The following is a 72,089-nucleotide window of genomic DNA, read 5'->3' as shown; positions in this document are numbered from 1 at the left end:
CTAGCAGCCCTAGAGCCCTTACAGGCCTAGCCATGGTGATCCAGAGTTGCCTCAATTGTCCTTGGTTCATAGGTAGGTACTAGGTTATCGGCCCAAGGGCCTACGCAAGCCTAGCCAACAAGGTTCCCTGGCTTACGCCACCCAAGCAAGTTATTTTCCTGTGCCACTGATGAGCAGACACACAGAAGTGATCCCCGGGGTGTATTTCCTATTTCCCATCCACTCATCAAGATTTTTCTTGAAGAGTGCTAATGAAGAACTTTGCTTGACATAGATGGGTAACCTGTTCCAGAGTATGGATGCTCTAACCCCAACTAGACCTGTCCATGAGAGACTTAGGTGCCACTCCTGGGGTGAATTTGTGGTCTCCCCTCCATTTGTCCAGGTTGTGCTTCAATAGGGTCAGTGAGGAGCTCTACAACACATGAATTGGAAGTTTATTCCAGAGTAGCGGCAATCTCTGGAAGATATATTTGTTTCTCCAGCATGTTCTGTTAATGTCAGGCTAGGTTGAGATCCCTAGAGTGAGTGACTCTTGTGCTATCTGACTTGTGGATGTGCAGCATATCCATCAGGGTGGGCAGGGTAAGAGACTGTGCTGTAGGCCAGGCACAAGTCGACTCTCAGCAGTCTATGTGATACAGAGTATAGTGACAGGGCTTTCAGTCTATCCATGTAAGTCATAGTTTGAAAGCCCTGTATTTTCTTGGTAAGAAACATCGGTGGTCTCTCCAGCTGCTGCAGGTGTCTGGTGAGGTACATGCAGAAGGGAGCATTCTACTCTGTTTGAACTTGGAGGGATGCTTTCAATATTATCCCTAGCAGGGAATTCCACTTTATCAGAGGGGATAATAGTGCACTTTTTTTGCATTTAGTTTTAGACAGTGGCTTTGGCATCAGCCATTTTTCTGTGTTAGCCCCTCCTGTAATGTGTTAATATCATTGGGGGACTCAATGATTGCACCCAATTTGCAATTGTCAGTGAACTTGGTAAGCCAAATGCTGTTGACTTTAACCTGGACTTCTGAGAAATAGATTCCAAACAGTAAAGGGCCCAGCATAGATCCTTGTTATATGCCACTGGTGACAGGTCTACTGGTAGAAGTGCAGTCACCAACTTTGATAATATGTGTTCTGTCGGTGAGCCAGTTGGCTGCCTGTCTAGTGATGTAAGGGTTAATTCCCAGATGGGAGAGTTTCTTAATGATACATGAGTGGGGGATTATGTCAAAAGCCTTGGCTAGGTCAAGATAGGCATTATTCACTGTCTTACCTTCATCTAGGGCTTTGGTGACTTTCTTGAAGAAGTCTACTAGGTTTAATAAGCATGATCTACCCTTAACAAAGTCAAACTGGGTTGAGTCTAGGTCGCCTATGTCCTTGTTGGTAAGGTCCATTATGATTCTTTCCATGGCCTTGCAGATGAGGCTGTTTAGACTTATGCATCTATAGTTCCCAGGGTCAGTTTGAGGCTGTGGTTTTGACCTTGGGGAATGCAGATATGACCTGATTTCTAGAGCTACTAGGCAGAGGACTGGTGTGAGGTATGTTTTTAGGTATGGGTGATGGGGACAGGGGGGGGGGTGAAGTTTGCAGCAAATTTGTCAGCTAGCAGGTTGGCAATTTCCTTTCAGTACAGTATGATTGGTACCATCTACTACCGATTTGTCAGATAGCTGGGTATTCCCTTTTAGATTTCAGACATAGTTAAAGAATACCTTATGATTACCCTTAGCTAGGGATGGTATTTTAACTTTGTAATTAGCTTTAGGGGTCTTTACAATATTTTTGATTTGCTTGTTCAAACTGTGGAGGGAATTCTTCCTCTGCTGAGTCAGTTCCCTCTTGTTCTTAGACACCAGTTTCTTCCTTTTGTTATATAGTCTGTTTATACTTGAGGTTCACCAGGGTGGCTTGTTTTTTTGGGGGGAGGACCTGGCATAGCCGAGTCTATAAAGTTGCTTAAGTGTTTATACAGGGCATTTGCGTACACCTCTGCATAGGAGTCACTGTTATCTGTGATTGCAGGGGGTATAAAACTTTTTATACCATCACTTAGTAGGCTGTAGTTTGCTTTGGAAAGGTTTTTTAGTTTTTTTTTGCTCATGTGGTGGAGACAGGTTCAGTAGCTACTTTGAACAAGACTGATTTATGGTCCTACCTTACTAGGGAGGGCATCACATGGGGGGAGAGCAGTGACCCCCCTGTGTTGGTGAGTACTATGCCTGCGACATTTGAGCCCCTAGTGGGGGGTGCAGACTATCTGTTCCAGAGCATTTGTATTGACAAAGTCTAGGAACCTCTGGGCGAGCATGTTCGTATTCATGTATGTCACCTAGTTGATGGAAGGACAGTTGAAATCTCCCATGACTAAGGTGTTGGACTTTATGGCGAGTGACTCCGGTAAGTCCAGGTAGGTGGTGTGCTTTTATGTTCATGGTGGGGGACCTATAGCTAGCAATGATGTGGTAGGGTATTTTGTCCTATAGTTAATTGGACATGGAGTAGTTTGAGAGAGTTGTACTGTATGACCAGTCTCAAGGTGCACTTGGATTTAATGAAGATAGATACACCTCCAAATTTGGTTCTTTCAATCTCAGTTTGAGGTCTAAACATGTGGAAGGCATTGTAGCCTTGCATGGCTGGGGTGCTCTCTGTGGCTTTGAACCATGTCTCAGTGACTGCACAGACATCAGCATCTTCCAAGGTGAGGAGTGCTTCCAGAGAATGCAGTTTAATTTTAGACTACTAACATTAAGCAACAAAACCTTAAGTTTGAATAATCCAAACAGCAACGGAAGCTGGTGTGGAGCGGCCAAACACCAAAACTGACGCAGGATACACCAACTGTTATTGTAAAGTGAAAGGAAACCTTTCTCTTAGTCCACTCTTCAAAGAACAAAACTTCAAGGAACAAAACTTCCAAACGGAAATCACCACGCTAACTCTAGCAATGTGGAGCAACAAATCCTTTAATCACAGTGAGCGCTTTCGCCATGCGGCTTCTTCAGACTGTATTACATAGATAAAAACTCAAACAGTTATTTTTAAAACATATCCCGTCCCCCCATTGGTTAAAAACATCATAGCACATATACAATTAACTAAAAATAAAATCAGTCAATCCCCTTCAAGACGCATTCATACAATGCAGACCGCTTCATCACATACTGGAAGTATTCACGAATAACCAAAGTGTATGTCACTTCGTACAAACATTAATAAAAATAAGACAGATACAAAAAATGCATTTCATAGCCCCTCTAATAGAACCATAAGCATACATCGTTGTGAAACAACTTAAAAACAATTTACTGATCTACGCTGAAACGCTTATCATATGAATAAAATTAAACCTACACTTACTAATGTAAAATCATCAAGTCTTGAAAGAAACAAATAAACCATGCTCCTTCTTCAACTTTCAGACCGCTACACTAATAAACAACGGGACCACGTTGTTCCTAAAAATGTCGTCACCGTAAACTTAAAGGGGACGACAATAAGGAGTCAGACAGCTAGTACTCAAGCTCTGTAGTGGATAATTCCACATAAAAACAGGGAAAGATACAGCTTACATTTAAAATCACTCCTTCTGCCAGAAAAAACAATCAAGAGACAGACAGTGTATTGTGGATTTTTCCACAACGGACATTGAAAATCACTACTCCTGTACGAAACCCTAAATAAGACGGACCACTCCATAGACTGAGGATAAAAATAAAAATAAAAATAATATTACAACGGAATTAAACAGAGCTCATATACTTCGAATACTCTGAACAACAGTGTGTATAAAGCATACAGGCGTTGACATCGCCTGAACTTACTACACCTCCGCACATAGACCTGGACATGTCATGGACCAAAACAGTCATGTTAAACTAATATTGATCTTCGTGAGATCACACCTGACAGTGCGGTAACTCTCTAGGGGTGCTGTATCCCAGGATCTCAGCGCTGATTAAATATATATATATAAATAGAGAGAGCTGGGCCACAGCTCTAATGGTGTGTGGGTATAAAATGTCACTCAAGTATAAACACAAAGGGCAAATCCGTTGCTGTTTGGATTATTCAGTTTTGGTGTTTGGCCGCTCCACACCAGCTTCCGTTGCTGTTTGGATTATTCAGTTTTGGTGTTTGGCCGCTCCACACCAGCTTCCGTTGCTGTTTGGATTATTCAGTTTTGGTGTTTGGCCGCTCCACACCAGCTTCCATTGCTGTTTGGATTATTCATTTTGTTTTTGCTGGTGTGACATCCTACGTTCGGGGGTAACACTTGATTTGATTTAAAACCTTAAGTTTGTCTCAAGAAATGTTGTTGTTTTGACATTACCTAAAAAAGGTGCTATGGGGGAGACAAGTGCCTTTGCCAGTATCCAAAAGCCTAGAGGAGACAGGTGTAGACCATCTCTGGCAAAGCAGCATGGCCTGTGGACCATGTCTTCCCACGTTGACAGATACCAGATCCCCCTGGACTGATGCCAAAAGCTAAGCCAATTGTTAAAGTCATAATTTTTTGTTTATATTGTGGCATCAACCTGGGTGAAGGTAGAATGCTGCTTAGGGCTAGGGTCATACTTGCCTGGAACACATAATCTGAGAGTTCAGTCATGTCTCTCTTCATATAGTCCAGACAGGTATGTCTCAAGTCATTCATCCCAACATGGACTATGACAGAGCCATAATGGTACTTGTTGTTGAGTGACTTGATTGCATATGTGATTTGATGGAGCTTGACACCTGGCATATAGCTGACCGTGACCTTCTCCTTGTCTAGCCTAGTGAGGGGGACATCTGTGTGTCTCACTGTGGAGTCACCTATGGCCAAGACATTAGGTTTTAAGGTGTTTTGCCTTATGGACTTATTTGCTGAGACACTGGTATATATGTTATTATGTGTAGTGGTTTCTATTTGCATAGCAGTGTGTGCATGTGGTTTACATTTTGGAGGTTTCTGATCTTTTGATAAGCTTCTAGTGAGTACCTCCATGTATGCTGGTTTATGTGTCATGACCTCATTTTGTGTGAGAGGTGAAGTGTGTATGCTGACAACCTGTTTAGTGTCTGGTTTGTTGTGACATGAGATAACTGAGAGAGTTGTACTGTTAGGTTTTAAGGTGTTTTGCCTTATGGGCTTATTTGCTGAGACACTGGTATATGTGTTATTATGTGTAGTGGTTTCTATTTGTATAGCAGTGTGCACATGTGGTTTACATTTTGGAGGTTTCTGATATTTTGGTAGGCTTCTAGTGAGTACCTCCATGTATTCTGGTTTATGTGTCATGACCTCATTTTGTATGAGAGGTGAAGTGTGTATGCTGACAACCTGTTTGATGTCTGGTTTGTTGTGACATAAGATAACTGATTCCAATTTCATAGTGTAATTACATCTCGCACACAGGGTAGTTGTTTGTTTTAGGAGTAAGTAGTTGTCAGTATACATAAGGCAATTACTATATTGCCTCAGGATGCCCATGTCAAATAGATTGGCCAGTGAAATGATGGGAAAATGCCCGTCCATTATAATAGGTTTTACAGTATGTACTATTAGGGAAGAGAGTGGGCTAGTTTGACCAGTTGTTGTGCTAAGACTAACAAAGGTGCCTGTTCTATTGAAAGCTATGAATGATAAGTATGGCAACGCTGCTCAGTGCGCCCTTAGTAGAGTAGAGAAGCTTGGAAAGGTTCCATTGACAGATGTCTAGGGAAAATTTGACTTTCAAGGTGTTTGCATCTATATAGGGCACCCCTAGCCCATTTTGTATGGTGCACTGCAATGTGCAAACGTGAGGCTTAAATACAGGTGAAATTAATTTCACTTTTAACCTAATCTACCAATAGGAAAGCACACAATGAATCTTCCTCCAGTATTTCCCAGCTCAGACAAGACTGGATCCACATTCATCTGTGACACGAGTGCAGGGGAGCCCTTCTTAATGTAAGATGTCTGGTTTTGTGCTCAAGTATATCAATAACAGGCTAGATTCAGCAGGTCTGAATATAGTCTATGCTATCTAGGTATCAGAACAGTGCAATCAAGTGCAGAGAAGTACAAAAAAGCACTTAGCCCTTTGTATGTTTCCCAGCTCTGACAGACCAGGTAAACACCTACTGCCATGAGATGAACAATCCCAGTGCTCCGAATGCAAAAACACATTAAAGGAGTATCCAGAGTGAAATGCCACCACAAGCAAACTTAAATGGTCCAAAATGCTGCCACAAGCAAACTTAAAGATATAGATACAGCAGTGTACTTTAAATGGCTTATAAAAGTGTGATTATTCAATAAAAGTACTTTGCTTTGAATAAATGAGTCAAGAGACACTCAATTGTACAGAGTTTATAAAGGCACTAAAAACAAGATAAGCTGATTAATAAGCCCTCCAGCCAATAAAACTAAATTTCTAAATCTCAAGTGTTTCCCCAACCTCAACAGACCAGGCTACTTCCCAATCCACTAGATGTAAAATCCACTGACCTCTTTTGTATAAAAGCAATTGTTTAATTGTTTGCTAGAGTGTAAAAATACACTACTTTATCCAACTGCTAGCTAGATAATGAAGTCAGATAAAGTAGAACAGACAATGGGAAGCAAAATGCACTTTTTCAAAATAAACACAAGGAAAGGCAAATAAATAATTCAGGATATTGACTGCAGTGTAGAAAAGGATGAGCTTATTTAGCTCAGTTTACAGTAGGGTTGGGCAGCTTAAAATCACCAGGTTTAAAAAGCAGATCAACAAGCAGGAGGGTGGGTCACAAAAACAGCAGGGAATCACCAGCAGTGCTTTAGTTTATGCAGGCTTCATATATTTTCAAAGACAGAGGCCCAGAATTTTATTGAGTATTTAAGTATCACTCGAGACAATTTAACCAATGAAAAAACATATGAAATGTGCAGCCTAGATAATGTGTGTCCACTTCTCACATAGAACAAAAAATTGTCACAGTTTGCCTCTTATTATTCATTTTTGCATATTTATGCAAATACATTCTTAACTATGAGACCTACATGCTGTTGAGGGGAATGATGTAAAACACCATGGTAGAAAACAGGAAACTTCATTGTCAATGTCCATTTATGTCATACTATACTGGAGATACTACCAGTTGTTTGTTAATAATTATGTAAATAAGCAATATTTACAAATGTACTTAATACTTCAAAAATAAATGACTTACAGTCTGTTGCATAGCATCAGGTGAAGCCACAGATGTTGAAGAAAACTGCCATTGATATTTGCACTGTACGTTGCACATCCTGAGAGATATTCAATGTTATTTATATTGCTAATTATACAAAAAAATATGTGTTTTCATATTTCTGTATATACCTCAATAACACATACTCAGAGAGGAGTTTTTTTTGCAGTCATATGAAATCTTTTGTCTGGTTAACAAAAGTGTTCTAGCAATATATATCTAGGTTGCACAGTTTTCAGAACAACACAATTTGTGAAACTTTAGCGAAACAATATAATTCTTGGTTTGTAAGTATTATAATATATTACAGTATTTATGGAAAGACTACGAATGCACTATTATCTCTGTAAATAATATGTTTTACTGTAACACTGACATTTGCAAAAGCTTTAATAGTTTTTACTGTTCACAAAATATTTACATTTGTTTAAATTATGTTTTTAAGTTGATTTTTCAGAAAGTGCTCTTAAATACAAAGATGTGTACAAGCTACTAGAGCTGAGACATTTCACACCACATAGGAGTTAATGAGATATGGAAGTAGCGATATTTGTCAAACTGATGTTAGATCGATATTCTTAACTCCTAATCGATTTGATGACAGCATAAAAGGAGACCATCTACTGACCCAGGAAATTACAGACCATAACTTTGACTAGTCTTATATGTAAGGCTATGGAAAGAATAATCACAAACCTGATAAATAATGACATAGGAAACCTCCAAACACTGGACCTGACCCAATTCAGCTTTGTCAAGGGCAGGTCATGCCTTTTGAATCTGGTGGATTTCTTTCAGAAAGTCATTAAGGCCATGGATGAGAGTAAAACAGTATATACCGCCTACCTTGACATGGCCAAGGCATTTGACACAATTCCCCACTCAGGTATTATAAATAAACTCACAAAAATGGGCTTACATCCCTACATCACCAGACAGATAGCCAATTGGCTCATGAATAGGACACATGATTAAAGTTTTAAGATGCCAGTTACTAGTGGTGTGCCACAAGACTCAGTGCTGCAACCACTCCTGTTCAGAATATACTTCTCTGAAGTCAAGGCTGATGTGGAAGGCCTCTGGATGACAAAGTTTGCTGATGACTGCAAGCTGGGAGCAATCACTGAATCTTCCTATGATGTATATATCCTTAAGCAGGGTCTAGGTTAGGCAAATGATTGGTGAAGAACCATGGCTTAAAACTAAATGTGAAAAAATGCATTATCATATGCTTTTGGAGTCAAATACTCATACAAATTACAACATCAATAGCACACCCCTAAGAGAAGACTCAGAGGTGAGACATCTAGGTACACACATATATAATAGCCTGAACATTGATTGCCATGTGTCCACAATGGTGAGGAGGTCCTTTTATGTGGCAAAACTTATAAGGAAATGTATGGCATCCAGATCCAAAGAAATTATAGTCCCATTGTACTCAGCCCTTATTGGACCAATAATCGAGTACAATGCACCATTTGGCATGTACTTGACTAGGCACTTGCAGCAACTGGAGTGACCTCAGAGGTTCTTCACAAAGAAAATAAAGGGTGTAAACAACATGAACTATGTGGATAGACTAAAAACCCTATCCCTTTACTCTGTCTCCTACTGACTATTAAGGGGTGACATATGCCTGATCTAGAAGGCACTCTCAAACGCAGCCATGATGGAGCTGCAACACATCCACAAGTCAAACAGGGTTACCCAGTCTAGGGATCTAAACTTGGTCAGCAACTCAAACAAAACATGCTGGAGAGACAGATATATGTCTGCCCCTTGTTTGGAACGGGCTTCTTATTCACATTAAGCAGAGCCCTTCCCTGGCCCTCTTTAAATGCAGTTTGGATCAATGGACAGGGAATCACAAATTCACACCTGGGGCAATGCATATGCCCCTTATGGACAGGGGCAATCTGTAAAATACTCAATGTATAGACACAAATTCATGCCATCCTTATGACCCTAGGGCACATATATTGGGTAAGATCTGGTTATATTGGCTAGGCTTGTAAGAACCTTAAGCCGTTACCCTAGTAATTTCCTATGAACCTATGAACTTTGACCCAATAATGTTGCATTGCAAATGTCGACACCTGTCTGACCATGCTCATCAAAATGTGAGCACTGTGCTAGTATTACTCCTTGGAACATGCTATATTAAAACAGTGTTTTTTGCTGCAAGGGCAGGCTCCCCTGTACTCCCTATGTGGGTGCCTGTGACCACACACACCTTCTTCTAATAATGTATAGTAACTCCATGATCGCACAATCCCTGGGGAAGGGATATTTTCCCCTTCCCTGGGGATCATCCTTTATCACACAACTGTTGAGTATATATATATATATATATATATATATATATATATATATATATATATATATATATATATATATATATATATATATATATATATATATATATATATAGTTGACCAATATGTGTAAACTATATAGTTGACCAATATGTGTAAATTATATACAGGTTGATCTTTGCCATGATTGATCAAACTAATATAGGTATATGATTAAAATGAGGGTTAGTACTAAAGCCATAAACAAAAGCTGATATAACTAAGATATTTATATTTTTATAGTATTTATCCAGGAAGTAGGGAAGGCAGTTAGAAATGGGTAGGAAAAGGTGTGAGGGGGTGAGTAGTGATGTTTGATGGTAAAATTCTTGGGCTAGGCTTATATAGGCTCCAGGGCTGTTAGCCTAGTACACACCTATGAACCAATAAAAATGATGGCATGAGAGGGGATGGGGGAATACATGAGAGTGGGTTGCAAAGTGCAAGCTAAAGAAATATGAGTATTTCATGGAAAATATGAAATTAAAATGATTACAGGAGATAAGGCTTAGAGTATTGGCCATTATAAGGTAAGTAAGGCCTTTCCACGAGTGGGTTATTCAAAAATAGAGAAGTTGCTCAGTAAACAAGGAGAGAATATTCTCTTCTGAATAAACTTCAGCTGTGTGTTCCCAGTGCCCAGGGTAAAGTAAATTAATTACAATTTGAATTAACAGAATCTGTAAGTCTTACTTTTTCAAAACATAGTTTTGAAATCTCTTTTAGGGAGCTATTGTGTCTCATTTGTTATTATCTCTGCCTCCCAGCCTCAAGCTTTGTGGTTGAATCCTGTCTCTGTCTGACTATGGTGTGCTTGTTCTTCTTATATCTGCTGGGGATTTTCCTGGGTACTCAAGTTACCTTCTGGCTCCCAACGACATACTGGTTAACTGGCTTCTCTTACCTGCCCCTAAATATTATGTTTATCCTTCCTCTTACTGCTACAAATATATGGCTGAAAATTGTCAAATGGACGAGGTCACTTACATCATCATCATCATTCTCTTTTGGCTTTGCCCGTTAGGGGTCGTCACAGCGGATCATCTCTTTCCATTTCTTCCTATCCTCTGCATCTTGCTTTGTCACACCAACCGCCTGCATGTCCTCTCTCACCACGTCCATAAACCTTATCTTAGGCCTTCCTCTATTCCTCTTACCTGGCAGCTCCATCCTTAGCATCTTTTTCCCAATATACCCATCATCCCTCCTCAGCACATGTCCAAACCAATGCAATCTCGTCTCTCTTGCTTTGTCTCCAAACTGTCCAACATGAGCTGACCCTCTAATATGCTGATTCCTAATCCTATCCATCCTAGTCACACCGAGTGCAAATCTTAACATCTTTAACTCTGCCACATCCAGCTCTGACTCCTGCCTTTTTGTCAATGCCACTGTCTCCAACCCATATAACATAGCTGGTCTCACTACCCTCTTGTAGACCTTCCCTTTCACTCTTACTGGTACCCGTCTGTCACAAATCACTCCTGACACTCTTCTCCACCCATTCCACCCTGCCTGTACTCTCTTCTTCACCTCTCTTCCACATTCACCATTACTCTGAACTGTTGATCCCAAGTACTTAAACTCGTCCACTTTTACCAACTCTACTCCCTGCATCCTCACCATTCCTCTACCCTCCCTCTCATTTACACACATATATTCTGTCTTAGCCCTGCTGACCTTCATTCCTCTGCTCTCTAGAGCATATCTCCACCTCTCCAGAGTCTCCTCAACCTGATTCCTACTCTCACTACAGATCACAATGTCATCTGCAAACATCATAGTCCACGGGTCACTTACACAGTTAATTAATAAAATGAAAAAAACATCTTAGAACATGCTGGAAAATTAGGAAGGAAGTATGTACCAGCTGTGTGGAACATGAGGTACACTCCACAGAGTCAAGAAAAAACTGACATGGCTTACATATAGGCTGCACCATGAAATACATTTTTCTATTTTATTTAAGTGCATATTCAAAATGTTTTTTTGTTTGGGTTGTTATATTATTCAGCCTATTTGCTTACATTGTGCAGTTTCTACAGCCCTGAATTGCAACTTGCATGCTGTAGTAGTTATTTAAGCAATAACCGATGGCGTGGTGTGGTATATTGAAGATTTACCTACGGTTGGCATGGTTTAATCATGAGGGCGAAGCCCGAGTGATTAAATAAAGCCAGCCATGGGTAAATCTTCAATATACCACAACCATGGAGTCAGTTATTGCTATTATACAATGACATTACTTAAGAAAAAAAAAACTTAATTTTCTTAAATAATGTCTTTGTATAACATCTCATTACTGTTCTTCCGCCGGTGGTGGTGTACTGCTTCCTTGTATTGATGTACTGTGCATGCATATGGGACTTCCATTTCCACGCATACCCAGTACATCAGTGCTTTGAAATGGAAGCAGTGGAAAAAAGAATGTCTCCGTTGGTCCGTTTGTTTTTTTTTTAAATTAAAAAAAAAGTTTTGGACACTTTATACCAATGGAAAAAAAGTCTGGGCAACCGGAGCTTTTTCCGTTGGTATAGTGTGGGATTTACAACGGGCACACTGGCCAATCAACGTGCACGTTTTGGAATATTAATGGGGGGGTCATTGCATCATTTAACTTTTTAATATAGACACGCTGTTAAATATTAGTCTTGTTTGAGTTTGCATGTTGTCTGCCATAATGTTGCCATTTTTTGTTGTCTTCTTAGTCATAACATGGGTGGTGTAAGAAATGGAAATGCACTTGTCAGTTGCTAGTTACAGCTATCATTTGGCAATATCTGATAGGTAGAAGTGTGATAGTAAAAACAGATATGGAATTTATTAGACAATATTTTATAGGATGACCCATGTCTGAAACTCCTGCTTTCACTGACATCATCCTTAGACGGGTAAAAATTATGCAGAATTACAGGTGAGCATGAAAGAAAAGAAAAATTATGCCAGAATGTACCAGTGATAACAAAGAAGTTAACTAAAATATAGGGCAAATCATCTGCTACTTTGAGTAAATAATTTATCAGTTGCACCAGTTTGTTTCACAATTTCTTAATAATGTAGGCACATATATTGCCTAATATTGCTCATTTCTTATTTCCAGGTTAAAACGTGTAGAATGATATCTGATGTAAAATGTTGCATAAGTAATTTTGCAACATATTAGCAAAATGTACTTTTCAGTTAGCTGTTCACCTTGTGATTAATTTGTCAGGAAGATTTCCTTTTTTTGTCTCTGTTTTTAACAAAACAGGAGGCACTTTGCCTTTGTTAAGGTATTAATATACTAAGGTATTAATAGAGAGGTGATGTCGATGACTCCACACCATCTCCACAGTCCATAGCAGTACTGAAGGGTAATACTCCAAATTTACTTTTTACATCTACTAGGTTTTTCATGAATAACCAACTAACATGCCATTTTGTAGTCTAGACTGATTTTTATTTTTTTGTTATTTGCTTAAGTGCCTGCTGGGGAAGGATCTGCATTTAATTAAATGCCAGGAAAAAAAAAAGCATTATACTGAACTTATATATCAATAAAGAATGCAGGACGTTAGATACAATTTGATAACCTTAGAATCTTAAAATAACTGGGCTGAGCCTGAAATTGCTCAATGTCAATGCAGTACCTCTGGTAAAAATATAAATAAATAAATACATCTCATGTATACAGTAGTTGGGGTCTGGCAGCATTTCACAGATTGAACACCTGCTTGTCAACATCCCTTCCTCTGGAGGAAAAAAAACTGGAGCAGAGGAAAGCTCTGATTACTGGTAAGAGCATAAATTGATAGGTTATAGAGCAAGGAAAGTGCATTTTGCAGAACAGCTGGGACCCAGAGCTGGCAGTCTCATTACAGTAAGCCACTGCTATTTACATCCTATAATAGAGCTTTGTAGCTTGATTATATTCACAGAGGAGAGGTCATTACAGATACAGTGTTTTTGTGTGCAGTTTAAATAGAATGCAACTCTTTTTTTGTAAGTTATATTTATAACATAAAAAGCAAAATCATTATAGATCTTGTATGTGCACTCACTACTCAAACTTATTTTATGTGAACTCACTGCAGAAGCTCTGTGCTGCAAATCTGCTGTAGAGGAGATGAATCGCCATTTGTGAGCTACATTTGTGGGTTAAAATATTACTGATACTATAATCTTTAAAGGCCTGCATAGAAAGGAAGGAAGGAAAGAGAACAAACAGGTGGACAATTGCCTTCATGTAGCCACTCAGGTATCTAAGTAGTCACATGAATGGTAGAAAGCCCAACTTGTGTAATAATTATTATTAGAGAATGTGTAAACTGTACATTAAACCCTGATTGGGGAAAGAATATACAGGTAATGCCCGCTGAAAAACAAGTCTCCTGCTTCATGGCAGCATATTAAGCTGCCATGAAAATCAGACAGTTATGAAGCAAAAAGGCTACCATTTTTTATGCTCGCTAAACAGCACTTTGCTATAAAGGGAGCATAAAATGAACTGAAAAACTAAATAAAAGAAGAAAAAAAAGTAAAAATCATGTGTTTGTGTATGTTTGTGTGGGCATGTGCACGTGTGTGAGAGTGAGTGAATGTGACAGATGGCTAGATGAGAATGCTGACTGCAACAGGCAGTCCATCAGCATCAGTTTGTTAGAAATCAAGAGGTATAAAATTCTTAATAATAGCAATTTGTGACTAATTTTAATCCTTAGTGAAAGCAAAACTACAGACAGTAAAGGGGGTGGGGAGATGGTTCATAGGTTCATACTAGGCTATCTGCCCTAGGGCATTTATAAGCCTAGTCAGAATATGTTTGGCTTTCGCCACCCATTTTAAATTTATTTTGCTATGCTCTTTTTTGAGGTTAGTATACTGTGCCTCTGTCTAACAGTGACACAGAAGTGATACCCGGGGTAAACCTACGATCTCCCATCCACTCATCAAGATTCCTCTTGAAGAGAGTCAATGAGGGACTCTGCCTAACCTGGACTGGGATTTCATTCCAGAGTGAAGGGAGCCTCTGGGTTATGAATCTGTCCCTCCAGCATGTCCTATTTATTTCAGTGCTGAGTGTGGTACAAAGAGCTGCAATGCTTGCATTTTGTGTGTGTGTTTCATTTATTTGTTCAGAATCAGAAATCAAGATGTTAAATAAAACGTAGGTGTATGCACGCATGTTGTGTGTGTGTGTGTGTGTGTGTGTACACTTATATCATGTCTCCTAAATGTCCAGATATTTGCTTCATATTTTTGGTGTATTCCTCATAATGGGAGTAGGGTGTGGTGTAATGAGTTGCAATGATTGCATTCTGTGTGTGTGTTTCAGTTACTTGTTCACAAGCAGAAAGTGGGAGGATAAATAAAGTGTGTGCGTGTGTGTGTGTGTTTACATCACGCCTCTCAACTGTTCAGATTTTTGCCTCATATTTTTGGTCTATTCCTCATAAAAACTGTGAATTTCTAGCAAATCATTGAGAACTGAAGTCATTAAATAATGACAGATGTTTGAGTTTCAGACTTCATATCCTACAGAAAATGCATGCTAACCCAAAATCTGTTATTCTAGCAACATTCTAAGTTTAAAACAGCAATATTTAAAATCTATTTTCTGGCATTTGATCCCCACCATTATTATTGACGTTGTCCAGATTCCTTACATTAAGAGGTTGAGAAGTATGTTTCACATCAGTGTGTATGTTTGTGTTGTTTGTGTGTCTGTGGTTGTGTTTTTGAATGTGCGTGCGTTTTTCTGTGTATGCATGTGAGTAGGTATGTCAGTACTTCTGAATATGTGTATGTGTCTAGGCATTAAGTACTTACATATCTTATATTTCTGATGTAAAATATTTCCTCCAGCAAAAAATAAATATACTAAAGAAAGTTTGATTCATTAGACAAATGATCTATTTTACATAAAAATCTATAAAAATAGATATACAATAAAAAAAGAAAGAGAAAGAGAGAAATGCAAAATAATTTTGTAAATAGCCAATTCTCTAAGCACAATAATGCTCTCCAAGGTGTGTGTTTCATGGAAATAATGCCCTTTCAGGGGTTTAGAGGCTCTCTGTCTTCAGCGTTGGGCCTCAGAACACCCCTGGGTGGTCTTTATTTCAACAGTAATACATTCCCTGTTGGGCATTATTGTTTGCTTAAGATATTTTAGAAAAACAAGGACTAATTAAATTTCTTCATCCATTTTCATGCTTTATTTGCAATATTTAATTATGGACACCTGAGTGCGACACCCTGATATCTATTTCTGCATTCTCAAAAGTAACAGAGCATGATAAAAATGAAATTAAACAAAAACAAATTGTCTAAGTAGCGTGCATATTTTTTACGTCACCTTACCTGGCTAATCATCATCTTTTTTCGGCTGTTCCCGTTAGGGGTCACCACAGCGGATCATCTGTTTCCATTTCTTCCTGTCCTCTGCATCTTGCTCTGTCACACCAACCACCTGCATGTCCTCTCTCACCACATCCATAAATCTTATCTTAGGCCTTCCTCTTTTCCTGTTACCTGGCAGCTTCATCCTTAGTATCTTTTTCCCAATATACTCAGCATCCCTCCTCAGCACATGTCCAAACCAATGTAATCTTGCCTCTCTGACTTTGTCTCCAAACCTTCCAACCTGGGCTGACCCTCTAATATACTTATTCCTAATCCTGTCTACCCTCGTCACACCCAGTGCAAATCTTAAGATCTTTAACTCTGCTACATCCAGCTCTAATTCCTGCCTTTTTGTCAATGCCACTGTCTCCAACCCATATAACATAGCTGGTCTCACTACCCTCTCGTTTGTCACAAATCACTCCTGACACTCTTCTCCACCCACTCCATCCTGCCTGTACTCTCTTCTTCACCTCTCCTCCACACTCACCATTACTCTGAACTATTGATCCCAAGTATATCAACTCATCCACCTTCGCCACTTCTACTCCTTGCATCCTCACCATTCCTCTATCCTCCCTCTCATTCACACACATATATTCTGTCTTAGTCCTGCTGACCTTCATTCCTCTTCTCTCTAGAGCATATCTCCATCTCTCCAGTGTCTCCTCCACCTGTTCCCTACTCTCACTACAGATCACAGTGTCATCTGCAAACATCATAGTCCACGGGGACTCCTGTCTGATCTCGTCTGTCAACCTGTCCATCACCACTGCAAATAGGAAAGGGCTCAGAGCTGATCCTTGATGTAATACCACCTCCACCTTGGCTAATATGCACACTATTTAGACAATTTGTTTTTTGTTTGGGTAGGGGAGAGTGCAGATATTGAAGAGTTTTTGCGATACATTAACAGTACCACCACTTCTTTAAAATTTACTCACAATTACAACAATAACAAAATGAGTTATTTAGATGTGGAGATTAACTAAGATGATGAAACAGGTTGCTTTACGAGTAATATATACAGAAAACCGACATACTGCAATAGTTTATTGCACTATAGTAGTCACCACCTGGAAAATGTCAAAAAAGGTATAGTGGAAGGACAGTTTGTCAGATTAGCCCGGATGATTACTAAAGACAGTGTTTTTGTGGAACAGAGTAATAAGTTGAAAAATATGTTTCTGGAAAGAGACTATCCACAAAAATGATTAGAGCAAGTTTGCTTAGAAGTTGACATGAAAAGGAATAATGGGACTATTATACCTATTTTAAATTACAGAAAAGAACAATGTTCTGTTATTTCTATTAACACAAAACAGCAGGAAAAAGATGTTTATTCATGTTCCTTTGTCACTAAGTTTAGTTTAGATCATTTGGAAATTTGCAACATTTTAAAGAAGAACTGGCAAATTTTTGGTAGCTGTGAAGAAATATTGAGCAAGATAGGGCAGGTACCACACTTTGTTTTTAGGAGGGGATCATCTATGAAAAACATGTTGGAAAGATCGATTGACAGCCACAACACAAAGGAAAGATGAAAAGATTTGGCTTTTGTCCACAATGTGTTTACATCTTAGAAACTGACAAAATCAGAATAAATAGGTTTAAAATCACCTTTAGAAGTAACTATTGTTGTAACACAGTCGGGGTAGTCTATGCAGCATTATGCTGTCAATGTGATTGTTTTTATATAGGAAAGACCATTAGGCACCTGAGAGAGAGAATATATGAGCATAACAGAGATATAAAAAATAAGAACATTACGAACGCTTATATAAACATATAGAAAAACATGCTATACACCACTTTAAATTTGTAGTCTTAGAAAGAATAAGAAAAGATATACAGGGAGGTCCGTGGGAAGATAGGCTGGAATTTAAGGAACTATGTTGGCAAAAACAGCTTAATGCCTACGTAGTTCCCGGTCTAAACAAAAACATCAGCATTGGGAGTTATTTAAAACTACGTTCATACCTCTTTTAATGGAAGACTTTGGGGGAAGTCCTTTTATGGTCACACTTGTTTTAGTCAACCATTTATTAATCTACCTTTACTGTTTAATGTCATTGGATTTTAAATGTCATGTGATTTTTTTTAGGTATATATTGTGAAGTGAATTTGGTTTGTATATTATTCTGATGAAGTCTGATGTTATAGACAGACGAAAGGGCTAAATAAAGATTGTTTTGTTGGCACTGTTTTGACTGGTCCATTCATCACCTGGCCTGTGATTGTGGCGCCTCCAGGATTATCTGTCTAAAAAGATAGATTTGGGCACCAAGCCCTTCATAGCTTTCCTGCCACTGAAGAGAGGGCTCCCCTGAGGGCTTTTGAGGATTGACAGTTGGCTTGTGCTATTCCTTTGCTGGGCAGATAAGAAAAATCTTCCACAATTTAAAAAGTTATTTTATTGTATAAATATGCACCTCTTTAGGAAAGATATTTTAAAACTAGGAGTATATGTTTTAATGGAATGTCATGAAACTACTTTTAAATGTGGGCAATATTTTTTCCTGTCAGTTTAAAAGTTGCTTAAAGTAATTGAAAACCATTTTTCCCATGTAGAAGCTGTGCCTATTTTACTTTTTGGTACTGACAATATGTTTTAAAGTGCTTTTTACTGTGTATTTTGGAAAAAGTGAATATTAAAGACTTTTAATTTTTACTGGCTTTTGCTACTTGTTTTCCCCAAGAAAGAGGCACCATTTTCAGCTTAACCATGGAACAAACTACCAGTCCCATGGTTGCTACTAATTCCAGCCACAAAAAGAACAAGTTAAACAAAAATCCTTTGCCATCACAACAGGATAGCAATTTACCTCAGCCACAGTTTGGTAACTCTGCTGTGCTATAAATTGTTTCTCAGACCACTCATTTTTTAACTTGGGTCCCTCTGGTGTGTCACCTACAGCCAGCAACACCCTCTGCAGCTGTTAGGGTGTCCTTAGTAGACAGACAGAGTCAATCTTGTTGTTTCTTGGAGAAAGAACTGGAAAAGCTTCCATGTTTACTCAGAATGTTGTGCCAATGTCTGTGGAAGCTGCTGCTGTCATTAATAATTCTGCTGGCTGCATTTTTTAGGGCAAAAAGAAGCAGAAAACTAAACAAGTATCTACTCTTCAAATTTACTTAGACAGGAGTAGTTTACTAGGTCTGGCTCAAGGTTTAATTCAGACTATTTCTAGAATGTGTCAGTGCTTTCAGTGAGAGCACTGAGGTTTTTGAGTACCTCAGAAAACACTAGAGCTATTACAGAGGCAATTCCCAGAACCATCACCCATTCCCCCATTTCTGACAGCACTGGAGGATGCATGGGTCACTGTCTACAATTTTGCTGATAGTCAGCCAGCTGCCCCTAAAAAGGCAAATAGGATGTATAAAGTTCCTCAGTCTTTTAAAGTTTTTATACACTTTGCCCAAACCTGAGCCAGCAGCTATAGCTTTAGTTAATGCTACTCCTGCTAAACATTCGGTTAACTCCAATCCTACTCTTTCTTAACAAGAATGGGAAAATTAGTGATAAGTGTGGGAAATGTGTATGCTTCTGGTTTGAGTTTCAAATTTTTTTTGAATTTTCAGGCTTATGTGTTAAAGTTTATTCTGACTATTGTGAAATTGTGAGGAATACTGTGTATGCAGTTTCTTCTTGTGAGGAAACATCTGCTTTAAATAATTTAGATTCTTCAGTTGCACAAGTCACTAGTCATTGTTTACAGTGAGTGTATGACTCAGTTGATACTTCTTTCAGGCCTATGGCCAGTGGAACTGTTTTGAGGAGATTTGCGTGGCTGAATTCTCAGCATTTTCCAGATGATGTGAAATGGGATTTTAAATTCTCCTTTGGTTAGAGACTGTGTTTTTGGTTCCTCTGCTGCAGATGTTATCAAAAAGTGTGATGAAAGAGGTAAGTTTAATGCAGGGAATCTCTTAAGATTTTTCATTCCTCTTTTTCCAAATGTTCTAAGGAATTCTCTAACCTCTAATCTAATATTAGAAAAAAATAAAAATAAAATAAAATGAAATAAACAGCTTCAACAAAATGCTGGTAAACAGAATTAAAGAAGAAATGGCAGGGGGATTCCAAAAAGAATTCAGGACCACCCCCAAAACCCAGGCAGTCCAACAAGTTAGACTTACTTATTTAAGGTACCTTGTCCCTCCCCTCTCCCACCCCAGCAGTCCCTTTTCCTTTTCTATAAAGTCTGCCTCTCCAATTTTCTCTTTGGCAACAGATAGTTTCAGACCAATGGGCTCAGAAGAGCATTCATCAAGGTTACAGATGGCAGTGGGAGGAAATCCCACATTTTCAGGGAGTAATTCCTCTTGCAGGAGACCAGACTCTTATATCCCCCTGTCCTTTAACGCATGCTGTCCAAAGGAGTGCTAGAACCAGTTCCTCCTTCCCAGGTTGGGAAAGGTTTTTATTCAAGGACGTTTTTAGTGCAAAAGAAAAAAATGTTTGGAGACCAGTTCTGGATCTTTCCTTCCTAATCATGTTTGTTCTAATGCCCAAGTTCAGAATGATGTAACTTCACAATCTATTACCTCTTCTTCCTCATTCAATTTTCCTGGTAACAGTAGATTTAAAAGATGCTTATTATCACTCCCCTGTTCATCCACACTTCACTTGTTTCCTAAAGTTTTGTGTGTTTGGATCATATTATCAGCATTCTGCTTTGCCCAGTGGACTATCCCCTGCCCTAGCTCCAGTTATAGCTCATTGCAGGCTACAGTGTATCCAAATTTTTCCATATTTACAAGACTTGCTATCTTAGTAGATTCTTTTTCAAAGTGTCAGGAATCTCTCACATGGGTGAGAAGTCTTTTACACAAGTTGGGAATCCAAGAGAACATTCAAAGTATTTTTGTTTATTCCTTCACACAGTGTGATGTTCCTGGGTTGTCAGGTATACACCTCAGTTCAAAGAGCTTTTCTTCCACAGGAAAAATGTGATTTACATCTAGATCTATTTCTAAGGTTTTCCACTCAGACTTCAGTCACTTTGAGGGAATACCTCATGATACCCCTGACAAGACTCCACATGAGGAAGATATAATTGTATCTGAAGTCTCTTTGGTCCCAGCACCAACATCTTTTGTCTTTTCAAATCCCAGTGCTGAGGTCTGTCAGAAGAGAAATCACTCGGTGGAGACATCAAATTTCTCTAAATCCAAGTCTCCCCTTCTCCCTCCCTGCTCCAAAGCAGTCAATCACCACAGAGGCTTCAGACTTTGAGTAGCAGTTTCAGGTGGGATAAAAGTGCAAGGTGTGTGGGACACCAAGGACAGGTGCAACACATAACTTTGAAAGAGCTGCTTGCCCTTATCAAGGCATTCAACTCTCTGAAACATGTTTGGCCCCCCTGACCTCTTGAAGTTGTTACAAACAATACCGCAGTCATGTGGTACATTAACAACCAAAGGGAACCAGTTTGTACCCCCTTTGCAGACTAGCCATGTTAGCTTGCGATATAGTTTCCCAGCAAAATCTCACACTACTGGTATCCTACATTCTGTCAGAGGAAAACTGTCACAGACAAGCTGAGCAGGACAAGGGCATATTCTCACAAATGGAAATTAAATCAGGGAGTCTTCTAAGATTTGATCCATGTGTAGAGAGTTCCTCACATATACATATTTGCCGCTTCTCTGAACAATCAGCTGGCAAAAATCTGTCCCAGGACTCTGTGCAAGAAGACCTGGAAGATAGATGACTTTTTCCTTTCCTTGAAGAGAAATATTCTTGTATACTTGTATGTTCATAGATTTGTACTAGGCTAACTGCCCTTGTGGACCATTTTAAGCCTAGCCAATTACCCCATGTGAGAATTAAACTCTGCACCTTGTGTTTCTAAGTTAAACACTTTAACCATTATGTCAACTCCCCATTTCCACCATTTCCACTAATATCCAAGGTACTTCTGAAGATTCTGAAGGAATCCCCTAAAATCATTGTGGTGACTCCCTTCTGGCTCAGGCAACAGTGGTTCTCCCTTCTTTTGGAAATGGCTGGGGCAATTGTCACAAGCTTTCTTAAAGAATGGATCTACTCACAGAAGATCAAGGATGTTTGATATACCCTGACAAAAATCAACTTCCGCTGACCACCTTGATGATAGGGTCTTAGTTCTGTTAGGCACCTGTTTTGAGAAGATGTGCAGCAGGTGCTGTTGAAGGCAAAAAAAAAAAACTGCTACTAGAAAATCATATATAGCAATTTCTAGTTGGTACCAACAACATAACCAGCACCCGTTCAAGGATCATAAGATCATAGAATCATAGGCGGTTACTAAGCTAATGGGCCTAGAGCCTTTTTAAGACTAGCCATTTATGCCCCAATTTTCCCAATTACCAATGGTCATGGGCTAGAATGGCTTTGGTATATGCCTATGCCTTAGGGCATCTATAAGTTTCCTCTGTCCATAAGGGCTACAGGTGACAAACAAGGGATGAATTTGTGATCCTCCATCAATTGGTCCATATTGCATTTGAATAGGCTTAGGGAAACAGGTCTGGAAAGGGTTATGTCAAACAGGGAAACGACCACTAGACCATATTTATTCAATAAACAAGGTCAAGGACAGTGTAGTAATAGGAAAAGGAAGTGGGAGAACAATGAAGTGAGGTTTTTTACCAAGTTTACCAATGATGTATATTTGGTATGTGACATTATTCAAAAGAATTGGGGTCTGTTAACTATTGACAATAAAACAGCAGGTATTGTTGGATCCAAACCTAAGTTTGGGTTCAGGAATTCTAAGAACCTGAAACAATTGTTATGTGATAGAGGGCCGCATCTGGCCAAACCGTTTTCGCACAGGTTGGGTACGTTTCCCTGTCATAGGTGCAAGGCATGTCCTATGATTAGTAAACAGCAGAGCTATGAGCATCCCAATTTTAAATTTATAGATTGGACACTCTAAATTGGCCGTAGGTGTGAGTGTGTGCGTGTGCGCCTTCTGTGGAAGGTTGGGTGCTGGGCTGACAACTCAACACTGTAAAACCCCACTGCCAATCATGAACAGACAGATGATCCACTGTGGTGACCCCTAACCGGGAAAAGCCAAAAGAAGAAGAAGAAGAAGAAGATTTGAACCAAATAGTTATGCAGACTGCCAAGCACATAATGTAGTCCATCTTGCTACTTGTAGAGCCTGCACCAGTTTCTATGTAGGTAAGAAGGTGCACAAATTAAAAGACAGAATTTGAGGACATCAACATGACATAAAGGTTCTAAATATTTAAAATGCCTTAGCTAAACATGTTAAGGAAAATCCAGGGCATGGCTTTTTATTTAGAGTCCTGCAATGTGCGAAGGCTAACCCGGGGGGGGGGGTGCAGTCTGAATGATTATGTGGAAAGTTTAGAGTTACACTGGATACTTAAGTTGCAGGCTAATAAGTACCCTGGGTTAAATGCTGCTGTCTGTCTCAAACCAGCCTTAAAGAGAAGAAGGAGGAATTAGTTGTGTGATGTTACTGGGTGAGGTTTTTTAGCCCTTTGATGATTGGCTTTTGTTTTATTTAAATTTGAAACTGTTTTTATATGTTTGTACTTTGTTTGGATCTGAAGAAGCTTTGCATAATGAGAAAGCGCTTATCCAGGATTTATTAAACACACATTTTTTTTACTTTTTATATGGTTGTGGTAGCCTTGCTGTTCTTTGGTTTTTATTTGTTATACAGTGTGTCCAGCATAGGCTTTTATGTGTTTCGGAGCCTTTTTTTGCTATTTGTTTGGTACACCCTGACAAAAATCAACTTCCACTGACCACCTTAGTGATACGGTGTTAATCCTGTTTAAGCACCTGTTTAGAGAAGATGTGCGGCAGGTGCTGTTGAAGGCAAAAAAAAAACCCCTGCTACTGGAAAATCATATATTAGCAATTTCTAGTTGGTACCAACAACATAATCAGCATCCATTTAAGGATCATAAGATCATAGAATCATAGGAGGTTTCCGAGGTTACTAGGCTAATGGACCTTTTTAAGACTAGCCATTTATGCCCCAATTTTCCCAATTATCAATGGTCATGGGTTAGAATGGCTTTGGTATAGGCCTGTGCCTTAGGGCATCTATAAGCTGCCTCTGTCCATAAGGGCGGCAGGTGACAAACCAGGGATGAATTTGTAATCTTCCATCAATTGATTCAAATTGCATTTGAATAGGCTAAGCGAAACAGGTCTGTTTCACATGAATGGGGAGTCTGTTCCAGAGAAGTGGTAATCTCTGAGACACATACCTATCCCTCCAACATGTTTAGTTTATGTCAAAGATGAAGTTTAGATCCTTAGATCAGGTAATTCCAGAGCTATTTGCTTTGAGAATATGTAGCAGAGTCATAACGGCTGCATCGGAGAATGCCTTGTAGGCTATATATAGATCTCCCCTCAGTAGTGTGTAGGAGACTAAGTACAGGGGTAGGGCTTTGAAGAGGTTCAGTTATTTACACCCTGTATACTTTTAGTGAAGAAACTCTGTGGCAGCTCCATGTGTTGCAAATGCCTGGTCAGGTACATGCCAAAGGGTGCATTTAGATTATTGGCTCTAATGAGGGCTGAGAATAGCGGGACTATGATCTCCTCAGATCAGGATGCCATGCCCTTATGTATAAGTTGCACCACAAAGAAGGATTTTCTCACCAGCATGGGCACATGGGGAATCAAAGTTCAGGTTACTGTCAACCTGAGTCTACTCTTAGGGGAATGTTATCGATGTTGTAATTTGTAGGGGTATTTGTTTTCCTAAAGGGTATAATCACATATGGTTTTCTTTTGTACTGAGTTTGAGGCTATGGTTCTAACACTAGTTATTTGTCTGTGTCAAGCCCTTTTGGAGGATATCTACATCTTTGAAAGATTCAGTGATTGCACCCAGCTTTCGGTCACCAGCAAATTTGGTCAGCCAAAGGTCCTCTACATTTTCCTTGACTTCAGAGAAGTATATTTCAAACAGGAGCTCTCCCAATACCAAACTCTGTGGAACACCACTAGTAACAGGCCTCTTGGTGGAGGTGGATTTTCCATCCTTAACTTCATGTGCCTTATCTGTGAGCCATTTGACTATCCATCTGGTGACATAGGGATTTATGCCTAAATTTATGAGTCTGTACTTAAGTGAAGTATTTTGTCAAATGCCTTTGCCAGGTCAGGGAAGGCAGTTTTAAATGTTTTGCACTTGCCCATGGCTCTAGTGAATCTTCTTGAAGAAGTCCACCAAGTTTAGTAGGCATAACCAGGCCTTCACAAACTGAACTGGGAATGGGTCCAGTGTTTGAAGATTTTTACATGTCTTTGTTTGCATATAAGACTAGTTAAACATATGGGTATGTAGTTCTCTGGGTGTGTTGATTGCCCGCATTTGTATAACAGGATGACCATTGCAGTCCTCCATTCCCTAGGGATAAAGAGTGTCTGAAGGCTGTGGTTGAATAGAAATTCTAATGTACTGACAGATCATGTTTCAAGCTATTTAGGAGGCATCTTGGGATGTTATCAGGACCTACCAATGCAGTGTTTTTAGCTGTGAAGAGTGCAGTGAGGACTTGTTCTTTAGTGATAGTTAGGGCAGACATGACAGAAGGTATTTCCCGGGGGGGGGGGGACTGGGAATGATGGGGGGGGGTGAAAATGGAGCTAAATTTATTAGCCAGCAAATTTGGTATATCCCCTGGTTTAGTATAGGAAGCTGTTTTTACTATTAACTCACCACACTGCTGGGTGTTCCCTTTAAGGTTGCGTACATAACTGAAAAACACCTTATGGTTATCCTTAGCCTGGGAGGCTATTTTGCCTAAAGGTTGGCTTTGGTGGATTTGATTATTTCCCTGAGTTGCCTATTGAGACTGAAGAGGGAGTTTTCTGTCTTTTGGGTATAGTCCTTCCTATTTTTGGACAGGATTTTCTTTTTTGTTGTATAGCCTAGTTATACTGGGGGTCCAACAAAGAGGCTTGTTTTTGGAGTTTGTCTTAAGTTTACATTGGTTTGGTACTGCTGTTTCCATACAGTTATTTACATGCTTATACAGGATTTCCATAAACACTTCTGCATAGGCCACTGTGTTCTCCAAGTCTGAGGGGGGGGGGGTAGGCTTGAAATTTAGCTATGCCATTGTTTAATAGGAGGCAGTTAGCCTTGAAAAAGTTCATAAAGCTTCCGAGGTTTGCTGTGAATTCAGTCGTTATATTTACTTCAAGGGTTACCACTTTGTTATCTGATCTGACTGGTGAGGGCATTACACAAGGAGAGGGGGCAATGTTCCCTCATGTTTGTACCAGATCCAGGATATTTGCACCCCTAGTAGGTATGCAGACTAGCTGTTCCAGGGTGTTTGCATTGGCAAAATCCAGGAATCTTTCAGACTGCATATTAGTGGTTGTGCATGTATCCCAGTTTATGGTGAGATAGTTGAAATTACCCATGAATATTGTGTTGGACTTAATTCTGAGTGATCTGGTACATTCAAGTATGTGGTATGGTTATCCTGGGTCATAGATGGGGACATATAGCTAGTAAGGCTATGGTATTGTCTTTACCTAAGTTTAGCTGGACATGGAGTAACTCAAGCATGTCATATTGTTTGGCCAGTCCTGAGATGTGCCTACTTTTTATGTAGATTGATATACCTCCACCTCTTGTTCCTTTTTGAGTGGTAGCTGGTCTAAATGTGTGGAAGGTATTATAGCCTTGTCCTGCTGGGGTGCCTATTGCAGCTTTAAACCATGTCCATGTCTCAGTAACCTTACAGATATCAACGCTCTCCAGGGTCAGTTAGGAAACTTAACCTTAACACAGGCTAGTTATTCTCTGGTTTTACAATATTTGTGTAATTTATTATCCTGTGGGATTTCTTACTCCTCTATAAAGTTTCATTTGTCAGCCATTTCAGCATGTCTGCCCATGGATCCTCCTCTTTTAATGCATTCTCATGTCAACATGTTTTTGAAAGAGATTTTGCATGACAGTCCTCCAAGAAAACTAGTGGCCCATCCTTGGTGTCTTAATTTTATGTTTGAGAGGTTAACAATTACTCCATTTGAATCAGCTAATCTGGCTGACTTGAGGTTCTTAACATAGAAAACTGCTTTACTGATTGCTCTGACCTCTGCAAGAAGAGTATCTGAGTTGTGACCTCCCTACCCTATCTCATGTTCCACAGAGATATGGTTTCTTTTAGAGCTAATCCTATTATGCCTAAAGTGGCATCTTGAAATTAAGCCAAATTATCCACCTCTCTATTTTCTTTCCTGAACCTAAAAATAAGGGAGAAAGGGTACTCTATACTTCGGATATTTACAGAAAACTCAAGTGCTACCTTTATTTTTTTTAAACAAGAAACATCGATATTGAATTATAATTTAAGACATAGACAAACATATATTTGTAGAAATTAAAATAAACCTAATTGACATATCTTTAGTTGCAAACATCACATATAATCTTCTATACAGTCATTGTCAGTCAAACATTACAGAGCTCATTCAATTCCTGCCTTCCCCTAAACATCATTCCTCTACCAAAACATTATTATGCATGGGCTGTTCTCTCAATTCTACTTTTTTTCTATGTAATTTGCTCCTACTGTTTTCTAAAGATCCAAATTCCAGTTCTTTTATTTCTTTTAGCATATTCACTATTTCTAGTACAGTTGGTTTAGACTTTGATTTCCATTTTCTAGTAACTGCTTTTATGGCAGCCACCAGAATTAGAGTCAACAAAGCCTTACCATAGCTAGGCAATTCTGATTCTGTATCCCAGCTTAAAAATAATTTCTAATTTTACTGATTTGCTCACCCAATATTTCTGACAGAGAAGTCTGCAAGGAGTTTTAAAAGTTGCCAGCTCATTACACTCCGAAAAATATGTTCCCAATTACCTCTTACTTCCTCATTACATTTCCAACATTTGCAATCTACCTGAAGAAATATTATTTGGAATCTGCTTGGGATATAAAAATGCCTATGAAAACACTTCCAAGCACAGATCCTAAACCTTCTAGACTTTGTTGACTATCTGGGATCTATACATATATCCTCACATTATTTCTTTGTGAATTGGTTATCCAAACTCTCGTCTCAATTCCTTCTACCCTCTTCTGGTTGATTTTATAGTTATCATGAAATATTCTATATGTCCTAGTAATTATCACTTTTATAACAGCAACACATGTTCTAGATTCTACAAAAACTCTATCAGTGCTGGTCTTTCACTTAGATCCCCCTATTCCTTTCTCTTTGTCTATACTCTGATATTAATCCGTGATGGTGAAAGCAATCTTTAGTCTGCAGACCAAATTTATTCTTGACCTCTTCCCGTTCTATTACCTTTCCCTCTGAAATTATTTGCTCCCAATATCTTGGTTCCTTTTCCAGTTTTCTCCAGTAAATTCCAGCCCCCTTTTGCCTATTCTCTGTACCCCTTAATTGCAGTCATCCTTATCAACATAATCTCCTTTCTCCATTACAGTGTTGGCTTAGTTCATGGAATACTTTCTGCTTACGTTATGAATATAATATTTTGTATGGTTATAGTTATTCTCCTTAAGGATCTGCAGCCAAAATCCCAGTCTCGCCTTATTTCTTGAGCTTCACCCCAGTTTCATCATCTTTTCTTTCCCCTTTGAATTATAGGGTTCTCCTTGTGCTAGGTATAGTAGCCATAACTGTGTAGCTGTGAAATACCCCTTCAAATCATGTAATCCTAAACCGCCTTGTTCTATAGGAAGGATCAACTCATCCAGCTTGACACTTGCCCTCTTCCCCTCCCAGATAAATCCTTCAAATCCTTATTAATTGTTCTTCACAACTTCTCTGGTTGATAAGAAATAAGCTTGATGTGTGTATAAAACCAAAGGGACTAAAACATTTTCGCTGCTTGCATTTTGCTATCCATATCCATAAAACAGAGCTTCCAATTTCTCAGTTTTTGTATTAGCTTTTGTTTGGTCTCTAAACACATATATATAGCTTCCGTAACAAAATCTTTTTTTTTTTAACCCATAATCCTAAGTACTTCATTTTATCTTGTCCCTCATAAGTGTGTGTATTGCTGAACCAATTCATGCGTGGGTACATAGTTTACAGCTATTGCTTATCTTGTCCCCCATAAATGTGTGTATTGCTGAACCAATTCATGCGTGGGTACATAGTTTACAGCTATTGCTTATCTTGTCCCCCATAAATGTGTGTATTGCTGAACCAATTCATGTGTGGGTACATAGTTTACAGCTATTGCCATTCTTTTATCTTCATTAATTTTGTATTCGGAACAGACTTGAAACTGTCTCAGAAAGTTCCACAACATTTAAATGTCATTTTCTGGTTTTTATCAGGGACAAAATAATAACATCTGCAAATAAGCCAACGTTTCTTGATTACCATATCAATTATATCCTTGAATTTCTGTCCCATATTTTCTTTGTCAATGGTTCTAAATATAATGCAAATAGCAAAGGGGAAATAAGATAACCCTGTGTGGTTCCTCAGTTCTAACAGAACTTCCCAGAGAGGAGCCACCCACTTTAATTTGTGCCTCTAATCCCTCATATATCTTCCTAATTAACTTTATTATTGTGGCAGGGAATACAAATGCTTCCATTGTCCTACTCATAAAATCCTAGCTAAGTATGTTGAATGCTTTCTCTGCATCAAGATCCACCAACAGTAGCATTTTCTTACATTCTGCTTCCTTTTGGATCATTATTATTCTATTAATATTGTCAAATGTTTGCTGCCCTTCCACAAAGCCATATTGATCCATATCTAACAGTTTGTCTTCACATTTGACATTCTTTTAGCTATTATAGACCTAAACACTTTATAATAATGGTTTATAATCAAAATTGACCTTTATGAAGGTGGATCTGATGGGTCTTTGTCATCTTTAAGTATTACCACCACCCCAGCTTTCTTCCAAGATGTTGGTGCTTTAAAATACTGTTAAACAAATCCTTCTAGATCTTTATCACTTTCTTTCCTCATAGCTTCCAAACTCACAGGAAAACCATCTATGCCTGGAGAGTTTCCTGTAGATTGGTTAATCATCACCATTTTTATCTCTGTCTAGTCTAGCCCAGTTTTTGTACTTGGGGAATAATATGTAAATTCTCTCTAAGCTCCTACTACTGAATTCACATCTTCCTTACCAAATATTTTCATGAATTTCTTCAGAAATCTACCCTCTTTTGTTATATTTTCCCTTCCAGGCTCCCAGATACATCTTCAGTGTTGCAAATCAAATTCCAGTCTCCACCTATAAGTAATATCCCAAACAAAAGCTGATTGTTTGCCACAGAATTTTCTTAAGTTTTAAGTGGAATATAAATACATGCCAGCATAATCCTCCTCCATTGTCAGTAGCCCTTTAATACTACAAATCTACCATTTTATTTTTTTCTGTTCTATCAGTATGTGAGCTCCCGTAACAATTAGTATAAGCCCCCCCTTTTCCTTTGTCCTAGAAATTTTGCTGAACAACCATCCTGAAACCTTTTCTTTACCAATTTCACATGCTCATTTCTTTCAAATGTAACTCCTGTAGTATAGGTTCATAGATTCCATATAGGTTCATAGATTAGTATTAAGCTAGCTGCCTTTGTGGGCCATTTAAGCCTAACCAATTAACTCATGTAACAATCAAACCCTGCACCTTGTGTCTGTAAGGTAAACACCTTAACCCTTACTGGATCATAGGATCATAGGAGATTACTAGGCTAATGCCCCTGAGGCCCTTACAAGCCTAGCCAAGAGTTTATCCCCAAAAAAGAAACCTCAATCAGCACCTGTCACCCCTGTCAGTGAGGGACACAGGTGGAACCCCTGGGACAAATTTGTAGTTTGTAGTGTAGGATGGCACAGTGGTGCAGTGGTAGCATTGTCACCTCACAGCAAGAGGTTCTCCAGTTTGATTCTTGGCTGGGGTGCCTTCTGTGCGGAGTCTGCATGTCCACCCTGCATTTGTGTGGGTTTCCTCCAGGTGCTCTGGTTTCCTCTCACGTTACAAAGACATGCATCTGGAGTGTTTCTCCCCAGGCCTCTGCTGAAAATTGGCTTTGTTCCAAGTCGGACTTTCCCAGTTAACAAATGTTAAATAAATAAATAGTTTCCCATCCACTCATTAAGGTTACACTTGAAGAGGGTCAGCGACATACTTTGTTTGACATGTATGGGGGAGTCTATTCCAGAGATGGGGCAGCCTCTGGGAGACAAACCTGTCTCTCCAGCAGGTTTTGTTAATCTCACATATTAGATTTAGGCCTTTTGATCGGGTAATGTGCAAGAAGTTAGACTTAGGGATATGGAGCATCTCTAGTAGAGCAGGGTCTGAGATTACCTTGTAGGTGAGACACAGATCACCTCTGAGCAATCTGTACGATACCAAGTAGAGTGATAGTGATTTGAGCCTGTCCACATAGGACAGGTGTTGGAGGCCATGGATTCTCTTTGTGAGGTATTTCTGTGGCCTTTCCAGTTGGTGCAGGTGTTTAGAGAGGTACATACCAAATGGGGCACTGTACTCAATTATTGGCCTAATGAGGGAGGAGTGCAAACAGGTAATAACCTCCTTTATTCTGTATGCAATCCCTTTACTTATGAAATGAAACAAGTATAAGGCTTTTCTGACCACTGCCACTACATGATGGTCGAATGTGAGATTGTTGTCAACCTGTGTACCCAGGTCTTTCACCACATGTTGTGTGTTTAAGGGTTGCTGTTGATGTGGTAATCAGTAGGGGCCCTGTTTTTGCCAAATGGTATGATAATACATTTTTTTGCATTTAACTTAAGGCCATGACTTTGGAATGAGTCATTTGTTGCTGTGAGACCCTCTTGTAGTATATTAACATCATTTGGGGAGTCAATGACAGCACCCAACTTAGAGTTGTCTACAGACTTGGTTAGCCACAGGCCTTTTGTCTTTGCCTGGATCTCTGAGAAGTAGATGCCAAACAGTAGGGGTCCCATGACAGATCTCTGGGGAACACCACTAGTGACAGGTATGTTATCGGAGGTGGAGGTACCTATTTTGACCTTGTGAGTCCTATCGGTGAGCCAGTTAGCCACCCACCTGATGAGATTGGGATTTACGCCAAGTTGTGTTAGCTTTTCAATGATGCCTGAGTGAGGGATTGTGTCAAAGGCTTTGGCCAAGTCATGGTAAGCTGACTGTCTATCATCCAGTGCCTTGGTGACAATCTCAAAAAATTCAACCAGGTTCAACAGGCAAGATCTACACTTGATGAATCTGAACTGGGTGGTGTCAAGTGCTTGGAGATTGCCTATGTCCTTGTTTATGAGTTCCATAATAATATACTCCATAGCCTTACAGATCAGACTTGTTAAGCTAATGGGGCGATAGTTTCCAGAGTCAGTAGTGACACCACCTTTTTGCAAAGGGATGACAATGGCAGTTCTCCACTCTGATGGAATGAAGCCTGTACTTAGGCTACAGTTGAATAGGGTGCACAATGGAGAGGCTAGTTCTTGCTGGAGATGGTGCAGAATACAGTCTGGGATACTATCAGCTACCATGGAATCTGTGTACTTTGCTTTGGATAGGGCCTTTAACACTTGATCTATGGAGATTTGAGGTGAGGGACAAGTATCGGGGATGTCAAATGAGCTTTAGGGGGACATGGGGGTGAAGTTCGCTATCTTCTAGCAGGTTGGTTAAGTCAACAGGATCAGTGTAAGTGGTACCATTAAGAACTAATTCGGAACAAACCTGGAGGTTGCAATTGAGGTTCCTGACATAACTGAAAAAGGCTCTGTGGTTAGCCTTTGTTTTGGAGGTTAGTTTCAATTCATAATTGGCTTTGGATGTTTTCACTAGTGATCTAATTTGCTTGTTGAGGCTAAGGAGGGAATTTTTCCAATTGGGAATTTGTGCCTTTTTACCCTTGGTCAGCAGCTTCTTCCTTTTGTTGTAAAGCCTGTTGATAGAGGATGTCCACCAGATAGATTTGTGTTTCCTTGATGAGCAGGTTTTAGTTCTGTTGGGTATGGCTGAGTCCATGCAGTTGTACAGGTGCTTGTATACTGCACTGTCATACTGTTCAGCATATTTGGCTGCATCCTATGAGGGGGATGGTGTTGTGAAGCTACCGATCCCCCTCTATGGTGGGGTATTTGAAGTCACCAAGGATCAGGGTGTTAGGGGGGTACCTTGATGGAGTCAAGTAGGTCCAGGTAGGAGGAGTGGGTGTCCTGAGTCATGGAGGGGGATCTATAGCTGGCTATAACTTGGATGGGTGTCCTGCCAATTGTCAGTTACACCTGGAGTAGTTCTAGTGCATCATACTGGCAAACCAGTTTGGAGGTGTGCTTGTCTTTAATGAAAATAGAAATTCCACCACCCTTAGTCTTCCCGACCTCATTTTGGGGTCAGAATGTGTGGAATGAGGTAGGTGCTCTCCACAGTCTTGAACCAAGTTTCCATGACTGCACAGATGCTGGCATCTTCCAGTGTGGGGAGAGCCTCCAGTGAGTACATTTTCAGGTTAAGGCTCCTAGCGTTAAGCAGCATGACTTTCAATTTGCTTATACCAACCTTATAATTATTTGCACTCTGCATTTCTTTCTTTTCTGTATATACCTATGAGACCATTCATATTCAAATATAATATGGAAAGTATATATCCAAGGCTTCTTCAGAGTGAAAAACATATAGCACACAAACATTTTATATGCTACAAACTAGTTACATGGTCATTCTCCTAATAAATCAATTAACCTACTTTTTTCAAAACATAACATATATAAAACTAACCCACAAGAAATTCTAAAATGACATTTGTCATACTTCTACAAATACATAACATATAAATATAACATCCAACTAAAATGATTTATGATGGTTTTGTTAAAAACTACAATTATATCTTTTGAGATCTCAACTTTAAAATGTTGGAATAGAACAAGTTTCATTAATACCCAATTATTGCTTAGCATTCACCAACTTTTTGTATTCTAACATATTTTTAAAATAACCACCACTTACATTCATTTCTACACTATCAGCTACAAAGAACAAAAACTTCTTGAAATGATTATAAACCGTGGAGTGCATATACAGGGCATTACTGCTTGTTTTTGTTTTTAATATCCCTCAAATGTTCAGCCATCTGATCTTTGAGCTTTCTTGTAGTTTTGCCTATATAGAATGCCAGACAAGACATAAAAGAAGGCACATATACCACAAAATTGGTGTTACAATTGCATCAACCAGGACATTGAAGGGTTATTTCATAACCTGAAATAACCACATAAGCTCCATCATTAATGTATTTAAAATACTTACAAGAACCACACTTGTTCTTCTTTGATTTCATTTTATTAATCTTCAATCCTAAACCAATCTGAAACCAACCCTTTAAGTTATTTCTCCTACTATAAGCTACCATAGGTTTAAATCCCAATTTAGCTTTTAGTTCATAAGGAAAAAGGGAATTCCAACGTGTATTCAAAATATTAACCATAGCAGGTGCACAAATCTTGTTGTATTGCAACACCATAGCTCCTTTTCTATTGTGTTCCTGTATGTGGGACCCAAAATTACTACACATGTTCGTTGGTAACCCGGACTTTAAAATAGGTGCAAATTTCACGTCTAAACTTTGTCACTTTATTTTTGAGCTTCAATAAAAGGCCCATAGGTTTACCTCTGTCCTTAAACATTCCCACCAATGTTTTTAGTTCATCTCTGAGCCTGACGTCTTCCCTCACTATTCTTGAAAGACTCACCATTTGCACTTGAATAACACTTCTTTTCTGACGAGAAGGGTGGCAACTATTAAGATGCAACAATACAATTGAATGTGTCTCCTTTCTAGAAATATTTGAACACAGTTGTCATGTTTCAAGATCCTTATAAATAAATAAATCTAAAAACTCAATACCTTCTGTTTGAACTTTACCAGTGTATTTTGAAAATGTTGTGGTGCTGTTTAGATATTTAAGAATTCTGAGACTAATCTTGAAAGCCTCACCACCTGACCTTTAATAACACTCCTTTTCTGATTTTGAGGGTGGCAACTATCAAAATACAAAAATACATTTGAATGTGTCTCCTTTCAAAAAATATTTGAACACAGTTGTCGTGTTTCAAGATCCTTATAAATAAATAAATCTAAAAACTCAATAGCTTCTGTTTGAACTTTACTAGTGAATTTTAAAAATGTCATGGTGCTGTTTAGATATTGAAACAATTCCAAGACTTCTTGTACACTCCCTCTCCATAAAATAAAAATATCATCCAGAAATCTCATATACATAAGTATCTTGTACATAAACCCTGATGAGAAAACATGGAGCCTTTCCCATTCAGTCAAAACTTAACTGGCATAAATAGGGGCACATTTAGCGCCCACTGCCATACCAGCCACTTGTTGAAAGAATTCATCTTCAAAAAACGAAATAATTGTTTTTAAGAACCAATTCCGTCAAGCTCACTAGCATATTGATTTTAACATTAGTTAGAGTAGAAATGAATGTAAGGGATGATGATTTTAAAAATATGTTAAAATACAAAGAGTTGGTGTGGCAAATTAGACAGAATGCTAAGGAATACCAGGGTATTAATGAAACTTGATCTTTTTCAAGCATTTTAAAATCAAAATTTCAAAAGATATAAATGTAGTTTTTAACAAAGCCATCATAAATCATTTTAGTTGGACATTATATTTATATTGTATGTATCTGTAGAAGTATAATAAATGTCTTTTTAGAATTTGTTGTGGGTTAGTTTTATATATGTTAGTTTTTGAAAAAAGTAGCTTAACTGAATTATTAGGTGAATGACCATGTGACTAGTTTGTAGCATATAAAATACTTGTGTCATTCTGAAGAAGCCCTGGAATTATATGGGGTGAAATTGCTTAGTTTTTTTTAACAAAGTACCTCACTTTTCATTTTCTGTGTTTACTTTTGGCTGTGGTGTTTTTTTTATTTTTAAAGTGTTCTGTATTGTTTAGTCGCTAAGTGTTGCTTAGCGGTTGGTTCATAATATGGAAAGTGTTATTATTCTGATAAGAAATTATTATTCTCACCTGTTATTTATAACATCTTTTTTAATGTCTAGTTTCACCTTTTGTGTTACATGCATACACTAATGTTTGGCAGGTTGATCTTTTATACAGCTGTTTCTTGTCATATCCATTTGAACCTTTGTCACATCTTGCAAGACTTTTGTTTTAATGAAACCCCTCAAAAAACACACACATTCACATACCCAGAGCACCCCCATAACCTATTAACTTAATGGAAACACACAAAACTATGTATATCTTCAAATAATGAAATTTAACCATGGTAATAGGAACAACTGTCCTAGCCTGACAGCTATACCCACAGGCTTTAACTGACATGTAATAAAGGTTTTCCATGCTAAAATGCATGGTGTAGCATGTACTTCTACTTACATTAAGTATTGTCTGTTTTTGTCTTATCTTTATTTCTCTCCCAGGTGTAGAAAACAACTTGAATATTTTCAGAAAACATTATCTTTTAGCCATTGAAAGAAAAAAGTATTCTGTTTTTACTTCCCTTATCCGCTTGTCTCCTTAGAAACATAAGAACCAGATAAACAGTTGCCTTTAGCTACAAGCTTCTCATGTTACACTGTGAACAGTTATTTGCTACAGGAAAACTTTTCATTATATTCAATGTTCTTTTATTTACTTGTTTCCACTTAAAATGTGTTTTTAGATCAAACCAAGGGCCTTAATCCAGTCAGTCCCCTATGCAAAAGTAAGAAAAAGCTTATCAGTTTTATTTATATCATACTCGTTTGTCCAGGCTGTCTTCCGTTTTTGCATTGCAATGCCTACATTTATTAAAACTGAACAAAAAGACAGAAAGAAGGGGAAAAGGGCACCTTTTTACTTTACTATCCCTATTACACACAAAAATAACTGAAAAAGCTTTACTATATAATATGCAGTACGTCATGTTTTATAAAAATACTGTTAAGAACAGAATCATTATACTTATAGTTGCCTCTTTTCTTCCTCTTCCCCTCTCCTTAATGTTCTTCCAAACTTTAATGGCATGAAGTAGGACATATGCTTTCGAGTCCCTTATAAGTTTAACAAAGTAAAAAAGTCCAATATTTCTAGGTTTTCTTGCTCCACCATATTTTGTAAATGTAATTGATGCTTTGTAATCCCACATTTATTCATTAATTTATGAGTCGCTGATTTATTTCCTATTGATCTCCATTTCCTAACTTCAGTCTCTGATTCATTTCCAACATACTCTTGGTTCTTCTAGTCAACTCCTGTGCTTTTTTATGTCTCTCAAGCATTTTATTTTGGAACTTTGGTAAAGGTTTCACTGACATTGTCTGTCTATGACCTTTATTATCAGAAGAATACAAAGCAGAATCTCCTTCTGTTTGGTAGCTCACTTTTTTGTTGGATAAACTTTTGTATGTCCTCCTTAGCATGTTCTGCATCAAAAATGACTTTGGCCCTCCAGGAAGAAATATTCTGAAAACAGCTGGATACAGCAGCTTGAATCTCACACCTGCTTCTCAACATTCCCTGACTGCTGGAATAAATTTACTCCTCTTTTGCTTGGTGTACAGTGAGTAATCATTTTCCATAAACACTCTACTGTCTCCAACTTTTAGTACTCTGTCCTTCTGCTATAGTTTTGTCAGAATTAACTCTTTCTGTTGGTAGGATTTCATCTTTACTATTAAGAGATATTAGCTATTTTCGTGTGGCCAGTTTTACAGCATACACATCATGTGCCCTTTCAATTAACAACTCCTGCTGTGAAATACCAGTCCAGTTCATTATTTGTGCTTTCATAAAATTAATGTAGTCTGTTCCTTCCAGTTTTTCTGGTACAGCAGACAATATCAGGGTTTCCGTACATGCTCTGCCCTCTATTTATACCATTTTTTTTGAAAATGTCTTCTTGAGCAGTCTCATACTCAGCCACCCTTTTCTTCATGTTGACCTCTGATTTTTTGCATTTTTATCAGCTCATCTGAATATCTGTTTAAAGCTTCTTCCATTTTTTTCAGCCTTTTGTTATTTGAGTTGATATACTTCTTCAGTGTTTCATTTATTTTAATCAGCTCTGAGCATATTTGACTTATTTTTTTCCTCTAGATTACTAGAGGTCATATATTGTACCAAAGCTGGAGCTTGAGCTACTTTTTGCTGAACAGCTGCAGGATTCTCCCCAGCCAGTGTTTCTCCCTCAACTTTTGTGGTTGCCTTTCTTTCATGTTCTCTAAATTTGGATCCAGGCAGTGCACTTACTAGCAAATAACTGAAATTGACCCAAAATATAAATTCACTGGTTCTTTTTTCTGGGTTTCTGTTTTCACACTGCAAGAGCTGAAATTAAGTTATTCAGTGTGTAACCATCTTGGCAGTCAACCCAGATACTATCTTGATAGATCTAAATCTTTTAGATCTTTGGATTGATTGTTTATTTCTTGTGAGGTTAAGAAGAAGGGACAACCAGTGTCAAAATAGTCTATTTCTGAATGGTTGTCTCAAACTGATACCTTTTGTTATACTCACCACAGCAAAATTACTTCAGACAGGGTCAAGGCCCACTTTACAAGGGCCTTGTCTTCATCTATGGCTTTTTGGAAGGAGTTGGATTCTAGAAGTATTGTAGAAACAGCAACTTGGTTCTCTCTCTCTCTCTCTTTCTATACACACACACACACACACACACACACACACACACACACACACACATTTACATGGCATATAAGCTTGATTATTTATCTATGTCCAGATCAGGCTTTGCTAGGACCATTCCAGGACCCTGTTTAGTCTCTGCCTCTCCACAGGATATGTGCCCATAGAATGGCGCACGACAATGGTGGTCCTGCTACACAAGGGTGGGGCCACAACTGACCCTGGGAACTACTGACCAATAAGCCTGACCAGTCTGATCTGTAAGGCTATGGAGCGAATCATTATGGAACTCATAAATGGAGAGATTGGGAACCTCCAGTCGCTGGACCTCACACAGTTCGGCTTTGTCAAGAGCAGATCATGCCTCCTGAACCTGGTGGATTTCTTTGAGACAGTTACTCAGGCTATAGATAAGGGAAAGGAGGTACACACAGCTTACCTTGACCTTGCTAAAGCATTTGACATAATTCCCCATTCAGGTATTATTGATAAGCTCACCAGCCTGGGCATAAACTTTTACGTCACAAAATGGATGACAAACTGGCTCTCAGACAGATCCCATAAAGTAAGAGTAGAGGGATCTATGTCCGAATCCAGACCAGTAATGAGTGGTGTGCCTCAGGGCTGCGTCCTGGGGCCCCTCCTGTTTGGCATATACTTCTCAGAAGTACAGGCAAGCACGGAAGGGCTGTGGCTGACTAAGTTTGCGGATGACTGCAAACTGGGTGCTATAATAGAGTCTCCGGCTGACATGGAGATCCTCCAGAAGGGCCTAAATGAGACTGATGCATGGTGTCAAAGCCATGGTCTCAAGCTAAATGCAAAAAAATGCATAGTAATCCCCTTTGGAAAAAACAGAGTACCCACAAACTACAACATAGGAAGTAATCCCCTGAAATCTGAAGAAGAAATAAGGGATCTAGGGACCCAAGTAGATAGTCAGCTTTCCTTTGATAACCATGTTGCCAAAGTGGTTAGAAAATCCTTCTATGTGACCCATCTGATCACGAAAGGGTTCACATCAAGATCTAAGGATGTAATGGTGCCCCTCTACTCTTCCCTCATCAGACCCATTATTGAGTACAATGCACCAATTGGAATGTACCTGGCTAGATATCTCCATCAGCTGGAGAGACCACAGAGGTACCTAACCAAGAGGATTACTGGCCTCAAACAGTTGCCCTATGCAGCATGATTGAAAAAGCTAAGACTGTTTTCTGTTGCATACCGCTTTCTCAGAGGCGATCTCTGTCTAACGTACAGAGCCATGTCCAACCCAGAATTGTTGAACATGCTCCATCTTAGCAAAACCAAATCTACTCGAGCTACACACTCTAAGGATATAAACCTCAACACAACAAGGAATAGAACATGCTGGAGGGATAGATTCCCTTTGCAGAGACGTCCCGATCTACATAAGACAGAGCCCCTCACTATCACTGTTCAAGAGGGACCTTGATGAGTGGATGGGTAACAGAAAGTTCACACCGGGGATCACACCAACAGCACTACTAGATAGGGGCCAAGGGTCTAGGGAACTACTAAAGGGGCGGTGAATACCGTACAAAGTGGCTGGGCTAATATATGCCTTCAGGCAGATAGCCCAGTACCAACCTATGAACTTATTCTCCAAGGGCTCCCAGAGCCTTTCCCTTCCACCTCTCAACTATAGTAAGCTAGGGTAATCTACCCATATAGCTAAGGCTCTTGCTGCAGTGATCATTCGAACATCTACTGTTGTGATAAGTTTACTTAGACAACTGTACTTTCTTAATCAAACTCTTGCCCTCCATTCTGATCTACTCATTTTCTTTATTATTCTTCAGGATTACTGGGACTTTCTGTGATGCATTCATGACTGGTAAAATGCCAGGATCTATATGAATATGATAAATGTCCTGTCTAGACCAGTAAATAAACTTTCATATTCATGAAGCAAATAATCCTTTGTTATGTGCACATTGTGAATTATTTTCTATGCGGCAAGCTTCTGAGAAGTCAAATGTTAAATATGGCTGAAGTTTCTGTTTCAGCTAGCTGAAACTGAATCTTATATTTCTTATTCTTCTAATTGCAAGTAAGGAGTTTCTGACTCAGTGATAACACTTGATGGCCTGAATAAGTCTGCATCTTCACACAGAAGGCTTCAATTAGCTCCTTTTCAGTTTCAGTACTTTAGAAATTTGAGCAGACATTACATTATACTCTGCACAGTACAATTTAGTTATTGAGTGCTGTGCTCCAATTTATTTCAAATTCTCTGTATCCCATGATTGTACTCACCACACAGTTAAAACACAGCTAACACTCTTTCTTTACTTAATATATTCATAGGTACATAATGTGATGTTTTTTCTCCACATAAATATGTTTATAGTAAATACATTTCTTACATTTACACACTAACAAAGTGATTGCTTTTATCAGAGCTTTTACACAACTGACCAAATGCAAGACATTTCTTTTCATTGTGCTTATATCTGCATATTTTGCATACTTTATCAAATACAATTTTTCTCACAATTTCATGTCTCAACAACATTTTAGTGTGTTTTACTTATTTTTTTTTGTGTGTTCTGTTCTCTCATGCAACCTTAAATATTTCACACTTTTCTGAGAGCTCTTTTAATTAAACCAGAGTGACTTTACTTGCTTAATAAGAATCAGTTTCCTGCAGTGATCTATCTCTTCCATGATCATTTGAAATGTACACCATTGTGTCTTTTAGTTATGAAAATGTAACACATCAAACTCATAATATTGGCTCAATTATTTGATTCAGTAATATAAGCATCAATACTTTTTTGAGACCTTCTGCTGTTATGATGAACAAATAGTAGATATATGAGATGATATTTTCTTGGCTGTTACATCACTACAATACTCTCTGTTTCACAAAATGTAAGACTTGCTATAAACTTTAAGGGCTTCTTTCCATGAGACATATAGAAATATAGAACACTGCCTTTCAGTCATCTTGGCTAATTTGCTTACAATCTGGAATAAATCAAATCTATGGATTCATTTTTAGTTCTTGGACAAAACTAGCTTGCAGAAGGATGCACCATTTTTAAGTGGAAGATGAAATGATTTATCATGTGTCACTTCTGACACCATATAACATATGATATTTGAGAATTTGGAAGAATGATTTGGACAAGAGCAAGTGTGCTGCTGGCTTCATCAACTTTACCTTTAGACTGCATAACAATGTATGAGATACCTGAACACTTGGCTCTCATTTGGTAGTTTGAGTATTACTAAAGGAGTCAAATATTTGAAAATATTCATCTATATGTTAATGAGAATCACACAGATGTAGGTAATGGAAGAGAAGCACTGTAATAAAGTAACAATATGCTACCATATTTTCATGAGTGATAGGAAGTGTTGGGAGAGGAGTAGCAGTCTATGCAAGAGAATGAATAGCCTGAGAGGTGAAGGACAAAGAAGGGCAAACAGATTGTGCTAGAATGGTAGTGATGAAGATGTGAGTTACAATGGTAATCATATTGCAGGCAGATTGTGGAGTAAGCTGGTGGCTTCACAGAATGTATTGCCCTTTGAATACCTTGATGAAGTAAAACAGTCTGTTAGTGGACAGGAGTCAGAAAATGAGGTTTGTGCTGATATGAGATCTCACTCTCCAAGCAGCAGACTGCTTGACTTTTATTTATTTATTTATTTATTTTTTTTACATTTGTTGACAGGGATAGTCCGACTGGATATATGTCCATTTTCAGCAGAGGCCCAGGGAGAAAAGCTCCACATACCAAAAAAGAGACAGTTCATACATCACTGAGTGATAAACTCAGGCAGACATGTTTAGAAAAATATAGACAAAGAATACAGGCAGATATCAATATACACAATGCACAGACTTACATCTGACTGGCAAAGACGTATCAGAAAATGTGAACATAGAATACAATCAGATCTGATAATTCACAGTGCTTAGACATTCAAATGCTATGAGGCATAGATACTTGGCTAAACAGGAGGTTGGGTAGCAAGACATGTATTAGTGAAGTTGTTAGGTTTAGAATGAGAGCACAGCCAATGAGATGTGAGGTATTTTTTGAGTTCTCTTTTAAATAGGAGTAGTGAGGTTTCCTTGGTAATGGTAGTAGGGAGTAGATTCCAGATTTTACCGGTTGAGTTGGCAAATATAGCATTGCCTGCAGAGTTGTTGGATTTTTGGGTGAGTATCATTAGTTTATCAGCTGAGCATAATTGCCTGGGGGCATTATGAGGGGTGAGAATATTTTTGAGGGCAGGGGTGTTATCAGGTTGATGGAGTATGCTATGCACTACTATAAGCTGGTTGAACTGTAGAAGGGTAGGATACTCTAGCCATCCAAGTGCTTTGAGGTTCTGGCAATGGTGGGTCCTAAAAGCCATGCCTGTAGCGAATCTGGCTATATGACTGTAACATCCTGATAATTTGTTGAGATGGTTTTGGATAGGTTGGTGAGTGCAGGGGAGGCATACGTAAGGGTAGAGAGGAGGTGTGGTCTTGCAATAGCTACCCTAGCTGGGGGGGGTGTGGGGGTGTGGAAAGGTTTGGCTCTGTACAGGGAGCCAAGCTTTTTGTTGATGGACTTAATAGTGTGATTGACATGTTTATCAAATTTAAGGTTGTTGTCTATTATTACACCTAGAAGCTCTGTATGGTCATCAGGGGAGATAATGGAGTCATTGCTAGATTTGATGTTGAAGGAAGGAGGAGGAATTCTACGGTTAGGGGAGAAAAGTAGTAGCTTGGTTTTGTTAGGATTTAGAAGCAGGCGGTGATTAGCTAGCCATGTTTCTACCATGCTGAAAGTAGTCTGGGTGAGGCTTAGAAGTTGTGTAGGTGAGGAGGTGGAGCATATTAGCACTGAGTCATCTGCATATTGGATGCAAGTGACTTATATCTTGGAAAGGGAAAGACTCCTGATAGAATCTTTATATCACTTAGACTGTGTATTCATTTGGTGAAAAAGGCACTAAACCCCCCCTGATTTTGAGATTGATACTGAAAATCCCAGCACTTCAAAGAATAAACTGTGATTGAAAAAAAAAAAAAAAAAAAGAAGTAAGGAAAAGAAAAAAAATAGTGAATTCCAAATCACATGGCTACATCTTTTAAGCATTTTTGCTGGGGTGCTGCACTCTTTTCATCCCCTAATGTTGGAGCTATGCACTGTATACTTCTACTTCTTGGGTCTATATCACTTTGTTGAATAGTCAATTCAGTGAATGACTGTTCATTGAACCCACTGAAGCAAAAACTCATTTTAGCAAATGATCGTTTCAGCAATTTTTTACGCAGGGAAAAAAATTGTAGGCCAACTACTGACCATGACAAATGCTATATAATTTAAAACTCAGCAAAGTGGAGGCTGCATTCCCCAACCCCCTAACTAAATATACCAACTCTGAGATCGCACTACAGTGGGGAAAGGGGCAATTCCTGATGATGGCCAACTACTTCCTTTCCCTGCGAAAAAATTCACTGAAACGATTGTTCGCTAAAATAAGTTTTTGCTTAAGTGGGTTTGATGAATAGTCATTCACTGAACAGACTGTTTGACAAAGTGATATAGACCCCTACATCGTAGTATATTAAATCCAAGCTCACTGAATCTCAGAGCAGGGAAGTTCTTGAGATACAGCAACTTTATACAGTTTATAGTCCTGCAAATTCACACTTACAGTTCTGCTGTTCTGATGATCACAGTTATGATCCTTAGAATTTCATCAAATGACTAATACTGTGGCATAGAGGGATAGAGCCCTGGCTGTTTCCCAGGTGATCCAGGTTTGATTAATGGCTCAGGTGCCTGAGGTGCTAGGTGGGGAGGGTGGGCATGTCCATCCTGGCAGGAGCAGGGAGGTGTATGTATTTGGAGCCTACTGTCATGGTTGATTTCCTTGGTGGAGACTGGGTATACAACTTGGAGTTGGGCAGGCTATCTTGTTGACATAAGTCCCTTGAGGAAGTGAAAGACTGTCCAGAGTTAACACCTATTGCATGTCCCACATTTGGTGTGTCACTGGGCATGTGAGGAGGTTGGAAAAATATAGGAGAACACTCCCCTGAAGCAATGTGATGGAGTCCCAGGATTCTTGATCTCCTCACTGGCCCAGAACTTTGGTTGGTTATAGGCTGGAGGAAGCTAAGATATATCTGATAGACCTGGTTGATAAGAATAGGTACTGGTGCAGCTGGTGATTAACCACAGGGAGTGAAAACACTATAAAAAATTGTTTCAAAAGGCACCCTATGAACAAAGTTTTAGATTTAGGCCTCAATAAATTGGGTAAAGTGTCCACTGCATAGATGAGCTCTCCACCTGTCAACAGTGACCATGACACAGGGTGGATGACTTTAAGCAGGGCATTGCTGACTTAAGATATAAAGCCTGCAGTGTACTACAGTGTCACTCACAAAGTAGAATGGAGTAGGCAAATGTTTATATGAACACACCAAAATTTTATTGTAATCCAAGGTTACAATTGTAGAATATCCAAATGTATAAGCGCTTTCGTCTCCTTTTTAAATAAGTTCAAGAGACTTCATCAGATACAATTAGTTACTTTCATCACCTAAATTTAAAAGAAGAAATTCAAATTACATCACATCCTAGAGCAGTCAACACACCTTCATTTTAAGCCATACTATACTTAAAATTGTCATTACTTCCACAACAGTTGGAAGTTGAAAGTTGTTAAAACCATTAAAAATACTTTTAAAATACTTCATGAATTTTAAAATCACTACCTATCTACAATTATATTAATAACTTAACATTTAAATAAATTTAAATAAATAAATCCATGTGGTAATAAATATAAATAAATACCTAAAATATTGGAGAACATATATAAGTGTAAATAAATACTCATTCAAACAGTGTATATATGAATAAGTTTGTTATACTAAGATAGTTACAAAGTGTATTTTAACGTCTATTCAGGGCTTTAATTTTCAAGAGACTACTAATAGACAAATTATCATTAAGCCCTGGCCAATACATGGCATTCAGTTTGATCTGACATCCTAGTTCCATTTTGTCAAGCTGGTAAGACCATGCTCCACCTCTTGCACTAATCATTACAGTGTCTAATATAATACATTTAAAAGCATGGTCTGGGTAAGCCATAATATGTTTTGCTAAGGCGTTCCCTTCCCATAGATCACGTATGTTTCTGAGATGTTCCCCTATTCTGTTTTTAAATTTGCGCTCAGTCTTGCCCACATAAAAACATGGGCACAAATTACAAACAGCACAATATACAACCCTCTCAGTTGTACATGAAAATCTACCTCTCAGCCAAATTCTAATTCCATTTATTATGACATTGCTATTAATTTCCATAATGTTCGGGCAGAGCTTGCATCTCCCACATTTATGCATGTGTCCTTGAAGATACTCTTCCTGTCATCTTTCAAACATATTTTTAAGACACTGTCCTTCCTTATATATGCAAATAGGAGAGTCCCCCAAAACGTCTCTCGTTTCTTTGTCACTCCTAATAATTTCCCAATTTTTTATTAAAATGTTCTTACTATAGTGTGCTTCATTATTGAAAGTTGTCAAAAAACTATTTTCATAAATCTTTTCATTCACTGGTGTTGTGGCCATGGTTATATTAGTGTTGGCTTCATTTCTATTGTCATCTCCACTATTAATTATTTGATTTATGTTACTTATCTGGTATTCAACATTTTGGCTCCTGTCTTCTAGAATGGGAGTAAAGTGCCCAGATTGTCTTTTGTCATTAACTTCTTGCATAATCGTATCAATTAGACTAATAGGATAACCTCTTCTAAGGAACATACATTTCAGCAAGTTGCATTCCTCTACATAGTCATCCCAAAGAGTTGTCATCCGGGCTGCATGGACAAATTGCTATTTTAGTACAGCTCACTTTTGTTTAAAGGGATGATAAGTGCTGAAATGTAAAAAACTATTAGAGTAGGTTTCATTTCGAAATATTCTAGCTAGAAATCTATTCTCAGTTTCATCATTTAGTAAGTGAACATCTAAGCATGCTATATGTGTATCACTGACAGTATGTGTAAACCTCAAGAAACTGGTTGTTTCATTGATAAATGCAAGAAAATTATCCAAGATGTCTATGGGCCCTTCCCATAATATAAACAAGTCATCCAGGTAAGATTTATGAAAATAGTTTTTTGACTACTTTCAATAATGAAGCACACTATATTAAGAACACTTTAATAAAAAATTGGGAAATTATTAGGAGTGACAAAGAAACGAGAGACATTTTGGGGGACACTCCTATTTGCATATATAAGAAAGGACAGTGTCTTAAAAATATGTTTGAAAGACGACAGGAAGAGTATCTTCAAGGACACATGCATAAATGTGGGAGATGCAAGTTCTGCCCAAACAATATGGAAATTAATAACAATGTCATAATAAATGGAGTTAGAATTTGGCTGAGAGGTAGATTTTCATGTACAACTGAGAGGGTTATATATTGTGCTGTTTGCAATTTGTGCCCATGTTTTTACGTGGGCAAGACTGAGCGCAAATTTAAAAACAGAATAGGGGAACATCTCAGAAACATACGTGATCTATGGGAAGGGAACGCCTTAGCAAAACATATTATGGCTTACCCAGACCATGCTTTTAAATGTATTATATTTGACACTGTAATGATTAGTGCAAGAGGTGGAGCATGGTCTTACCAGCTTGACAAAATGGAACTAGGATGGCAGATCAAACTGAACGCCATGTATTGGCCAGGGCTTAATGACAATTTGTCTATTAGTAGTCTCTTGAAAATTAAAGCCCTGAATAGACGTTAAAATGCACTTTGTAACTATCTTAGTGTAACAAACATTCATATATGCACTGTTTGAATGAATATTTATTTACACTTATATATGTTCTCCAATATTTTAGGTATTTGTTTATATTTATTACCACATGGATTTATTTACTTAAATTTATTTAAATGTTAAGTTATTAATATAATTGTAGATAGGTCGTGATTTTAAAATTCATGAAGTATTTTAAAAGTATTTTTAATGGTTTTAACAACTTTCAACTTCCAACTATTGTGGAAGTAATGACAATTTTAAGTATACTATGGCTTTAAATGAAGGTGTGTTGACTGCTCTAGGATGTGATGTAATTTGAATTTCTTCTTTTAAATTCAGGTGATAAAAGTAACTAACTGTATCTGATGAAGTCTCTTCCACCTATTTAAAAAGGAGACGAAAGCGCTTATACATTTGGATATTCTACAATTTTAACCTTGGATTACAATAAAATTTTGGTGTGTTCATATAAACATTTGCCTGCTCCATTCTACTTTGTGATTGACTAGTGATTTCTGTTTGTTCAACTTTTTCATAGTGTACTACAGTGCACTTCTTCTAAAAGGTGGCCTGCAAGCAGATGGAAGTGGTTTTGAAATAGGAGCTTAGACAAAAGGATAAATTGGGGGAAGAACAACCTGCTGATAGGCTGAAAAGTATATCCAGGTATTTGTACAAAAGAATGAAAGTGGAGTTCAGGAGGGGACTGAAGTTGCTGAGTTGAGAAGGGAGTGTGGCACTCTGGAGTGGTGAGAAAGCATTCATATAGTTGAAAGAAGTCATAGAATAAGATAAGGGTTTATATCAAGACAAAAAGGACATTACTAAACAGGTGAGGAAGACCAAGGCTGGACTGATGAGGAATCTATTCTAGGTTAAAATAGGGATGGCAAGAATTTTTCAGGTACATTTCACAGGGGAAGAATAGGGAAATTAGCCTAAACAAGATGAGCAGGGATTTAAGGAAGGATAAAAACAACAGAGACATTGCTTAAGTGCTATGTAAGTTCTGTGTTTCTGTATTCATAAAAGAAAGAAAAAAAAGGAAGGGTACCATGAAGGGAAGGGAAGAAGGCAGTGTGGCAACAGGAATAAGTGTATTGATGAATGGAGAGGGAGAGGATAGAAAGGTAATTAGTCTACTTACATAAAGGGAAGGCAAAGGGCTCAGTCATGATATTGAACCGTGTACTCAAAAATCTAGGAATTACCATGACACAGATATGTAGATCTCTGGCTGAACGAGAAGTACAAAATGACTGGTAGACAGCTTATTTTGACCCCTTGTTCAAGAGAGGTATCTATCAGAACCATCCCAGGAAACCTAAGGCCAGTTAATCTGAGGTAGAAACAGGAAAAGTGATTACAAGGATCTGCAGAAAATGGGTTAAAACCTTTCTAAAGGGCAGCCTGCTTTAGGACTTAAACCAGCAAGGCTTCACTGGCAAGAAGAGATACCAGTCAATGTCCGGCAGTTCATTCAACTGAAAGAGCATAAAGGAAAAAGATCCTGACTACAGCCCAGGCAACCTTAGTTTGATTAGTGACTTGGATGCTTCCCAAAGCTGGAAGACGAAGATCGGTGTGACCACCTTGGGGGGGGGGGTCTAGGTGGAGCAGGATACAAGCTGCCACAGCCTTTAGAAGAGGGGCACCACTGCTTAGGCTTCCATAGCCCTTATTAGCAAGCTAGTACGTTATGCCATATATCATAATAAAAATTACACAGGAGAGAATGTCACAAGCATTTGGAGAAGAAAGAACAAAGAAACAAGATTTAGGGAGCAGATGATAAAAGGAGATGAAGTAAGAAAATGAGATGAATCTATTAAAATGTTTGGGTTATTAAACTCAGATCAACTTTTATATACATATCTAATATTAAAGTTCAAGGAAGTCGTGCTGAGGTTGGACAGTAATTTTACTAAATTGCAAATAGTCTAGGAATATAAGGAGCTGACGAGTTCAAGCATGACGAATAATATGCTAGGTCTTGTACTTGGAAGTGTTGTGGTAAACTAACTAATGTATACCTTTTATCTTATTTGTGTTACTGCTTTAAACTGTATGATACAGAAAGAACTCAAGAGTATTTATATTATGTAAATATATTTGTGTAAAAGTGAATAAAAAGTGGGTTTAAAGTACAAGTATTGAGTGTTTTTAAATGTTTCAAAGTACTTTTCTACTGACATGATTGTGCTGATATTATGCATTTTGGTGTTGGCAAAGAAAAATGTTTTTTTAGGCAAAATGAAGTAATGCCTAACAGATTTGTAAAGAAAAATCTGGAAGTATGTACAAATCTGGTCAAATCTAGACTTCAAAAATGAGTGAGTATGTGTTAAAAGGTAATCATTTGCATTTCATGAGACTTTCATGTGGAAAAAGTGTGGTCTTCAACTTCTGATTGGTTACTTATGTATAATGTATTCTTGTTTAAGATAAAATAACACATAAATATGTACAGCATTCTTTTGTTAGTGGAGGTAGAGCTCATATCCTACTATCCCTACATATATGTAGTGAAGCAACTTATTTTCTCTGTAAAGTCTGAAAAAGAAATCAGTGTGATTTTTTAAGTAAGACACGATTACATTAATGTCTTTCTTAACAAAAGAAAGTTTAACCTCACAGAGATGTTTTTGTTGAGTTGGTATAAAATAAGATGTACTAAAGAAGCGAAGGTGTTGTTGTCTGTAGTGTTAATAGTTGCTAAGAAAGTTATAACTAGAAAGTGGAAAACCAAAGATAAACTTTCATTATGAAAAGTGAAAAAAATGATCACAGAGATAACAAATATGAAATGGAGAACTATTAGAGATTAGAAAGAAAACTTCATAGTAAAACATTGGCTGTATTAGATGCTGTATTTACTTGAATGGGATGTTGACAGGAAACAGAGTACCTAAGATCTCTATTATTTAATAATAACTCCTATAAAAAGTGATAAATCACTGGTCCAGTAATAACTTGCAATATACTGTAAGTTAAATAATATGGTCACTAATTAATTCCTGATCTCAAATTAGGTTATAAATAGTAAATTTGTGTCTTTAACTGTGTTTTGTTTGATGACCTATGTTAAATTAAACATGAGATTAAGTCTGGCTAGAATCGCTGATTTTGACATTTGGATTTGTATGTTTAATGTATGTTTAATGTATTCACTTACTGTCTGACGTGATGCTACTTTATTATTATTATTATTGTTTAAGCATATAATTAAAAATGGTTGTAAAGGCCAAAAGTGCTGAAATAATGCATACAACATGCACAGGGACTGCATAGCATGTCACACTGAAAACCATTACAATTAAAAGCATGCCGAAAATACTTCTAAGACCATATTCTCCATAATCCTTACCCTCACTGCACTCTTTCCTCAGACCCTTCCCTGACCTTCTCTTTAACTCTCCTTTACATTCTTCCTTGTTTCTACACTTATGCCTCAGACCCATCCCTGACCCCCTCTTTAACTCTCCTTTACATTCTTCCTTGTCTCTACACTTACATCTCTTACTCCCTCCTCTTTTTTTCTACCCTTCCTATCCTATCTCCTTTACTACCACATCCTATCACTATACCGTTTACCTCTATACCATCCATGCCTACTTCACAAACCCACTGCTCCTCTCTCCTTCCAAACCTGCTCTACTAACCCACTTATCATCTCTTCTTCTCGCTACCACCAAACTCTTATAACTTACCACAACCTCTTTACTGCTTTCCATATCTTCTCACTGACTGTCTATGATCCTGCATATTGTTTATGATTTCCCAACATTTATTGTTTAAAATGTTTTATCGTATAAAATGTTTATTTAAAAGTTTGTACCATGTAGCTTTTCTTCCTGGGTCTCTGCTGAAAAAGAGCTTTTGCCCAGTCTGCCCAGTCAGACTTCCCAAGTCAGCAAAGGCGAATAAATAAATAAAATAATTGATTAATTATTTACTTTGCTCAAAACAAATTGGACAAAATGCTCAAAATTCTCAAAATAAAACAAAAGAAAACAAATGAACAAAAAAAAATCTGTCTCTCTCCTTCCTCTCTGTCTGGATGCTGATGCTCAGGAAGAATGACCGGGTCAGTGCGTGATAAGGGGTTGATAGTGAGAGAGAGATTTTATTGAATGCCTTGAACAGGTCCAAGTATACCATGTATCTATACTTCATAATCACCATCAACTGCTTCAATTTACGTCTATGAAGTTTATAAAGTTAAGAAGGCTTGACAGCCTTTGACAAAGCCAGACTGACATGGGTCCAGGGTTAAGGCATTATCGTTGTTAAATTTATGAGGCTAAACATTATATACTTCATGGGTTTACAAATAAGGCTAGTAAGACTGATGGGTCTATAATTTTCAGGGTCAGTGATTAGGCCTCCCTTACTTAGGGGCATCACTACTGATGTTCTCAGGCTTCTGAGACATAGCCTATTGCAAGACTCATGTTACAGAGTTTTAGGAGATTTTCTGATAGGCCATAGTTGCAGATAGTTATTAAGTTTTCATCTTCTTATCAGGGCACATGGATGTGGTATTCTTTGTTTTAAAAAGGTCACCTGGAACTTATTTTATAGTGACTGGTGATGGGGAAGTCAGGGACTGAGGAGTCATGGGGCCATTATGATGGTATGTAACGTGAGGTTCACACTAAATTTGATGGCTAGAATATTAGCTATTTTGTTTGGGATTAGAATGGGTGTTATCATTGTGGATCAAATCTGAACAATGATACCACCCATTCTGATCCCAAGCAAAATAGCTAATATCCTAGATTGGATGCCGCCATTGTAGACCTTAACTGCTTGTAACATACATCCTTGTGAATCACGGAAGTATCGATAATGGCTGCTGGTGTATGTCTTGATGAAGGACAGGTATGATCTGGTGGCAGAGATTTTTTATTTTTAATTGTAGAAGGCTTGGAGAGCGACATCTTAACCACTGCAGCTAAAATAAGTGGTGTTATGCAGGTAGTGCTAAATGTGTAATCCTGTGAGAGGGAGGCCTCCAGGTTAACTTAGTGCAGTATTCGTCTTGACAAAAAGATACTTTCTTCATGTACAAATCATAATATAAAACTGATGTGTCTATAGAAAATATGTGAAATTATACAGTTCTAAACCAAGAAAAATAAAAAAAGGAAGCAGCAAGCTTCAGAAATAGCTGTTCTGTTTATTGTCACACAAAATAGATTAAGCACTTTCGTCCAGTTGAAATCGACTTCATCAGAATAGCATATCTCAAAAAATAAAATCAATTTATACTGTTTAAAACAACCACGTGAACACAATTTAATTTACTGGACAATTGACTAGTGAAGTCGTTTTTAAAAATACAGCATCAAGAACTAGACTAACTCACAACATACAACATTAAACAGTTCAACATTGTTCTTATTGAAAATGAAAAATAATGTGTTTAAAAACAGTGTTAAAATAAATATCAAATGGCAAAAGCTGCCTTTAGCTTGAGCACACTGCTGATAGAGACCATTTTGTTTAAACTAGGGAACATCATGGCGTTATATCTTAATTGCTTTAAAAGTTCTTTGCATTGTAGAAAATCATCCAATGGCCCAGTGGCCCTGATAATTCATAATTCAGGCTATTTAGGAGGTATCCTGGGATATTATTGGAGCCCACTGAAACTATAGTCTTGGCCTTAGAGATCACATATAAGAACTGCTCACTACTGATAGTTTGTGGGGATCTGTTAAATGGTATTTCCTTTGGGGGGGCAGCTGGGGTGACTGGGGGTAAACCTGGAGCTGAGTTTGTCAGCCAGAAGATTTGTTATATTTTCTGGATCAGTGAATGTGGTTCTATTTACCAATGCTTATGTGCTGCCTTTGAGGTTTCAGACACAGCTAATGAAGGATTTATGCTTGTCCTTGGCCTGGGATGTTATCATTACCTCAAAATTTGCTTTGTTGAGCTTAATCAGTCTTAGTTGTCTATTCAATTTCATGAGAGAGTTTTTATCTTTTCTGGTGTTAAATTTTCTAATTTTAGCTATGACATTTTCTTCTGTTGTACAACCTATTTAATTTTGGATTCCACCAGGGTGCTGTACAAAGCTTCTGTGAATAATTCTTCACAGGCTGATGCCTTATCTGGTTTGGAGGGGCTTGAAATTTTGACAAGTTATCACTTAATAAAGGGTAGTTTGCCTTGGAGTGATTTCTAACTGTTACAGGGTTTTCTGGGGTTTCAGAACTGATTCTTATTTCAAAAGAGACTGCTTTGTGGTCTGACCTTACCAGAGAAGTCACAACATTGGAGGGGGGGGTGTAGATTTCTGTCATATTTGTGAGTACCAGGTCCAATATATTTGTATCTCTAGTAGCTGTATGCACTAACTGATCTAGGATGTTTGTGTTAACAATGTCTAGGAATATCTGTGCGTGCAAATTTGGGGTCATATAGCATTCCCAGTTCATAGAGGGGTAATTAAAGTTCCCCATGAGTATGGTATTTGGTTGAATGATGAGTGTCTCTAATAGGTCTAAGCATGAACTATATGTTTCATGGGACATAGAGAGTGACCTATAGCTTGATAGGATATGGTATGGGACTTTGTCTATGGTAATCTGGCCATGAAGAAACTCCACTGAGTTATCCTGTTTAATTAACCTAGAGGTATGCTTATTATTAATGGAGATTGAGACACCTCCACCTTTAGTCCATATCTTTGCAGTTGCTGGCCTAAATGTGTCAAAGGCACTGAAGCCTTGCACTGTGGGGTATTATGTGCATCTTTAATTCATATGTTGGTAACTGCACAGATGTGAATAGAGTCTGGAGAGAGTGGAGCTTCTTGTTTAGACTCCTGGCATTGAACCAATTAATCAATTAATCAGTAATCAATTAGATTTCCTTGGGTAGATTTTGCTATGTTGGAAGGTTTGTTAATTTGACATTGTCTAAAAAATGCTCTATGGGGAGGACAATGTTTTAGCCAATATTTAAAAGCCTAAAGGGCACAGGTGCAGGCCAAACTTCGCAAAGCAATGTAGGTTGCTGACCATATCCTCCCATGCTGACAAATATTACATTCCCATAAAGTGACACCAGAAACTAAACCAATTATTTAAGTCAATCATCTTCTGTTCATATTGCGGCATCATACTTGGAGAAGTTTAAATGCTGCTTAATGCTAGGCTCATACTGGCCTGGGATACATACTCCAAGAGTGCCATAACATCTCTCTTCATATAGTTTAGGGAGGTACGCCTCAAGCCTTTTACACCTACATAGACTATGATTGTATCATACTGGTACCTGTGGTGCAGTGACTTGAGTGCATGCATAATTTGGTAGATCCTGGCACCTGATAGGCAATTGACTGTTATTTTCTCATTGTTCATCCTGGTGAGTGGGCAATGAATTTGCTGTACAATGGAATCACCTATGATTGGAGTCCTGGGTAGTATATTAGCTTGCCTTATGGGTTTGATAGTTGAGGCTCCACTAAGTAGGAACTATAGACCCATAAGCCTAACCAGCCTTATCTGCAAGGGAATGGAGAGAAACATCATGGACCTTATCAACAAAGACATAGGTGACCGTCAAACTCCTGATCTGACGCAATTTGGGGCAGATCATGCTTATTAAATGTGATGGACTTCCTTGAGAATGTCACCAAAACCCTGGATGAAGGCAAAACAGTACATAAAGCCTATCTTGACTTAGCTAAGTCTTTTGACACAATCCTCCACTCAGACATCATTGAGAAACTCACCCAGCTAGGAATTAACCCATATGTCACTAGTTGGGTAGCCAACTGGCTCACTGACAGAACACATTTATTTATTTATTGGCATTTGGTGACTGGGAAAGTCTGACTGGGTCAGAAATCCATTTTCAGTGGAGGCCCAGGGAGAAAAGCTCCGTAGTACAAATTTCGAACAGTAGAAGTTTAAAACAATATTAATATCAAGACAGCATACATTTTTAAACATATATTAAAGTATAATATTGGCAAAAAAATATACAATCAAAACATTTGTACAATCAAGAAAAGAGTAACCTTCAGCATTTGTAATAAAGTACAAATTGTATTAGTTGACAAACCAGTTAGAAAGATAGTTTGATTACTAAGCTGTCAAATAAGTTTTGGAAACAGGAAGTTTTGACTTTTAAGTAATAGGAATAAAAGAGTAATATGAGAAAAGTCAAATCATTAGTAGTAAAGGAAGTTTAGGGATACAAGAAGAGTATAGAGATGAAGGGGAGATAGTACAGAAAAGTTGTTTTAGCCTGTGTTGAAGGAAGATTATAGTATGGGAACTGTGATGTTAATTGAGCACTATTATGGCTAGAAATGGGTGAGAAGTTTGTAACTAAATGGGAGGTTGGCATAATGGTTAAGGTGTTTATCTTATAGACAAAAGGTGCAGGGTTTGATTTTCATGTGGGATAACTGACTAGGTTTAAAATGGCCCACAAGGGCAGTTAGCTTAATACTAAGCTATAAACCTATGTATAAGTGTGGAAGTTTATAATCACGACAGAGTGAGAAGAAAGGTAAGTGTAAGAGGAAATTAAGATATATTGGAGGGTGAAAGTTCTGATAGCAAGTTTAAAAGATTTAAGATAGATAGAGGACTTAACTGTAGATGTTATTAACTAGGATATACGAATGATGTAAGAAGACATGGGGGTAAGAGGAAAAAGGGGTCTGGGCAATTAGTGAAATTAGTATTTTTATGCTTAGGAGCATGGGCAGATGTGACTGTTTAGATAGTAGCCTTTCAAAGTTAATTTGAAGGTCTTAAGGGATTCGATGGCACAAATGTTTGGTGGTAGGGCATTCCACAATTTTTCATTAGCATGGGAGTAAATGCTTTGCCCTGCTCTTTTGGTAGGTTTGTACACTTGTAAGAGTAGTTTGTTAGTGGAGCGAATGGTTCTGGGTGGGATGTAAGGCAAAAAGATAGCTTTTAGGGCAGGGCAGCTATCTGGATTGTAGATTATTTTATGAGCTAGAGATAGTTGTACTAGATTTTGGTAGTGAGGGAATTCTAGCCAGTTTATTTTTTTTAGGGCATCACAATGGTCAGTACGATAAGATACACCAGTTGCAAATTTGGCAGTTTTGTGATGGCATGATTATAGTTTGTTCTTTAGAGTTGTACGAAGATTAGTAAGAATGGGGGCCCCATATAGGAAGGTAGGAAGTGGGAGGGTGTTGGAAAGGGTTATTTTAGTGGAAGCATCCATGTACTGTTTATGTCTGTAAAGTTTGCCTAGTTTGATATGTGTTTTTTATTATGTTAGATATATGTTGTTCAAATGTGAGTTTGTTATCTCTAGTGATGCCTAGAAATTTTGCCTGGGTTGCTATTTCAATTTGAGTTTTGTGAGTATAGTTTGAAATCATGTGGGAATGGGTTTAGAGAGAAGAATAGAAGCTTAGTTTATTTGGCATTTGGATTGAGTAGTAGTTGTGCATCATTTATCCAGGTTTCGACAGAGGTAAAGGCAGTAATCAGTGTATAGGATGACTGTGCTTTGGGGAGAGGTAGTATGAAGTTTGTTAATAAATATATTAAAAAGCAAAGGTCCAAGAATGGATCCTTGTGGGACTTCTGTACTATTTACTTGGTATTTAGATATGCTAGTTTGCCATTTGACACATTGTTGCCTCTCGGTTAAATAGTTGAAAAAACATTTTTGAGTACTGTTGGAGCTGCCTAGTGTGGAAAGTTGTAATAATAATTTAGAATGAGACACTGTATCAAAGGCTTTTGATAGGTCTAGTAATATTACAGATGTTAATAGGCCTTCGTCCATGGCTTCATCCATGGCTTTGTAAACAGTGTCTGTGAAGGATAGTGTTGTAGTGATACTAAATGCAGGCCAAAAAACATGTTGAGTAGGTGTGAGGAGGTTGTTGTTTAAGAGGAATTTTATTAGTTGTATGTGTATACTTTTTTCTAATACCTTTGATAGGGGAAGAGGATACAGATAGGTCAGTAGTTTAATAATTCCTGTTGTTTTCCTCCCTTATGTAAAGGGAAGATGATCGATTTTTTTCAGAGTTTGGGGACATAGGATTCAGTGATAGACAGTGTTGTGCTAGTTACTTATAAAAGTAATAAGTTACTATTACTAGCTACTTTTAAATGAAAGTAATATATTACTATTACTTATTGCTTTTCTAAAAAAATATATATTACTATTACTAGTTAGTAACTAAAGTAACTAGTTACTGTTGAGTTACTTTTACGTAAGTATAGTTTATCAATCTTCATATTCAGTTTTACTCACACAGTACTTATGTGTGAGGAATACATGCTTACTGCACATAAATACAAGTGTATTAAAGTAGTATACACAGTGTTACAATAATGATGAATAGCATTTTACAGTTTACAAAGTCCCACAGACTAGTCTTTATAGTCAAAGAGTCAGAATTTAATACTTAAACCAAAGTACACACAGCCAGCAACACAAGACCCATAACAAGTTACAACACAAGACCCATAACAAGTTACAACCCATCAAATTTTCAACAACGTACATTAGGCTAATCTGCTAAAACTAATGCTGAGGACAGAAAAATGCTTACGGAAAATGTCATATAAGTCTAACAAGACTGTTAACACAACGTCAACCAAAATATCACTTTATATAAATATTCACAATAACTACACAATGACTACACATTTCTGTTGGCTTGAAGAAGGAGCAACTTTTCAAAGTGTTCGTCGGTGAGCCTATTTCTTCTTGCAGTCAGCTCTTGTCCACCAAGACTGAATAGGCGTTCAATGGATTCACTAGATGGCAGAGCTATATTAGTGTTCAGAAGTATCTTCTTGACTACAGGGTAACTGTTGAGAGAAGATATTTCTCTGCAAGGGTCAGGCAGATACATGTCCTTCTGAGAAGATATGCTGACATTGACTGGTGTTGACTCTTTGAAGCTGAAGAAGCTGTCTTTGGCAGTTAATGCAAAAGCTTTAGATGGCCTATGTGCAGGTTCATCCAATTCCTTCATGGAATCAGGGAACAGAGCCTTGCTCTGAGTTTCTGCTCTTCGCTGTCCATCCATTGCAAATGGAACTGCAGATGCACTATGCTAGCCAGAATGAGCTGTTCACGCTCCATAAGGTGATTGAACTGAGCCTCAATGCCTTTAAGAAGAGCATCAACTAGTGGCACAACATGCTTCACAGACTGCCTGACTTTGGATAACTTGTTTTTCAGGCACGTAATTGTGGGGATCAGGATTCCCATGAAGCTTTTCAGCTCTAACTGTTGGATGTCCAGAGCCATTGCCAAGGGCTGCATTGCTTGCAGAAACTCAGCAACAAAGGTAATTTCTGCAGGTCTGAAGATGGCAATTCCAATCTGTTCACATATCTCATTCAGCAAGCCTTCACCCTGAGTTGCAACAAGGTGAATTCTCTCCATTGCATAGAAAGTGGAATTTCATTGTGTCGCATTGGGAATAATCAACCAGTTCACACTTATTTCGAACCACCTCAGCAGCTTGGGTGCTGCAACAAGCCTTGTTCCAAGCAGCATATCATTTGGCCATGGTGCTTTGCATGATCTTTTTATACTGTGCATCATTACAAGCAGATTCAGCATGTGCACAGTACCTAGATTCAACATACATTAGACTAATCTAATATAACTAATGCTGAGGATGCAAAAATGCTTACAGAAAATGTCATATAGGTCTAACAAGACTGTCAACACAACAAAGTCAACCAAAATATCACTTTATATAAGTATTCACAATGACTACACATTTCTGTTGGCTCAAAGAAGGAGCAACTTTTCAAATTGTTCGTCGGTGAGTCTATTTCTTCTTGCAGTCAGCATTTGTCCACCAAGACTGAATAGGCATTCAACGGGTGCACTAGATGGAAGAGCTGTATTAGTGTTCAGAAATATCTTCTTGACTATAGAGTAACTTTTGAGAAAATATATTTCTCTGGAAGGGTCAGCCAGATACATGTCCATCTGAGAAGATATGCTGACATCATTGGCTGGTGTCTACTCTTTGAAGCTGAAGAAGCTGTCTTCATCAGTTAATGCAGAAGCTTTAGATGACCCATGTGCAGGTTCATCCAGTTTCTGCATGGCATCAAGGAGCAGAGCCTTGCCTCTGAGTTTCTGCTCTTATAGGTTCATAGGTTCATACTAGGCTATCTGCCCTAGGGCATTTATAAGCCTAGCCAGAGTGTGTTTGGCTTTTGCCACCCATTTTAAATTAATTTTGCTATGCCCTTTTTCGAGGTTAGTATACTGTGCCTCTGTCTAACAGTGACACAGAAGTGATACCCGGGGTAAACCTACGATCCCCCATCCACTCATCAAGATTCCTCTTGAAGAGAGTCAATGAGGGACTCTGCCTAACCTGGACTGGGATTTTATTCCAGAGTGAAGGGAACCTCTGGGTTATGAATCTGTCCCTCCAGCATGTCCTATTTATTTCAGTGCTGAGGTTCAAGTCTCGAGCGCGTAGCTCGATGGGATTTGGATTTTCTGAGGTGCAGCATGTCTATTAATTCCGGGTTGGGCATGGCTTTATACGTCAGGCACAGATCGCCTCTGAGCAGGCGGTATGCCACTGAGTAGAGCTGGAGTTTCTTTAACCGGGCAGCATATGGCATCTGTTTGAGCCCTTTGATCCTCTTGGTGAGGTACTTTTGGGGTCTTTCCAGTTGCTGCAGGTGTCTGGTAAGGTACATCCCAAAAGGGGCATTGCACTCAATTATGGGCCTGATGAGGGATGAGTAAAGAGGCACGATGACCTCCCCTGATCTAGATGTGAATCCCTTCATGATTAGGTGAGCTATATAAAATGTTTTTCTAACCACTTTGACCACGTGGTTGTCAAATGAGAGATTGCTATCAACTTGGGTCCCCAGGTCCCTAATTACTTCTTCCGTACTTAGTGGATTACCACCTATGTGGTAATTTGTGGGCACTTTGTTTTTGCCAAAGGGGATGACTATACACTTTTTGGCATTTAGCTTGAGGCCATAGCTCTGGCACCAGTTGTCTGTTTCTATGAGGCCCTTTTGGAGGATGCTTGTGTCGGCTGGAGAGTCGATTATAGCACCCAGTTTGCAGTCATCTGTGAACTTGGTCAGCCACAGTCCTTCCGTGTTGGCCTGTACCTCCGAGAAATATATACTGAACAGGAGAGGTCCCAGGACTGAGCCTTGTGGGACGCCACTTGTAACTGGTTTGGAGTCTTACATGGCTCCAGCAATTCTAACCATGTGGGTTCTGTCCTTGAGCCAGTTTGCAATCCATCTAGTGACATAGGGGTTTATATTTAAGCTGGTGAGCTTATCTATAATGCCCGAGTGGGGTATTGTATCGAAGGCTTTTGCGAGGTCCAGGTAGGCTGTGTGGACCACCTTCCCCTCATCAATGGCCTTGGTGACTGTTTCAAAGAAATCGACCAGGTTTAAGAGGCAGGATCTGCCCTTAACAAAGCCGAACTGGGTAGGATCCAGTGTCTGTAGGTCCCCAATATCTTTTTTTATGAGGTCCATGATGATCCTTTCCATAGCTTTACAGACCAAGCTAGTCAGGCTTATGGGGCGATAGTTGCCAGGATCCGTTGAGGCACCACCTTTGTGGAGAGGGACCACTGTTGCTGTATGCCACTCTTTGGGTACATATCCTGTGGTAAGGCTGAGATTGAACAGTAGTTTTATGTTTGGGTTTAGCTCTTCTTGGAGTTCATATAGGACACAGCCCGGGACACCGTCTGGTCCCATTGATGCTGTGTTTTTTGCTTTGGAGAGGGCGGCTCTTACCTGAGCATCTGAGATGTCAGGGAGGCAGCACTCTGCTTGAGTAGATATTTGCCCTTTTGGTGGGGGGGGGGGGAGAGAAGTTTGCGCTGAACCTGTCAGCTAGGATGTTGGCAATGTCTGTGGTTTCGGTGTATTTTTGTCATTTTGGACTCATTCTCAGCATATCTGGGAATTCTCACCCAGGTTCCTAACATAACTAAAGAAAGCCTTGTGATTATCCTTAGTGTCCTGTGCAATTTTTCTCTCGAAGCTGGCCTTAGACGATTTTATGAGTGCCTGTAGTTTTTTGCTAACACTGATCAGAGATGCCTTCCCTTTTTGGGATTTTGCTCTATCATGTAGTAGCTTCCTCCTTCTATTGTATAGTTTGTTTATGGCTGGGGTCCACCAGACAGGACGTCTGCCTTTGGAGGATTGGGTCTTTGTTTTGTTTGGGATTGCATGATCCATGCATTCCTGAAGGTGTTCATAGAATGCATTTATAAAGGATTTTGCGGTCTGGGCCGTATTTTCCACAGGCCCGGGGGCTTTGAAGGATTCTACCTCGGTTTTGAGGAGTGTGAAATTTGCTTTAGAGAAGTTTTTCACTGTGGTTTTCTGGTCCGGGGGTGGGGTCGGGATGTGAATATCCAGTGAGATTAGTTTATGGTCTGATCTTACCAGTGAGGGATACACTTCTGGTCTGGAGCATAGAGTCCCCATGTTGGTGATGATCAGGTCCAGCATGTTATCCCCTCTTGTGGGAGTGGTAACATGTTGTTCCATAGCATTTGAGTTTATAAATTCTAGGAACCTTTGAGCTAGGGTGTTGGAGCTAGAGTAATGCTCCCAGTCTATGTTTGGGTAGTTGAAGTCGCCCAATATAATGGTGTTTGGAGAGACCTTCATATTTTCCAGTGTTCTCAGGAAGGCTGAGTGAGGTTCCTGGGTTTGGGAGGGTTGTCTGTAGCAGGCTATAAACTGGAAGGCAGTTTTTCCCACTGTTAGTTGCACATGGATAGTCTCTGATGCTTCGTGCTGTGCCACCAACCTGGAGGTGTGGGTATCTTTGACGAATATTGATACTCCCCCTCCTTTTCTGGTTCGGTCCAAGTTTTGGGGACAAAAAGCATGGTATGAGGTATAACCTGGTAGTGCTGGGGTACTCTCGGGAGCCTTGAACCAGGTTTCTGTTACTGCACAGATATCGATGTTCTCCATGCTAAGGAGAGTTTCGAGAGCATGCATCTTGAGGTTTAGACTTCTGGAGTTGAGTAGCATTACTCTTAGTTTCTTATCCCTTGTGATACCTATGGAGATGGGTTTGTCTTTTGAGCCTTGCCTAAAAAAGGCACTATGGGGGTAGCAAGAGCCTTTGCCAATATCCAAAAGCTCTTCACTGTCCATCCATTGCAAATAGAACTGTGGCTACACTATGCTAGCCAGAATGAGCTCTTCACTCTCCAGAAGGTGATTTAACTGAGCCTCAGTGCCTTTAAGAAGAACTTCAACTAGCAGCACAGCAAGCTTCACAGACTACCTGACTTCAGGTAACTTGTTTTTCAGGCACATAATGGTGGAGATCAGGATTCCCATGAAGCTTTTCAACTCTCACTGCAGGATTTCCAAAGCCATTGCCAGGGGCTGCATTGCTTGCACAAACTCAGCAACAAAGGTAATTTCTGCAGGCCTGAAGATGGCAATTCCAATCTGTTCACATATCTTATTCAGCAAGCCTTCACCCCAAGTTGCAATGAGGTGAAGTCTCTCCATTGCATAGAAAGTGGAATTCCATTGTGTCGCATAGGGAATACTCAATGCCAGATCACACTAATTTCGAACCACCTCAGTAGCTTGGGTGCTCAGTCTAGCCTTGTTCCAAGCAGTATAGAATTTGGCCATGGTGCTTCACATGATCTTTTTATACTGTGCATCATTACAAGCAGATTCAGCATTGTGCACGGCAACTAGATTCAATGTGTGTGCTGCACCTCTCAGTTGGGGAGACAGTGAATAGGTGTTCTCGTTTTGTCCTGACTGACTCAGCATGGTTGTCATGCTGCTGTAAATCACTTCGCCATCATCATCCTCATCTTGGGACAGAATGTTTGTAGTCTCAGATCTCTCACATTCCAAGAAGACAGGGAAAGCCTTTACAAAATTGCTGCCATTGTCAGTAATTGTCACACACACCTTTTGATCTATCTTGTACTGGATATGAATGCTCTCAAGAGTTGATGCTATGAGATCATATGTATGCCTACCCTGTAATCTGCAGCATGACATAGCAGCTGACTTTCTTTGAAGTGTGTCACAGTCAATCCAGTTGGTGATGGCACCAAAGAAACTATGATTCTGATGAGTCCAAATGTCAGCCACAGTGCAACAGTTGAAATGCTTGCTAAGGTTTCCATCAGATTCTCTTTCCTATCACTGAACTGTTTCTCCGCTCATTTAATGAGAGTTTTCCTGCTCATGACCAGCTTTCCTGGCTGCAGGCCAGTTACAAGGTTGCTGAAGGATGGCTGTTCAACAATGCTGAAACACAGCATGTCATTCATCACAAAGTCAATGATCAAACTACCCACCTTGGACAGTGTGACGTGACCAGAACCAATGACTGCTACAATAGATGGCTGTGTCAATGGTTTCTTGTCCAACTTGTCAGCACCTGAATCAATTGCTTTCCTCCTCAGAGTATTTAGCTTTCCAATTGCGATAGGATGTGATGTCTGAAGATGCTTTTTTAAATTTGACATACTGTTTACAGCAGTTCTGTAGGGCTTCTTTATCAGCAGACATAGTTTATATTTCACAATGATGTTTTTTCCATCGTTCATTATTAGGTCAAAGAATTCCGTGTACAAGGATCGTTCAAATGAACTTTGACTTTCCATTTCTGAGTGAAAGCACTACACAGAAAAATAAATTGATGTGCCTGGAATATATCAATTGCAAATGGAAACTACGTTTAATCTTTCTTAACGGAAGTCTCTGTCAAATTGTGGCTCTGACTGGCTGAAGTTTAAAAAAAGGGGCTGCCAGAAATACAAAAAAAAAGTAAAAGTTAACTGTATAGAACATTTGTTTTGGAAAACATGAACCTGCAGTGAATGAGTTTTCCAAGTGTTTTCTAACAGCTGAACAAAACACTTTTATATCTGAAACACCTAAATAGTATATGGAACAGCATAAACAAATGAAATGCTGCAGGAGTAAGCTTTTATTTTAGCAAAAAAAAAAAAAGTCCTGTCCTATGTGGAACGCTCCCCATTCAACCTTAAATGAACTTCTGCTCTGCAGATGGTATACCACTTGGAATGAAGGTTGCACATGCTCAAAAATATGCATGCACCTCACATAGGCAGTAATTGCAGAGTTTACACAGCTGCAGTAGGGTGGGAGCAAACTAGGGCACATCCCCTGGCAGCAGTATGATACTGCACCAACAACCTCTAGGGCCCACTCCTTGACAGCAGTATGATACTGCACCAACATCCTCTAGGGCCCACTCCCTGGCAGCAGTATGATACTGCACCAAAATCCTCTAGGGCTCACCCCTGGCAGCAGTATGATATTGCACCAACAAACTCTAGGGTCTACTCCCTGGCAGTAGTATGATACTGCACCAACAACCTCTAGGGCCCACTCCCTGGAAGCGGTATGTTACTGCACCAACAAACACTGGGGCCCACTTCCTGGCAACAGTGTGATACTGCACCAACATCCTCTAGGGTCCACTCCCTGGCAGCAATATGATACTGCACCAACATTCTCTAGGGCCCACTCCCTGGCAGCAGTATAATATTGCACCAACATCCTCTAGGACCACTCCCTGGCAGCAGTATGATACTGCACCATCTTCTAGGGCCCACTCCCTGGCAGCAGTATGATACTGCACCAAAATCCTCTAGGGCCCACTCCCTGGCAGCAGTATGATACTGCACCAACAAACACTAGGGCCCACTTCCTGGCAGCAGTATGATACTGCACCAACATCCTCTAGGGCCATTCCCTGGCAGCAGTTGATACTGCACCAACATCCTCTAGGGCCCACTCCCTGGCAGCAGTATGATACTGCACCAACATCCTCTAGGGCCCACTCCCTGGCAGTAGTACGATGCTGCACCAGCATCCTCTAGGGCCCACTTCCTGGCAGCAGTATGATACTGCACCAGCAATGTCTAGGGCTCACTCCCTGGCAGCAGTATGATACTGCACCAACATCCTCTAGGGCCCACTCCCTGGCAGTAGTACGATACTGCACCAACATCCTCTAGGGTCGACTTCCTGATAGCAGTATGATACTGCACCAGCAACGTCTAGGGCACACTCCATGGCAGCAGTATCATACTGCACCAACATGTTCTAGGGCTCACTCCCTGGCAGCAGTATGATACTGCACCAACATCCTCTAGGGCCCATTCCCTGACAGCAGTATGATACTGCACCAACATCCTCTAGGGCCAACACCCTGGCAGCAGTATGATACTGCAGCAACATCCTCTAGGGCCCACTCCCTGGCAGCAGTATGATACTGCATAAACATCCTCTAGGGCCCACTCCCTGGCAGCAGTATGATGCTGCAGCAACGCCCTCTAGGGCCCACTCCCTGGCAGCAGAATGATACTGCACCAACGCCCTCTAGGGCTCACTCACTGGCAGCAGTATGATACTGCACCACCATCATCTAGGGCTCACTCCCTGGCAGCAGTATGATACTGTACCAACATCCTCTAGGACCCGCTCCTTGGCAGCAGTATGATACTGCATGAACATCCTCTACGGTCCACTCCCTGAGTATGATACTGCACCAATGCCCTCTAGGGCTCACCCCCAGCAGCAGTATGATATTGCATCAACAAATTCTAGGGTCTACTCCCTGGCAGCAGTATGATACTGCACCAACAACCTCTAGGGCCCACTCCCTGGTAGCGGTATGATACTGCACCAACAAACACTAGGGCCCACTTCCTGGTATCAATGTGATACTGTACCAACATCCTCTAGGGTCCACTCCCTGGCAGCAATATGATACTGCACCAACATTCTCTAGTGCCCACTCCCTGGCAGCAGTATGATATTGCACCAACATCCTCTAGGACTACTCCCTGGCAGCAGTATGATACTGCACCAACATCCTCTAGGGCCCACTCCCTGGCAGCAGTATGATACTGCACCAACATCCTCTAGGGTCTACTCCCTGGCAGCAGTATGATACTGCACCAACAACCTCTAGGGCACACTCCCTGGCAGCAGTATGATACTGCACCAACAAACACTAGGGCCCACTCCCTGGCAGTAGTACGATACTGCACCAACATCCTCTAGGGTCGACTTCCTGATAGCAGTATGATACTGCACCAGCAACGTCTAGGGCACACTCCCTGGTAGCAGTATGATACTGCACCAACATGTTCTAGGGCTCACTCCCTGGCAGCAGTATGATACTGCACCAACATCCTCTAGGGCCCATTCCCTGACAGCAGTATGATACTGCACCAACATCCTCTAGGGCCCACTCCCTGGCAGCAGTATGATACTGCAGCAACATCCTCTAGGGCCCACTCCCTGGCAGCAGTATGATACTGCATAGACATCCTCTAGGGCCCACTCCCTGGCAGCAGTATGATGCTGCAGCAACGCCCTCTAGGGTCCACTCCCTGGCAGCAATATGATACTGCACCAACATTCTCTAGTGCCCACTCCCTGGCAGCAGTATGATATTGCACCAACATCCTCTAGGACTACTCCCTGGCAGCAGTATGATACTGCACCAACATCCTCTAGGGCCCACTCCCTGGCAGCAGTATGATACTGCACCAAAATCCTCTAGGGCCCACTCCCTGGCAGCAGTACGATACTACACCAACATCCTCTAGGGCTCACCACTGGCAGCAGTATGATATTGCACCAACAAACTCTAGGGTCTACTCCCTGGCAGCAGTATGATACTGCACCAACAACCTCTAGGGCACACTCCCTGGAAGCAGTATGATACTGCACCAACAAACACTAGGGGCCACTTCCTGGCAGCAGTGTGATACTGCACCAACATCCTCTAGGGTCCACTCCCTGGCAGCAGTATGATACTGCACCAACATCCTCTGGGGCCACTCCCTGGCAGCAGTATGATACTGCACCAACATCCTGTAGGGCCCACTCCCTGGCAGCAGTACGATACTGCACCAACATCCTCTAGGGCCCACTCCCTGGCAGTAGTACGATACTGCACCAACATCCTCTAGGGCCCGCTTCCTGGCAGCAGTATGATACTGCACCAGCAATGCCTAGGGCTCACTCCCTGGCAGCAGTATGATACTGCACCAACATCCTCTAGGGCCCACTCCCTGGCAGTAGTACGATACTGCACCAACAACCTCTAGGGTCGACTTCCTGGTAGCAGTATGATACTGCACCAGCAACGTCTAGGGCACACTCCCTGTCAGCAGTATGATACTGCACCAACATGTTCTAGGGCTCACTCCCTGGCAGCAGTATGATACTGCACCAACATCCTCTAGGGCCCATTCCCCGGCAGCAGTATGATACTGCACCAACATCCTCTAGGGCCCACTCCCTGGCAGCAGTATGATACTGCAGCAACATCCTCTAGGGCCCACTCCCTGGCAGCAGAATGATACTGCACCAATGCCCTCTAGGGCTCACTCACTGGCAGCAGTGTGATACTGCACCAACATCCTCTAGGACCTACTCCTTGGCAGCAGTATGATACTGCATGAACATCCTCTAGGGTCTAGTATCATACTACTGCCAGGGACTGAGCCCTAGAGGATGTTGGTGCAGCATCATACTGCTGCTGCCTGAGTGAGCCCCTAGATGCTGAGCAGTATCATACTGCAGCAGTATGATACTGCACCAATGCCCTCTAGGGCTTACTCCCTGGCAGCAGTATGATACTGCACCAACATACTCTAGGGCTGACGCCCTGCAGCAGTATAGTACTGCACCAACATCCTCTAGGGCACACTCCCTGGCAGCAGTAGGATACTGCACCAACATCCTCTAGGGCTCACTCACTGGCAGCAGTATGATACTGCACCAACATCCTCTAGGACTCACTCCCTCCCAGCAGTATGATACTGCACCAACATCCTCTAGGGCACACTCCCTGGCAGCAGTATTATACTGCACCAGCATCCTCTAGGGCCCACTCCCTGGCAGCAGTATGATACTGCACCAGCAATGTCTAGGGCTCACTCCCTGGCAGCAGTATGATACTACACCAACATCCTCTAGGGCTCACTCCCTGGCAGCAGTATGATGCTGCACCAACATCCTCTAGGGCTCAGTCCCTGGCAGTAGTATGATACTGTACCAACATCATCTAGGCCCCACTCCCTGGCAACAGTATGATACTGCACCAGCAATGTCTAGGGCTCACTCCCTGGCAGCAGTATGATACTGCACCAGCAATGTCTAGGGCTCACTCCCTGGCAACAGTATGATACTGCACCAACATCATCTAGGACCCACTCTCTGGCAGCAGTATGATACTGCACCAACGTCCTCTAGGGCTCTTTTCCTGGCAGCAGTATGATGCTGCACCAACATCCTCTAGGGCTCAGTCCCTGGCAGCAGTATGATACTGTACCAACATCATCTAGGGCCCACTCCCTGGCAACAGTGTAATACTGCACCAGCAACGTCTATGGCTCACTCCCTGGCAGCAGTATGATACTGCACCAACATCATCTAGGACCCACTCCCTGGCAGCAGTATGATACTGCACCAATATCATCTAGGACCCACTCCCTGGCAGCACTATGATACTGCACTAACATCCTCTAGGGCTCACTCCCTGGCAGCAGTATGATGCTGCACCAACATCCTCTAGGGTTCAGTCCCTGGCAGCAATATGATACTATGCCAACATCCTCTAGGACCCACTCCCTGGCAGCAGTATGACACTGCACCAACATCATCTAGCACCCACTCCCTGGCAGCAGTATGGTACTGCACCAACAACCTCTAGGGCTCACTCCATGGCAGCAGTATGATACTGCACCAACATCCTTTAGGGCTCACTCCCTATCTGCAGTATGATGCTGCACCAACATCCTCTAGGACACACTCCCTGGCAGCAGTATGATACTGCACCAAAATCCTGTAGTGCTCACTCCCTGCCAGCAGTATGATACTGCACCAAATTCCTCTAGAGCTCACTCCCTGCTAGCAGTGTGATACACACCAACATCTTCTAGGGCTCACTCTCTGCCAGCAGTATGATGCTGCACCAATCTCCTCTAACACACACTCCCTGGCAGCAGTATTGTACTGCACCAATATCCTCTAGGGCCAACTCCCTGGCAGCAGTATGATACTGCACCAAGAACTTCTAGGGCTCACTCACTAGCAACAGTATGATACTGTGCCAGCAATGTCTAGGGCTCACTCCCTGGCAGCAGTATGATAATGCAGCAACATCCTCTAGGGCCCACTTCCTGGCAGCAGTATGATACTGCACCGACATCATCTAGGGCCCACTCCCTGGCAGGCAGCAGTATGATACTGCACCAACAACCTCTAGGGCTCACTCCTGGCAGCAGTGTGATACTGCACCAACATCCTCTAGGGTTCACTCTTTGCCAGCAGTATGATGCTGCACGAACATCCTCTAGGGCACACTCCCTGGCAGCAGTATGATACTGCACCAACAATCTCTAGGGCTCACTCCCTGGCAACAGTATGATACTGCACCGGCAATGTCTAGGGCTCACTCCCTGGCAGCAGTATGATACTGCACCAACATCCTCTAGGGACAACTTCTTGGCAGCAGTATGATACTGCACCAACATCCTCTAGGGCCCACTGCCTGGCAGCAGTATGATACTGCACCAACATCATCTAGGGCCCATTCCCTGGCAGCAGTGTGATACTGTACCAACAACCTCTAGGACTCACTCCCTGGCAGCAGACTGATACTGCACCAACATCCTCTAGGGCTCACTCCCTGCCTGCAGTATGATGCTGCACCAACATCCTCTAGGACACACTCCCTGGCAGCAGTATGATACTGCATCAAAATCCTCTAGTGCTCACTCCCTGGCAGCAGTATGATACTACACCAAAATCCTCTAGTGCTCACCCCCTGCCAGCAGTATGATACTGCACCAATATCCTCTAGGGCCCACTCCCTGGCAGTAGTGTGATACTGCACCAACAATCTTTAGGACTCACTCCCTGGCAGCAGACTGATACTGCACCAACATCCTCTAGGGCTCACTCTCTGCCAGCAGTATGAAGCTGCACCAACATCCTTTAGGGCTCAGTCCCTGCCAGCAGTATGATACTTCACCAACATTCTCTAGGGCTCACTCCCTGGCAGCAGTATGATACTGCACGAACATCCTCTAGGGCTCACTCCCTGGCAGGAGTATGATACTGCACCAACATCCTCTAGGGCTCACTCCCTGCCAGCAGTATGATGCTGCACCAACATCCTCTAGGTCACACTCCCTGCCAGCAGTATGATACTGCACCAACATCCTTTAGGGCTCACTCCCTACTGGCAGTATGATACTGCACCAAACTCCTCTAGGGCTCACTCCCTGACAGCAGTATTATACTGCACCAATAAACACCAGGGCCCATTCCCTGGCAGCAGTATGATACTGCAACAACATCCCCTAGGGCCCACTCCCTGGCAGCAGTATGATACTGCACCAACATCCTCTAGGGCCCACTCCCTGGCAGCTGTATGATACTGCACCAACAACCTCTAGAGCTCACTCCCTAGCAGCAGTATGACACTGCCCCAACATTTTCTAGGGCTCAATCCCTGGCAGCAGTATGATACTGCACCAACATCCTCTAGGGCCCACTCCCTGGCAGCTGTATGATACTGCACCAACAACCTCTAGAGCTCGCTCCCTGGCAGCAGTATGATACTGCCCCAACATCCTCTAGGGCACACTCCCTGGCAGCAGTATGATACTGCACCAACATCCTCTAGGGCCCACTCCCCGGCAGCAGTATGATACTGCACCAACAACCTCTAGGGCTCACTCCCTGGCAGCAGTATGATACTGCACCAACATCCTCTAGGGCCCACCATCTGGCAGCAGTATGATATTGCACCAAAATCCTCTAGGGCACACTCCCTGGCAGCAGTATGATACTGCACCAACATCCTCTAGAGCCCACTCCCTGGCAGTAGTATGATACTGCACCAACAGCCTCTAGGGCTCACTCCCTGGCAGCAGTATCATACTGCACCAACATCCTCTAGGGCTCACTCCCTGGCAGCAGTATGATGCTGCACAGGGGTGGCTCGTGCTATAGGACTGCGGGACTGCAGCCCTCCCACCTGTAAAATGGGTCCCCCACCTGTGCATAAAATAAAGTCCCCAGTCCCCCCATCGTAGAACATATAAAAATAAAAAAATATCTCGGACTCCGCGCATGCGTGCTTAGTTCCTGGCTGCTGTGTTAGGCAGACCAGAACTCCAAGCACGCATACTCAGACATTCCTGAGCTCCAGACTGCTCAGTTAGGCAGTCCGGATAGGGAAGGGAGTAAACTCCACCCTTCCAACCCAGAGATCTGTGCAGTGACGACCGCACGAACCGGAAGGTCACCAGACTGCATCACCCACAGGCTGGACCAATAGCAGGAGGCTCCAGCCTCCTCACGGGAGACCGAGACCAGTATGCACGGGCTAGTATGGAGGACAGGATTGCATTCGCAAACAGCTGCAGAGTACAGGATCACCGTATGGAGGACCGATCGGGGAAACAGGAGTACAGGACAAGATCACATTCGCCAGTATGGAGGACTGAGTACAGGATCGCCGTATGGAGATCGGGGAAACAGGATCACATTTAGTGTTGC

Source organism: Protopterus annectens, chromosome 4.part0 (assembly GCF_019279795.1).
Source record: "Protopterus annectens isolate FY-2018-M chromosome 4.part0, PAN1.0, whole genome shotgun sequence".
Classification (NCBI taxonomy): Eukaryota; Metazoa; Chordata; order Ceratodontiformes; family Protopteridae; genus Protopterus; species Protopterus annectens.
The sequence above is the reverse complement of the archived record's forward strand: the minus strand, read 5'-3'. Positions refer to the sequence as shown.